Source organism: Canis lupus, chromosome 19 (genome assembly GCF_048164855.1).
Source record: "Canis lupus baileyi chromosome 19, mCanLup2.hap1, whole genome shotgun sequence".
NCBI classification, from domain to species: domain Eukaryota; kingdom Metazoa; phylum Chordata; class Mammalia; order Carnivora; family Canidae; genus Canis; species Canis lupus.
Genome location: NC_132856.1, coordinates 19,020,318 through 19,092,406, shown reverse-complemented (window position 1 = coordinate 19,092,406; position 72,089 = coordinate 19,020,318). Strand labels below are relative to the sequence as shown.

The 72,089-nt window shown below is 36.1% G+C and overlaps 1 long non-coding RNA gene across 3 annotated transcripts; it reads left to right on the top strand.

The window, feature by feature from the left end:
- Positions 1-41,242: 41,242 nt before the first annotated feature.
- LOC140609953 (uncharacterized) lies at positions 41,243-66,847 on the top strand. Of its 3 annotated transcripts, XR_012011727.1 has the most exons (8): positions 41,243-41,408; positions 42,530-42,665; positions 46,434-46,504; positions 50,497-50,794; positions 53,508-53,976; positions 59,646-59,716; positions 60,380-60,429; positions 66,793-66,847. It is a non-coding gene; the product is annotated as an uncharacterized lncRNA (long non-coding RNA). The 3 variants fall into 3 exon arrangements; XR_012011726.1 differs by lacking the exon at positions 46,434-46,504; XR_012011728.1 differs by lacking the exons at positions 46,434-46,504; positions 59,646-59,716; positions 60,380-60,429; positions 66,793-66,847 and adding an exon at positions 56,438-57,226.
- The last annotated feature ends 5,242 nt before the right edge of the window (positions 66,848-72,089 follow it).

The following is a 72,089-nucleotide window of genomic DNA, read 5'->3' as shown; positions in this document are numbered from 1 at the left end:
ACTGGGTGTTATATGTTACGTGATGAATCACTAAATTCTACTCCTGAAACCAGTATTACAGTATATGTTAACTAACTGGAATTTATTTTTTACTTATTTATTTTTTTAACTAACTGGAATTTAAATAAAAACTAATAATAATATACTATAGTAAACTATAATAAATAAAAACTAGTAACTTAATAAATAAACCTTAAAAAATAACAATAATTGCAAAAATAATGGTAAGAATGATTTTGTCTATCTGAAAGCCTTTCTGTTTTCCCTATATACTTTATCAAACCTGCTTGTCTGACTACCTAACATACTTCCTTTCTTCTTTTTTTGTGACAAGATAAATGAAACTTCATTTGACATGAAACTAAGAAGTGTAATGAGTGTGAATCTTTCCACTTAGAAAATCTATTTTTCCCTTTAATTCCAGTATAGTTAACATACTGCATAATAGTGTAATACTAGTTTAAAGTGTACAATATAGTGATTTAACACTTCTGCACAATATCTGGTGCTCATAACAAGTACCTCCTTAATGCTCCTTAATGCTCATCACCTATTCCACCCATCCCCTTACCCACCTCCCCTGTGGTAACCATCAGATTGTTCTCTATAGTTAAGAGTCTGCTTTTTGGTTTCTCTCTCTCTCTCCCTTCTATTTTTTTTCCCTTTGCTCATTTGTTTTGTTCCTTAAATTCCACATTAGTGAGGTCATATAGTAATTGTCTTTCTCTGACTAACTAACTTATTTCACTTAGCAGAGTACTCTCTAGCCTGATCTCTGTCATTGCAAATGGCAAGATTGCACTCCTTTTTATGGCTGAGTAATATTCTATTGTGTATATATACCACATCTTCTTTATCTGTTCATCAGTTGATGGCTACCGGGCTGCTTCCGTAATTTGGCTATTGTAAATAATGTTGCTACAAACATTGGGGTGCATTTATCCCTTTGAATTAGTGTCTAGAAATCTATTATTTCATCACAGATTATTTCTTCCCTTAGCTACCATACTAAAAGTCAGATTCTCTATATCTGCTGAGGGATGTGCCTTTAGGGGGGAAGTGAATATCGTTTTTTTTTTTTTTAATTAAAAAATAAGAAGATAAGCAAGATAAATTATTCTACCCATATGTTATTTAAGTTAATGTAGGAATACCTCAATTGGAAGGATAGTTGTTTTAATTATAGAAATTCACTCTGCTTATAATGAGGGTAAGAAGACAGACTTGAGGGATGCCTGGGTGACCCAGTGGTTGAGTGTCTACCTTTGGCTCAGGGCATGATCCCGGTACTGGGGATCGAGTCCCACATCAGGCTCTCCACGGGGAACCTGCTTCTCCCTCTGCCTGTGTCTCTGCCTCTCTCTCTGTGTATCTTGTGAATAAATAAAAATCTTTAGGAAAAAAAAGACAGACTTGATTGCAGTTATTTTCTAGGAAAAAATTTTGGTTACACCAAGGCAATTAAATATACCTTAATGTAATGTTTTTAAAATAAATATCACTGAATATTTTTAGTCTCACATAAATGAGAAAATCATTCTCTGATGAGAAGTAATACACAGCAATGCAAGAAAGTCAACAAGAATTTTATAAAGTGATAAATTGGAATAAAGTAGGGGAATTTAAAAAAAAATACAGTTATATGAAAATTACAATATGCAGTTACAATGAAGAGAAAGAAGCCTAAGTGAATAAACAGTGAATTGGTTTGGGTGCAAATATTTCAATTAGAAGGACACAGTTTCTTAGATAAAAATATATTTCTATCCTAATTTATACTCATTTTATAGGGGAGAATATTTGGATGCAAAATAAATTGAGACCATAATATTAAGCTTATATAGTTAAGATACATGGATTAGTCTCAAATTTTTATTCATCTAGACTTGTTGTGGGGGGTGAATAACTATTCAGATGCCTGATAATAAGGATTTAAGTCAACAGTTTCCTTTGATAACACTTATTCCCAAACCCAATCTGCTCATGAAATTTCAAAACAAAACAAAGCCCTTAACATTTATAAGTTGCTAACACGAGGAAATTATATGGAGTTTTTTTAAAGATGTAGGTAACATGCTTCATCATAAAAAAGCAGAATTCTTCAAATTACACATTACTTTTCATGATTGCTGTTTAAACTTAAGCTTTTGGCTTAGGTTGGCTCATGGGACAATTCCACCTTATCCTATTCGCCTTTATTTAAAGTAATACAAGAGATTTTCTGGTTGAATCTTGGGGTTTTTTGTTGTTGTTGTTGTTGTTGTTGTTGTTGTTGTTGTTGTTGAATCTTGTTTTCATAGGTCTAAATCCCCCATTTAATCAATTTCACAGTAGCTTCTGTGTGCTGGTGAGAAACGTATGTTTTTTTTTTTTTCTCTTCTGTTTTTATTTTTCTCCCCTGCTTAAGTGAAAGATTTGTGAACCTTATTAAAGAAGGATTTATCCATTCGCCTCTGCTTTATTCAACTAAATTACCTATGCTACTTTGTGATATGGAATTTGCTTAGTTGCTTTTATACTTTGGATGCAAGTATCATATTTAAGATTATATAAAGATGTGTTAAGCCACTTGCTTGGTGTTCCATGGAATGGATTTCCTTCAAGAAACCAGAAATAAATACAGTTATTATCAGTATAAGTTCTATGCCAAGAAACAGCAAAGCTTTCTTGAATAAGAAACAAAATGTTTTGGGAATGCCATATATCATGGAACCATGATACATACTTGTGCTGAATTAGAGATTGATGATGCTCTACATCAAACAGGTTTCAGCAGATCTAATATCTAAATTGCTTTTTTCTTTTCAATAATAAAGAATTTAAAAATAATAATAATAAAGACTTATTTACATTGATTTCTTCATATTCTCTTATTAAATCATCCCAATGGTAATGATCTATACTTGATAATCAAAGTGAAAAGTGAAAACATAAGCCAAAAAGTAAAACAAGAGAAAAACTTACCTGTTAACTTCATTAACCCCATGATATAACCATCTAAGTTAAAGGCTTAAATATTATTATTAAGATGGGCTTAATTTTCCTCTTTTTCTAAACTAGTTTCAGCAAAGTACAAACTGTGGCTTTTATCATAGTCTGTACTTATTATGGTAATTTATATGTTTATCTCTGTAGGGTGTATTGTTGGTCTACTAAAATATAGTTTTCAAAAGGACATATACTTTGTCTCTTGTTTCTCTGATGCACCACTGACATCAAGCACAATGCCTGGCACCTGGCGAATATTTGTCTGAATAAATGCCCAAATGGCCTAGAATAATTACGTTATAAACCAAGTACTATCTGTGTTTCCAGGCCATGTCACAACGTCTATATTTGGACAGACATTGAAACTCATCAATCTAATTCCCAATGAAGGAATTCTACCCATTGCATAATCAAGATATTGTCAGATAGTTTTCGTCTCTTAGAACAACAGAAATAAAGACCTACTGCAATTGGTTGGAAGCAACCATCACTAGTCTCCCTCTGTCTCCTGTTTTCTCTTCTAGACTAAAGCAATAAATAAAATGACATTCTGCTCTCTCTTGAGTTATCTGATGAAATATTCTGGTGTTTCAGTGCTTGATCGTGAAGGCAAAAAGGTAAGGGTTCTTTTAGATACACTATGTGGCTACGATAAAGTAATATAGGTGACTGGTTTGGAATTTTGAAGTGACTAAATCTAACCAGGTTCAGACACAGAAAGTTTTAAAAATCTTCAGGAAGTTTCCAGAATGGAGAAATACCAACGTTAAGTGGCTTTAAATGTTATAAATGCAGGTAATGGAAACAAAAGACATTATTAAAAGGAGCCACAGAAGTTTTCCATTTTTATCAAGACATCAAAATTCCCGGCTTCTTTGGCTCTCTGAATGAGTTAGAAAAACTCCATCTTTACCTATTTATTTAAAAAATATGAATAATAATTTGTCTCTAAAGTTCTCAGAGTTATTTGTAATTTGAAAAAAGGACTTATTAATCCAAATGTCTTTTTATTTCCCCCCTGAATGCCTTCTTAATGGTTGACTTTTAGACTGAGGTAGTTCCTTAAAAAATTAAAAATAGAACTACCATATGATCCAGAAATTCAACTTCTGGGGCATTTATCCAAGAAAAACAAAATCGGTAACTCAAGAAGATTATCTGCACTCCCAAGTTACTGCAGCATTATTTAACAATGGCCAAAATATGGAAATAGCCCAGGTGTCCATCAATGGATGAATGAATAAAGTTGTTGTCTAGGGGCTTCTGGGTGGCTCAGTCAGTTAAACAGCCAACTCTGGATTTTGTTTAGGTCATGATCTCAGGGTCCTGGGATTGAGCCCTGCATCAGGCTCTGCACTTAGCATGCAGTCTGCTTGAGATTCTCTCTTGAGGACATAAAGCTAAGTGAAAAATATATCAGACAGAGAAAGACTAATACTGTATGTTGTATACAGATTTTGTATACACTATTGGTAGTCCCAGAGGTAGGGTGTAGGCGGTAGAAGAAACAGGTGAAGAGGGTAAAAATGTGCAAACTTCTAATTTAAGTTGGGATGATGTACAGCATTGTGACCATAGTGAATAATACTTATAAGTTCTCATCACAAGAAAAAATTATAATTATATATGTGACAGATGTTATCTAGACTTACTGTGTTGATCATTTCATAATATATATACAAATAGTGAGTCATTATTTTGTACACCTTAAATTAATATAATGTGTGCCACTTACACCTCAATAGAAAATTGTTTAATTTTTTTTTTTTAAATACCAGGGAAGAAGTGAAAAGTTAGGGAATTTAAATTGGGGCAAGTAATTTAGAGATCACCTACTTAGCGTTTTAAAGTAGGATGTAATAAGACTGATTTGCTTCTCAAAAATGTAGGATAGAGTTTAGGTAGACTAATTAGGAAGGCAAGGATGTTGTGAACTTTTTTTTTTTAATAACAGGCAAGAGAGAGGAATTCATTTTGAAAAGTTATCTACTTAAGACAACTATAAGGAATGAAAATAAGCTTCTTTAAAGTAAATATGGTTAGGAGACAAGAAATAACAAAATCCAGCTAAAGATTATTTAGGCTAATGATAGATCAGTCACCTAAGGGACATAGCTTCTAAATAAAATGTGGATGGCAGTCCATGGTGGAATGTATTGTAGAATGCCAAAGAAGGTCTAAAGGAGAAAACAAAACAAAATAAAACATTGCATTTGGCAACAAAAATGAACTACTTTGAGATTATACAACTGTTGAGTTTTGGTACCAGAATACATTTTAAAACACTTAAAATGGGTGTGCCTGGGTGGCTTAGTCAATTAAGTGTCCAACTCTTTGGCTCAGGTCATGATCTCAGGGTCATGATATTGAGTCCTGTGCTGGGCTAAGTCTACTTGGGGTTCTCTCTCTACCTCTTACTCTGGTCCTCCCTTGTCTCTCTCTCTCAAATAAATAAATAAATAAAATCTTTAAAAAATGCTAATTCAGTATTTATGTGTAAAGAGGGGGAAGGGATTGATCAGAACTGTTTAAATAATAAAGAACTGTGATATGTATCTATAACCAGGAATGATTTTAATTATTCCTATAATGAGGAACCATCATGATTATGTACTGATCAAATAGTGAGACATAAAGAATAATATTTTACATTTATATTCAGCAGAAGAATCTAGGCTTAGTACTTCTTTCTGAAGTAGGCATGTGGAATTTGAGACTGGAATATCAGGCTGGGATTCAAGTGCAGAGAAGGGAAAGAAATGAGAGTATACAAGGGGTCTAGGGAGGACAGTGAAACACCCCAACTTGTTACCTACCTTGACCTATGTAGAAAGGTACTTCCATACAAGACTCAGAGAAGAATCCAGAAAACATATTGTCTAGCATTCTTTTTGGTCTGTAGTTCTTTAGGGTTACATACCTAAGAATCATCTGGAGGAATTGGTTAATAGGTCACTTCTGATACAATACATCTGGAATGGGGTCTGAATTCTGTATTCGTAATAAGTTCTAAGGTGATGTCTGCGCTGCTGATAGTGATCACAATCAGAGTAGCAATGTCTAGAGCAGACATTCTGAAAGCCCAATGTGCATCTAAACAACCTGGAGGGCAGGTTAAAACAGGCAGCACTGCACTCCACCACCAGAGTTTCTGATTCAGGAGGTCTGGGGTGGAACCTACTAATTTGCTTGTCTAACAAGTTCCTGGGTGATGCTGATGCTGCTGGTTGGGGACCCCTTTGAGAACCGTTTGTGGAGAATATCACATTAGGCTGTGTTTTGTTTGTTTGTTTTGACTCAGAGAGTGGACTTTCTTTCATTTATTTCTTTCTTGGTCTTTTTGGCTTCTCAGCCAGGACTATCATCTAGGGTGGAATCTTCTAGAACTACTGCTCTAACTACATGAAATATTTGAAATTTGACACCAACTATATACACATTAGTTGTGCTAAGTAAAATTTGATCTGAAGAAAAATGAGTTTAATCTTTTTAATACACTGCTTTTATCATATGTCTTTTGATTAAATAAACCAATAACAACCAGATTCTTGAAGTGAAAAGTCCGATAAAGCAAAGCAAATCAGATAAGCAAATAAAGAATGGTGAATGTGACAAGACCTATGTAATAAACTGGTAGAGCTTCACAGAAGGTTAATGATGCTGAGGGAGAGACACATTCTGTAGCAGATCATGAACCTTATAGAAGAACCTGGACACTTTCATATCACGAACATGACATTTGATTTTTGACCTTTGCTCGCTGGACAAAACCACAGTCTATAAACTACAGAGATACCTGGAAACATTTGGAATATCCTGAGGATATAACTGGATGCATCAAAAGCTTTTTTTTTTTGGTTGTGATTTTTTGTTTGTTTGTTTATATGAAAACACTCAGAATGATGCAACCAAAAAGGAAAAAATAAAAATCAAACAACCTTCAGAAAAAAAACACAAAACACAAAAGTGTTGCATTCTCACTTAGAGGAAAAATGTAAATACTTTATATGCAATGTCTTCTGCTATTTTTTAAACCCTTTCACCCCTTATAGTTTTCCCTACCAACTCTAGCTAAACTGTTATAGCTGGGTTCCCCCAAAGGAAATGGTTTCTTTTTCTATGACATCTTATTCTCCAGTCAAATATTGTTTCTGCCAATCTTTCCAGGTCAAAATTACACATATCTTCAAAATTTATCTCAATTCTTTGCTTTAGAAAGATCCTTAAGTAGCCAGTTTCAAATATGCTTCATCTTTTCTCTGAATATTTTATGTTATTGTTTCTGTTATTTACAACATTGTATGTGAAAATTCAAAGTTTTAGAATTATGAGATAAAATATTAGAATATTTCATTTTTCCCAGGATACATATCCCAGTGTCTTACAGTGTTCAAGGCATGAGTTCAGGAATTAGACTCTCTGGGTTCAAATCTGTCACTCTCACATCTCTTCAGTTGACATACCACAGACCATGTCTCTAAACTACAATGTTAATTTCTGAAATTGGTGTGTTGTAGCTACTCAGAGCTTTAATTAGCTTTTACATAAAATGGAATAATACATGCTTCATAGCACTCAATAAGCAAAAATGTTTAATGAACAAATACTGAGTAAATAACTTGGCATTGTACCCTCGGCAACTGGTCATTTAAATTTGGACATGAGAGTGTATATTGAAAGCAAGAGGATTTTGATAATGAATTTTTGGTAATTTGCTAATTAAGGGATTTATAATGACTGTAGAAATAGAGTGACTATAAACTGAAACAAGGCATGTAGGCCAAACCAGGTGTAGAACTTTTAGAAATGTCCTGGAAAATCAACAACGTATGGACACTACATGCATAGCATGAGTTCAGATTTATTGAATTAATGCTTTAAACAATGTTGGAATCCTACTGAGAGTTAGTTCGGCTACTCAGGTACACTAAGCATGAAGATTTAGTGATTTAAATATGATAATGTGGGAAATCATAAAAGGCTATGCCGGAATTTGAGCACTTTTGCAGCAAGAAAACAGAAAAATGGCACCTGGCATCCAGTAGTTGCCCTAGCACTATTAGCTTGAACTTGGTATTACTACAAACTGGCCTGATGCTCACAGACAGACCTCGCTGTTCCCTTGTTGTGCGTAAAAAAATCTCATAGAAAATTTAAAAAACATAAAAAATCTCAACATCAGTCTATGAGCATGATGGGTTAAGACAAAAACAAGACCACTCTATTAATCATGTCTGAATAGAGACTAAACATGGATATTACCCAAACCATTACCAACACCACTTTCTCTCATGTGATATGAGTGCTGCTTTTTTTGCTCATTATAGCTGAAGGATCTAGTCTTCCCTACTTTTAAATAAGATTTCTTAATACATCCAGTCATAGAGTTATCCCTACTCCCTGAGAATAGCCAATCCAGAACAAACCCCTGCTTCCTTGAGCTCTCCCTCAAATCACTTCACACAATCCCAATACTATAACAAGTCCTTTCTAGCACCCTCCTACTGAGCTGTTCCATGATTCCTCATGATGAGTGTTGTCCCTCGGTGCCACCGCTGATAAACCCAACTTGTTCAACTACAGCTGTGATACTGATGCACTTTGGCAGGGGGTGGGGCCGGGGGGCACTGGTAGCAGATCCCTTTGGACAGTTTTGTGAAAGACAGTGTAGGAGGTGGGGGTGAATAAACCTCTTACAATTTTAACTGACACTGTCTTCCTAGATCACATTGAAAGATATTGGAGCATTTGTTTTGTCCAAGTGCTCCACACTTTAAGCAGATTTGTTAAGTGTAAAGGCAGATTTATATAATAGTTAAAGCAGTTAAAGATTGTGTGTTACCTCCAAGGATTATTACTTCTGCAGTTCACTCTGGGAGAGTCCTTTAAATAACAAATTCTCCTAGTGCATTTAAAGTGTGATTGATTATCAGAAATTTGATTTAGGAGAAACTTTTCATGAACACATTGAAAGCGGGATACAGCTGTAAGGGGAGATATTAGAACTTGTTGGTCTAGACAGTAATTTGATTTGCATTCATTTTTTAGTTTCTAGGTACACTATTCTAAACTTAATTAAAGCCAACTGGGAAAAAAATTGTTTGAAGAAAGGATGTTTCTTAAGGGCTCAATGTGAAATATGAAAACATTTCTGGTTTTTCAGATGAACATTTTATCACCTGAGGTGAGAGAAAAATGCACCTTCTCTATATTTTCCAGAGAATAAATTGGCACCAAACACTTTTAGTAATTCAGTTTTTAAAGATAAACAGCTTCTATTTTCTTTACTATCTATCTTATTCTCTCCTTTTTCAATGTTGTGTAACAATAAGACACTCTTCACAGCACATACCTTGTTTGAACCCGGTTAATTTCAAAAGCTTTATTAGATCTTGTTTTTGCAACATTTTTATTGGAAATATGTATATATTTTTAATATTGCTGAAAATGAATTATGCTTTGGTATTATTCCCTTCCAAATTGTTCCCTTTGTTTCTGGCAGAAAGTCATGAACCAGAAGTGGCCACAATGATCTCTTTTTTGCTATAATATACCTGATAAGAAGTGATTTCTCATGGAGTCTGTGTGTAACTTGGTCATCAGATTTCATTCATTATAGGAATAAGACACATTGCATATTTTGGGAAGAAATGATGGACAGATCTATTGTTTTAAAATTTTAGTCATAATTTTTAACTGCCTTTAATGTCACATAAATAACCATACAGTTCATTTTGGTGAGTCTTTACACTGTGGGAATGGTAACAGCAAAGTGAAAACCCATTTCAACTCTGTTTAGGTCAGTCAGGTCAATTCTGGGTTCAAAGAATGCGGCTAAAGGCAGTGATGTGAAGGAAGCCTGGAGTGGCCAGGATATAGACATAATCTTTGCTGGAAGTAGCTAGTATGTCATGCACAAATGCCCAATGGGAGGCATAACTTAGTCCGCACATACAATCATTTGTGCATTGAACTTTCTCTCCTTTAAGTCCTCATTTTTTTTCAGATAAAGGAGTTTGATTTATTTAAAAGTGAGTTAAACTAATGATTTAACCAAAATGATTAAGCTAGAGTTTAAATCATATTAGAACACCTGTATCTTATCATTTCCAGTTCATTTATTTCATTTTAAGAAAATGATGATAATTTTAATTTTAGTTTTGAAGAATTTGGTTTCTTAAAATGTTACTTGATTCCTCAGATCAACTACTCCAATGTTTACAAAGTTCGAGTTTCTTTAAACATTTTATTTATTTTAGAGAGAGAGAGAGCAAAGGAGCAGGGGGCTAGGGGATGAGGGAGGGAGAGAATCCTAAGCAGGCTCCATGCCAAGTGTCAACCCCACTCTGAGCTCAACCTCATGACCCTGAGATCGTGACCTGAGCCGAAATCAAGAGTCCGATGCTCAACCAACAAAGCCACCCTGGCCCCCTACAAAGTTGTTTTATGCACAGAATTCATTCTTCACAATAATCTCACTCAGTATCCCAGTATATAAAATATGTAATATCAGAGCCTATTTTATTGACGTAGGAGAAGGAAGTATAAAGCTCTTCCTGCTCCAGTATCCCTTTCATCACCTTTCCCTTTCCCAAATGGGTGGGTGATACTTGAGGCACTCTCTGAAGTGCTAAGGTCTTCAGAAGTGAAGGTGGAAAACTTCAGAGGGTCAAGCTCCTCATTGTATGAGGGAGGAGTTGCAGTTTCAGTTTTGGGAACCAACAGCTATCGAATGATAGAGATTAAACAAGAATACAAACACCTTTATTCTCAGCCCAGTTATTTTTTATTCATATTACTGTAATTTAGTGATTGCTTAATCATTAGGTCTTTTTTTTGAGAAAAAATAAGATGCATTGTAGAAGGAATTGGAAAGTACTGGGGAAGAACTAGAGGTTTAAGTAGAAAAATAAAAGTATGAGGCATAATGACTTATATCTTGCTCTTAAAATCTTATATTCCTTTTTAATATTAATTTCTGTAATTACTTTGATAAAGACCAAATAGCTGCTCATAATACACAATCATCTTGCTGACCAGCCTTTGGTTTGGAACTACAAAACCAGATTATGATCCTATAAGATAAAATTTTTGTTTCGTGTCTCTCTATAACACTTACTGACATATTTAGTAAACAAAATACTAAGTGGGTCTCTGCATGGCCAGCTCCTTGTCATCCCTCAGGGATCAAGTTAAATTTCATTTCCTCAGAGATTTTCAGCAGGCTCTACTTGTCATTTTCTCTCTCTCTCTCTCTCTCTCTCTTTATTTCTTTCTCTTTTCTTTCTTTCTTTCTCTTTTCTTTCCTTTTCTATTCTATTCTTTTCCTTTTTCTTGTCATTTTCTAGAATGACACTTGTTTACCTCCTGCAGATGAAATAATCCAGATTTATCCTTTTTGTATTTTTTTAATGATTTCTGATTCTGCATATCTAAACTGTAAGCTTCATCATGCCAAAGTTCATGTCCCTCTTTCTTGGTCACTGTTGTATCTCTAGCAACTAATACAGTTCTTGTCACATGACAGGTGCTCAATATATAATTATTGGACATGTAAATGAATATATTATATAAATAGCTATCTCATGTATATTTCAATATCAGTCATGTATAAATACTTTCTAAGATGCATGTCAGGGACGCCTGGATGACTCGGTGGTTGAGTGTCTGCCTTTCGGCTCAGGGCATGATCCTGGAGTATCAGGATCTAGTCCCACATCGGGCTTCCTGCACGGAGCCTGCTTCTCCCTCTGCCTGTGTCTCTGCCAATATCTCTCTGTCTCTCTCTCTGTCTCTCATGAATAAATAAATAAATAATCTTAAAAAGAAGATGCATGTCATATCTATTTGTACAAATACATTCGTAACTTGATATTCAGTACTGAAAAATTAGAGCTCTGCATGTTCCTAAAATTGTCAATGGTACTTGTCGGATGACGTCTTGATGTGCATTTGTGGTGCTTATATTAGGTTGTAGAGTTCAGTGAGCAAAGTTGATGAGGAAATACTTGGCCATATGCTTCTTCAGAATCGCAGTAAAAGTGTGACTGACTCTCCAGCTTTTCCTTTCAATAACTTTGAATTTCCAAATGGTTCAGTTACTTTCATAAGTTTCATCTTTGGCTTTCTCTCCAATTGTTACAAAATTAAAGTCAGAAATACAAGGAAAGATTAGAAAATATAAATTGAATGTTTTCTACCCCCTAGAGTTCCTATGACTTTGAAAATCATAATGTACCCAATACTTGAATTGTATTTAATAAGCAGCTCAGAGTATTCTAATCAATCAATAATCAACTGACCATCTCTTTAATGAAAGCTTATGGCAGCATTGTGATACAGACATGTAAATTTGTAAGAAAAGATCCCTTCCTTTAGAGAATATAATGTCTATTAATGATGAAAGTGTTACCCTGCAAACCAATTATTTAATTGTTTAAACCAAGTAGCATTAATTATATAGGTAATCAAGATAACTAAGAAGTGAAGCACTGTGAGCAAGGATCATGATGGATGTTTAATGAAAGAGTTTGTATTTAATCTTAGCTTTGAGGAGTAGATAGTATTTACAGAGGTTATGGAATTTTTTAGGAGCTGGTGGGGAGGCAATACACAAAAGTTCAGGCTTCAAAGGAAAAAGACAACTTAAAGAAATGTGGTTGAACCTGGTAGAGCCAGACGTCTAAGAAGTAGAAAGAAATGAAGTATTGTCTATTGGATAAGAAAAGTTAATGGAAGATCTTAGTTATGAAGCAGTTTCATGCAGTATGTAATATGGAAGCATCTTTTGTCCTTATGCAATTCAATGGTATGATGCAACATGTATTTTTAGAAAATTAATCTGGCAATGATATGCATTCATTTAAAAAGGAAAAAAAAGGATTTAGAGAAAGGGAAGTAAAAATATATGTTTAACTCTTCTTTTCTCAAGAATTTCTGGCTTTTTGAAAATATTCTTTAGTCATCCAAAACATAGTTTCCATCTAGACCAATACATGAATCACTCATAGCTTAAATATGACAAGGTATGTACCAAATGTATCCCAAATTGCAGATATATGATTTAGAGACATTTTTGTTTATGAAGATATACGCAGTTAAGCACTTCTTACTTACTGTTATATTGAAACAAAACGCTCATAGACAACTCTGTGACAGCTCCATGCAGATGAAATGTTTTCATTAGGTTTATGATAATAAACCAAACCCAAAACAAGTTTATAGAGTGTGTGTAACGGTAGGAAATGAAATGAGAAGAAATTCATAATGATATCTCACTAGCATTCAAATTGATCAGTAGATAGTGAGTGGGTGATTACCATTGATCTATTTCATATGCGCATACAACAGATGTTATCTTTAAACACCTCCAAAAATATGTTTCAAGCTGAAATCCACAATCAATAGTCTTTGAAAAGACTGAAGACTTGAGATGGATGCCAGGAATGAGAAAAAGTTGGCAGCATCTCAGACCATGTCAGGAGGAGAATCAGCATTTCTGAAGGTGATAAAAGACACACTTTTTAATTTCAGGATTTAAACGTAGTTTTTGGAGTTTTTTTATTTGTTTTTCGAAAAGCTATATTAGATTTAGCTATATCAACAGCCAGAATTAATTTATTCCTAGAATTAAACTGAGAGTTATATATCTGGTTGAGCAAACCAAAAGCCTAGGAGTCATCATTGATGTGTTCTTTATTAACATGGCCCACACCTAATCCATGACCAAGTGCTGTTGATGTCACTCACTACATATCACAGTACAGCCAGCTCTTTTTTTTTTTTTTAAGATTTTATTTATTTATTCATGATAGTCACAGAGAGAGAGAGAGAGAGATTGACACAAGCAGAGGGAGAAGCAGGCTCCATTCAGGGAGCCCAATGTGGGATTCGATCCCGGGTCTCCAGGATCACGCCCTGGGCCAAAGGCAGGCACCAAACTGCTGCGCCACCCAGGGATCCCAGCCAGCTCTTCATCATCTCTGCTGCCATCATCCTTGTTGAAAATGACATCAGTCCCCCGTGATTATGTACCATACATTCATGCTGATCCTTGTGCAGTCTATTCTGTACCTAGCAGCCAGTGTGATCTTTTCTGTACTTCTCTGCATCCCACATTAAAACCTTTCCATGACTTCTTATTCTTAGGAAACAACTCCAAATCCTTAATGACTAAAGGCTAAGTATGTCCTCATCTCTACCTATCTTTGCAGACTCATGCCATCACCCCCTCTCCACGTCTTCCCATAAGAGCCATTTCCTCACAGCACATATTCTGTGCAGATACTGTTTCTTATGTCTGGAATGCCCTCTGCCACCTCTCTTCCTATTCAACTATTTGTTCCTTGAATATTGGCTTCAACTTGATTCTTGGGGAAAGACTTCTTTGAGCTACTAGTTTAGAACCTGTGATATTGTTATATGATGTCTAAAGATCAGGTTCCTTTTAATTCAGAGCACTCAAATCTTTTATAATTATAAACTCATCATTTTGACTTTTTATTTTATATTTGTCTCATGTACTAGACTTGTGTTATGTGAAAGCAGAGGCCATGGCTTCTTTTTCTTGCCATTCTTTTAAAAACTATTTTCTTGTGACGCCTGGGTAGCTAGCGGTTGAGCGTCTGCCTTTGGCTCAGGTCATGATCCCTGGGGTCCAGGGATCGAATCTAAAACTAAAATTATTTTCTCGCTTGTTGGAGGTAGGGATAGAGGGAGAGAAAGAAAGAGAACCTTAGGCAGGTTCCATGCCCAGCATTGAGCCTGATGTAAGACCCTGTCTCATGACCCTGAGATCATGACCTGAGTCAAAATCAAGAGTGGGAAACTTAACCAACTGAGCCACCCAGGTGTCCCTCTTTTGCCATTTTACCCCTAACACTGCACATGCTGGACACATAGTGGGTTTTTTATTTTCTTTTATTCCCACACTTTTGACTAGTACTTCTTAGACCTGTTGATAAGTGCCTTAACCACACAGGCCACTGGTTTCCCATCTGTAAAATGGGTAATTGCTAAGTCCCATTTTCATGAAAATATATTCCCTTTGGCAATATTTGTTTATGCTAAATAAATGCAATTTGACTCAGGAATTCCCCTCTTTGGTATAAACACAACAGAAATGCATACATAATGTCTGATAAATTCACCAAACAGCTCAAATTTGCATCAAGAACAGAATAAATATATAAATCAGGATGCATTCATGCAATGAAATACTATCCACAATGAAAATGAAGAAAACAAAGTGGATAAATCTCACTAGCATAATATCAAGTAAGAAAAGCCAGAAACAAAAGAGTAGACACTTTGTGTTTTCACTTTCATAAATTAGAAAAATATGGAAAACTAATTTCTGTCAAGAGGAGTCAGAATAGTGATTAATTTTAGAGGCTAGTGATCAGGAAATGGTGTGATAGGAGCTACTGGAGTGCTCATAAAATTCTCTTTCTGGATCTGATTGGTAATTATACGGGGGGTATTCACTGTAAAAAAATCGATGAGCTGAACACTTACCAATTTGTCCATTTTCTGCATGTCTATTTTCCTCTACTAAAAAGTCGGATGTATAAGTTCTATGATTATAAGTAATTTCAAATCCTAATATAATGGATGAATATGAGAAAACAGGCTTTATTTATCTAAGGTGCACCAAGATATTTGTGAAATTGTTAAAATAATTTTGTCAAGAAGATTACTGGAGACTGAAAGATTGATAAGATATTTGAAAAATAAACAAGCTATTGTTTCTGACAGAGTAGGTTATTTAAATTTTGAATCATTTTTACTTTGTTAACTTGTGTTTCCTAGAAAATAAAATAGTTTGTATTTTCAAGGCATTGAGCTATGTACATTCTTCGGATTATTAAGTAATGAGACAGATATTTTCATTTTTCTGGACTTAGACACTGACTAAAAGTCTGTAATAATACCTGACATTAAATGAGCACTTATTCTGTGCCAGACACTAGGGCAAATACCTTATATACAATACCTCATTTAATCTCCATAACAACCATGTACACTTAGTTCTCTTATTTTCATCACCTTATGAATGAGGATGTGAAAGTTTGGAACTTAAAATGCCTTTGAGGAAAGTCACAGGAGGTATAAGTGACAGAGCACTGAATTGAACTGAAATTAAGGGTTTACCCCCCCAAATGTTTGATAAATCCAATAATATTTGTTTAATTAAGAATTTAACTGAAAACATTTTTGTATAGTTCTATTTATTAAATGTTTTCTAGTAATGTCTGAGATAAGTATTGCACTATAAGTATTTACATGACTAGGACACATATGAATTTTAGGGAACTAATGTAACTTTTAGTTCACCCAAAAGAGAATAGCTAGAAGGGGAAAGAAAGAGCTTTAAGAATGTAGGAAAAGCTATAAAATAAACCCATTATTTCTCTAAAAATGAAAAATAATATTCATTTGATTGGGGCTATCACATTTTATGAACAGAATTAGAAAATAAATTACATATTTAAATAAAGGTTAAATGTAATTTACCAAATTTCCTTATTTCTGTAGCCTGTTATAGAATTAATAGCCTAGGTTTCAGGACAAGTATTTTATGTCTATAAATGTCCTCATTATATAAATGTTATGTACTCTCACCAAATAATTTTTATAAGGATTTGAAATATATAAAATATATAGTTAATACTCCTCAATAATTTTTACGACTAAAGCAAACTATTTAAAATCTTCATGCAGTCTACAAGTGACTTTTGAAATGTATGGGTAGGAGATAGCAAGACACAGAGCTGATAAAACTGTTCCATTAGCAAAAGATTTGTTAGCCCTAACATTACAATCAATCATATGTTTTATCCTGGAGAACATTCTAAAATAGCCTAAAATAATGAGTTAGGTTTTTAACTGTAAGTAGTCATTTATAACTGCTTGTATTAAAAAATAACTATAAATGATTTATTAAAAGGTGAAAACTGCCAACAGTTATAGCACAATGATCAGTGTTGATATAAATGCAAAGATAATAGTAGCTGGCTATTCAGTTGAAAGTTTCCTCCCATTAAATAGGAAAAAAATCACAGGAGCTAAAATAGTTACAGACAATGCCCTGCAGACATTGAAGGCAATAATAGTTAATGTGAATTTAAGAAACAAATTTCCTAATTTTGATATTCCTCCAATTTGCTATTGATCTAAACCCAGAAGTCCCCTTGGGTTTAATGAACAACCAGTATTCATGCTGAGAATCAACATATTTGTGTCGTTATCTCTGAGAAGTGAACTAGCCCTATCACTCTATCATTGATAATAGAATTTATCATATATTCTACTCTGTGTACATATATATGATACATTCTTCTGAAAAATTATCTCATTATTTCCTTGACTACATTAATAAATTAGGAAGCTAAAATCTTCAAGCCACAATTGGCACTATTTTTATTTCATTATATTACAGGCTTGGTTTCATACAAGGAATAGTGTTACTCAAATTTTTGCTCTGGCAAAACATTTCAATGAAATTATTTTTACTTTGCTTTAGCTTACGTTCCTGGGATTGAAGATGTCTGCTGGATAGTAAATAAATTTCAGTGACCACAAGTTAAAGGAAGAAAACAATGCCTCAAGAATTTATTGAAAGGAAATTGCGACAAGTATTGTAATCCTTAAAGGATGGGATAATTAATCATTCATCTATCTCTTGGGACAGAGACAAAACAAAGGGATCATGTGTCCTGCCTTCTTTTTCTTCTTGTAGGTATTTTGTCTGGAAATAACCACTAGTTATTTGATCTAGCATTTATCTACTCTCAATGTTGAAACTTAATTCTTGTCATTGATTCACGTCATTCTGAGGCCTTACAGTAAGGAGGAATGCTTTTCTTACCTTTTCTCCTGCTATCCTTTAGTAGAAGCTGAATGTACCAACAGTGATGCAGAGACTGCTATTTTGCCATTCTGGGTGTGGTCAGTCCCTTCTTCTTCTTTTTTCAAATTTTTACTTAAATTCCAGTTAGTTAGCATACCGTGTAATGTTAGTTTCAGGTGTAGAATGTAGTGATTCATCACGTACATATAACACCCAGTGCTCCTTACAACAAATGCCCTCCTTAACACCCATCACCTATTCAACCCATCGCTCCAGCCACCTCCCCTCCGGTGACCCTCAGTTTCTTCTCTATAGTTAAGGGTCTGTTTCCTGGTTTGCCTCTCTTTTTTCCCCTATGTTCATCTGTTTTGTTTCTTAAATTCCACATATGACTGCAATCATAAAGTATTTGTCTTTCTCTGACTGGCTTATTTCACTTAGCTTATTTCACCCTCTAGCGCTATCCATTTCATTGGAAATGCCAAGAGTTCATTCTTTTTGATGGCTGAGTAATATTCCATTGTGTGTGTGTGTTTCTTGTGTGTATGTGTGTGTGTGTCTGTGTGTACACCACTTTTTCTTTATCCATTTGTCAGCTAATGGGCATTTGGGTTTCCATAGTTTGGCTATTCTTGATAATGCTGTTGTGAACATGGAGATGCATGTGTCTCTTTAAACTGGCATTTTTGTATACTCTTCAGTAAATACCTAGTAGTGCTCGTTAGTCCCTTCTTACTCATTATATGACCTCAGTTAGCTGGAGACAATTTACATAGGAGAGTCTCGGCCCTTATTATTTTTCCTTCTTGCATAACTGTAATCAGTTCCTATCTGAACATCTCTAGCTGATGCCCTTTTACCCTGCTCAGAGGGATCCCTTTTAAAGGAGTGTCTGCCAAAGGCTTCCATTCACTTCCTTGTTCATAGAATTGCCCTAGGGCAATAGAAGCTGCTTTCCTGCCAGTAGCTTGGGCACAAAGCTCCCTAGTTGACCCAGAGCTAATGACCACTTGGAGCAGGAGATGCAAATCTCAGCCATTTGCCTTTCAGGCAAAACAGATTTGCTGTGTGATTTGTATTTCCTTGCTTCCTGTGGGAGCAGAATGAAGCTAGCCATCACTTGAAACCACATTCTTATTTAGCTTCTCCTTTTCTCTGGAGAGGACTCCCTTAATGAATTTCTTGCAAGAGAATCCCCATCTCAGGGTTTGCTTTTAGGGAATCTGACCTAAGATGCTACAATACATTTTATTTGTATGCTTAAAACCCAGAACAAATGGTACTTTGTCAGCCAATCTCCCACTAATCTCATGGAAGGAAATAATTGCTTTCTCTCTGTGAACCCTGTACACTCCTTAGGGTGTTTATTATCGCCTACCATGAATTAGAGCTATTAATATGTAGTTTTGCTTCTCTCTAGCATGGATGCTTCTTGAGACTAGGAAATAACTGATATCATCTGTCTCATGTTCACCTCTTCTGGCTCTTCTTTTCATACATCTCAACCTCCTGATATCTCTCTTGGTCTCTTCTCCAACCCCCATCCCTGCTCTCCTGTAAGTCTCTCAAGTGCTTTTATGATTCTGGACCTTTTTTCTTGCTATTCCCTGTGGTTGGCATGCTTATCCCCTCTGTTTTCATCATGATACTGATTATACTTCAGGTCTCACCTTAAAAATCAACCTCTCATAGATGTGCCTTCCCTAAGCCTCGGGACCAAACAGCTCTTGTTGCCACGTTGGTTTTTCTTATGTTCATCCATTTGTTTCCTTCATGCCTTCTGTTTTCCATGAGTGCTATAACAAATACCACAAAATGGTAGCTTAAAACATCAGAAATTTATACTCACTGTACTGGGACCTAGAACACTCAAATTGAGGTGATAGCAGGGTCCTGTTCTCTCTGAAGGCTCCAGGGGAGAGTCCTTCCTTGCCTAGCTTCTAGTGGCTCTTGGCAATCCTAGGCAGTTCTTGGGTAGTGGACAAGTCACTCAAATCTCTGCCTCTGTCTCTCATGGACTTCTTCCCTGTGTGTCTGTGTCACTGTATCCAAATTACTCTCTTCTTAAAAAATTAACAGTAATAGTGGATTTGAGGCCCACCCTAATCCAGTATCATTGATTAAGTGCTGCTTGATTAGGCGCAAAGACACCTTCCAAATATCACATTCATAGGCTCCACATGCACATAAATTTTGAGGGGACACTATTCAACCCAGTACCTCTTTATAACATTTAACGTAGTCAACTTGCAGGCATTATTCTCTTGTTTAGTTGCTTGTTGATGGTCTCTTTGCTGTGTTGGCTATGTCCACAGCTGTTATCACCAGTCCCTAGATGAATACCACACACATAGTAGGCAGTCAGTAAACGCTGATTGAATGAATGAGAAAAAACATTCTTCAAGCATCAAGCACAGATTCATGTTAAATGTGCATGTAGTTGCTAATTCAATGCCTGCATAATGACAACCTTATGCAGCGTGAGTTTTGTCTACTGCCTTTTAGAGAAGAGAGGGTTAGTTTTAATCATAAAACACTGAAACTTAAGTGATGTTAATGACTCATTTATCAGTTTGCTGTTAAATATCATACAAAAAGGTAGATCTTTTATTTGGAACTGAATCTTTCATTGCATGCATTAAGTACACGTATGTATATCTATATAGATAATGGGATTTAACTGGTAGAAGTAAAGGCAGTTCAAATAATCAGAGTTTGTATTCTGGATAGATTATCAGACATATGATTATTAGTTGCTCATAAACTTCATACTCAGTCTACTCTGAGTATGAACTTTTTTGGAGAGTGTCTTTTTCTTTTGACACAGTGAATGATTTCATAATAGACAAGGGCTGTAATTTGCAAAAACAATGAGATGTATTCAGAAGCTCAATGGGGCTGGTGCTAATGAGAGGGGAAAAAACAAACATAAACAAAAACCTTTGCATATAAATGATGTTTCAGATATTAATTTTAATTAACTTGCTAGCATTCAATATATGGTACACTGGTTTCTAATGTTTATTTTCTTTCTTTTTCTTTTCTTCCTTCCTTCCTTCTTTCCTTCCTTCCTTCCTTCTTTCCTTCCTTCCTTCCTTCCTTCCTTCCTTCCTTCCTTCCTTCCTCCCTCCCTCCCTCCCTCCCTTCCTCTCTTTCTTTCTTTTCTTTCTTTCTTTCTTTCTTTCTTTCTTTCTTTCTTTCTTCTTTCTTTCTTTCTTCTTTCTTCTTTCTTTCTTTCTTCCTTTCTTTTCTTTCTTTCTTCTTTTAATATTTTTGACCCCTAAAGATATATTCAAGTTAGTACCATCAGGGTCACTGGGTATGTGCAACATGGAATTAGCCTGAATAAAATATTTTGGTTCTATTCACCAAAGATCCCAAGACACCTACTGCATGAGTATTTTTGGTACTTTCAGGTGATGGTACAGCTCTTTGGCTATAGAATCAGGAGTACAGTCGTGTGACCATTAACAAGTTACATCACATCTAAGTCACTTCCTCCTTTTTCAAACTAGAAATAATAATGGTACTTCCCTCATAGGGTTATTGTGAGGAACATGATTTCAGACATGTTTTAGTCCTTGTTAAATAATAGTTTTACTGGAATGGGAAGAGTAAATAGTAACTGTTTTCCCTTCCTAATATACAATCATCAAAAATTTGAAGTTTTCGAAGTTTGCATGGGACACCAATGGAATATCAAATAACAGGATAAGAGCTAGAAAACAATGTGAAGTTTCACATTCCATGCCTTCGATGGATGCAGCAGTATGCAATGAATACTATTTGAAGTAAGTGTATTTAGGAAATTCTAAATTTGGAGCTTATTAATCGTTTTGAGAAAATTTCTTTTTTCTGAGTCAGATTTAGTCTGCAGTGGCATAGGATGTAATCTGTATCTGACAACTTCACCCTAAAATGTGGTGGCTGATCCTCTGTCCTCAGTGACATTATTCTGAGATTCTTCAACTCTGAACAAGAGGCTTAGGAGGAAAGCAGAAAATATTTTACATAGTGATCAGTTCTTTTCTCTCCATCTGGAGCTAGCCTACAGGTTGATTATATTTGAATATTTTTAACATAATATTAAAATGATACACATCGTTTTGACTGGAAGTTTTACTCCTTTGCCAGCTATCATATTTACTCCTTATAGTCTTTTAGTTCCACTATCTTCAGTTACAATGATGAAATGTTTAATACTAAATGTGGAAAATAATCATTATTAACCTATTTCTTCCTACCTTCCACTGCTTTTTTAAAAAATTTTTTTGCATTTTCTTTTCCCTCTATTCTTGCAACAGTTTATTATACCTAAGGTCTTCCTGCCATGTTACATTGCTTGTCTTTAAATCATCTTAGATTTACTCCCAAGAACAAATTTATTTGTTTATCTTATGACATTTGAAATAGCAACTTATTACATTCATCCATTCTGTTTTTAAACAGTTCTTACTAGTGAAGAATTCTTAAACATAGTCTTCATGTTTTGAAGAACTTCAGGATCTTCTCACAAAGGAGACTATCATAGACATAGAAGTTAATTTATTTGACTCATCTAATGTAGATACTCAGATATAGATTACCTGTCTCTTAGAATGACTAAAACCAGATGATGTAAGGATATCACCGTTACCTGGTTTCTTTCCTATTTTTCAAATCTGCTAAATTATTATTGGAATCATATGGTTCTTAAAACAGGCTTCCATCCTCTTGAGTGCTAATCTGTTAAAAAAAAAAAAAAAGAAGAAAGATTGCTGGGGCACCTGGATGGTTCATTCGGTGTAGCACCTGACTCTTAGTATTGGATCAGGCCATGATCTCAGGCTTGTGAGATCGAGACCCTGCATCTAGCTTCTGTGTTGGATGTGGAGCATGCTTGAGGTTCTCTCTCTCTCTCTCTCTCTGTGCTCCTCCCCTTCTCACATGCATATGCTCTGTCTCTCAAATAAATAAATACATCTTTGAGAGAGAGAGAGAGAGAGAGAGAGAGAGAGAGAGACTGCTGCCTTCTCATCACTTTAAAAAAGGACCTTGGGGATCCCTGGGTGGCTCAGTGGTTTAGCGCCTGCCTTTGGCCCAGGGAGTGATCCTGGAGTCCCGGGATCAAGTCCCACATCAGGCTCCCTGCGTGGAGCCTGCTTCTCCCTCTGCCTGTCTCTCTCTTTCTCTCTCTCAGTCTCTCATGAATAAATAAATAAAATCTTTAAAAAAATAAAAATAAACAAATGCCTTGGACTTGACTTATGGGTGATATGCCTAGTGATAGGCATTATTGGAATTGCCACATGACATTTAAATATCTACTACAAAAGCTTAATCTTACAGATTATTTTGATTTTTCTCATTGAAGATGTGGGATTTCCAGCAGTTACTCAATAATTCTAGATGGGCTTTAAGTCCAGTGTATATAATAAAGTTATATAACTGTAGTATATTATAATGTGACTATAAAATATATTTATAATATTCTATACTATAATATTTCATTAATACAAATGACATATTATTACATATTCATTCCGTGAATATGTCATTTGTACATTCTAGTACTCTGTTTTTTCATTATGGTCTCATATTCCACATTTAATATGTTGTAAATGTATTTGTAATATTAATGATAATTTTAAGTTGTTTCTTGGTTGGCAAAAATGGTCAACTTGTTTGTTTTATTATGGTGTATTTTATGAGAGTCTGAGTAATCTTTATTCAGACTTTTGGGAGTCAACTTCAAGCTCTGTTAATCTCCCTAAATATCTGTTATCACAGAAATAGACACAAAATTATTGGGATTGAACCACTGATTGAGATAGTCAACAAAAAAGATCAGTATGGTTTGTATTATTTTTCTGCTTAGATTTTTCTTTTAATTTTTCTTTTATTTATTTATGATAGTCACACAGAGAGAGAGAGAGAGAGGCAGAGACACAGGCAGAGGGAGAAGCAGGCTCCATGCACCGGGAGCCCGACGTGGGATTCGATCCCGAGTCTCCAGGATCGCGCCCTGGGCCAAAGGCAGGCGCCAAACTGCTGCGCCACCCAGGGATCCCTCTGCTTAGATTTTATTCTGTATTTCTCCATATCATTTTCTCCATTTTGAATATATGGATTCTTAATAGTAAGAATTGGTAACTGATACATATATCTAAGGTACAAATCAGAACCAGGTAAAAAAGTTTATAATTTTATAAGAATGTGATTAAAGGTGTGCATTTTTTCTCTTGTTTTCTATCTTCTGTCTCATATATTAAACTTCTCTTATAGTGTATTTTGGTTTTTGTTTGTTTGTTTGTTTTGAGTTTGCTGTTAATTGAAGATTCTCCTTCTACACCTGAAACACTGTGGCTGGTAACTTAATAACAGAACAGACCAGGTACTGTTTTATGAAATCCCCAAATTCTAAAAGCTGAGATTAACCTTTATCAAAGTGTCCTAGTACTTGGTCAGTAGCCCTCTTTATTTTTCAAAAAAAAAATGTCAGGGCTCTGAAATATTTCTTTCTCTAAGCACCTGTCAAAAGTCAATGGAGAAAAAGAGGTTATAAAAGCAGATGGTTGGATCATATTTGTAATCTTAATGACTTTGATAGTTTGCTGAAAAGTATCTTGCTCTTGTTAAAGATTGACAAGAAAGAGTGCACCAAATGCTAGACATCTGGAAGTCAATATAAAAGGAAGGAAAGACAAATGCTCCTGGTAGGCTCTCTTGCCTTTTTAAGATACTGTTTGTTTCTTGTGGAAAGACTTGTAGTCAATAGGTCACTATTAAATGTGCACTATAGCTTTTATTTTCTCTCATTTGTGAAAAATGAAGTGAGGTCTGATAGTTTACAGGCAGCCTAAATTTCTGGTGAGATAGAATGATAAACTTTGCTGGCAGAAAAAAAGGGAATAAAATAACATTCAAACACCTCAATGATCTCTTCTGTCTTCTGTCCTTAAGTCTTTCTTGTGTTACAGAATCAGATAGTTTTCAGAGAAATAATGCTTGGATTCATAGGTTTATTATGTGATAATGGTAGATGTTGTTATCAGTAGCTACAACCAGAAATGTACGTAATAGTAATGCCTAAGGCTTAAAGAATACTTCATTGCTTTTCAAGCTCTTTTAAAATCACAATAAAATGGATATACCCTGCAAAATTGTAAGGGCTGTGGGGTGCACACTCTCCTGTTTTATAGATAAGAATACAAAAGCTAAGAGAGGTTAAGTGTTTAATCCAAGGTCATCCAGATAGTCAGTGGCTAGCTGGGAACAGAATCTGATTATTTTATTTCTTACTCAGGGTTCTATTTCACTGCACTAACTCTCAGGACACATAAAATGACATCTATGTGGATGAATCCAAAGTGCATAAAAACAAAAATCTTAAGAAATTGTTTTCAAATCTTAACAATCTTTAGCCCATGTGAATATTGGCAAGCCACAATTTCTTTTTTTGTTTAAATTTTTAGAAGGGAATTTTCATCACATTGACCCAATAGAAATCATATTTAAGTTCATAGGACTGTGATTTCATTTATGTTTCCAAAACCATGGTGAGCTTCACACAAAACAATTTTTCCATCTTTTAAGTCTTGCTAATCCACTTTAAGCCAGGCAAGAGTCACACATCATTTTGGCTGCTGTGATCACATACAAACCACCTCTGCTAATCTCTTCAAAGGGGATTTTCCTTTGCACAGGCATACTGCACAGCATGGGACTTACAGGCAGTACCTGCAAAGTTTCCCAGGTTCATTTATAATTCAGCCTTTATCCTAAGACTATAGCACGGAAGATCTCTTCCAAATAATTCCAGGCCCTTTCACTGCTGCCTCTCGTTGTCTCTCCAGCTTTTTAATAACTGATGAAGTCGAGGATGCAGGCATTACAGAAAGGATTAACTGTGATTCACATCGTTTACTTGCAAATGGGAATAGAAAACTACCCTGATATTTGACACATTGAGTTTCCAGGATGTAGCTGAGAGTTTTGGTTGTTGAGTCTTCTTAGCTTAGTAAACCCTACATATATATGTAAAAAATCATAATTCTCTCATGTGTCTCTGAATGCTGATTTCCATTTTAGATCAGGTACTTCAAAATCTTAAGCACGATTTAGATAGCTTTTAGTACATAATGAATGGCATTATAAATAAATTTGAGTGAGCAAAATATAAGCACAATATTTCTTTAACAATTGGACAGAAAGCTAAAACTGAAAGAAGTTTATAAATCCCAACTTGACACACTTCATCTTAAGACAAACAAACCTTTACATAATTTATAAACATTCCAGGGGAAAAAAAGACAAATGTTGAATTGGTGAATTCCAGGATATGAATGTAAAAGCTCATTTTGCTATATGATTTGTAATGATATTTTGTTAACTGTGAGATTTAATTATCCATAATTATAGTTCAAAAGATTTACGTTTATAGTCTTGTGTGTTAGAACTTTGGAAAAGTTTGTCATTTAGAATCATCTTTATATTCAGGGTAGTATATCCCACATGACTCACTTCAGATCCGGTGGTAATTCAGTAAAGCATGCCGTAAGGAACATTATGATTGCGCATCCTTTTGTTGTTGTTTGGAAAAATTAATAGGTTTCTAATTTTAATCTGGTCCTTCTGCTGAGAATTGGTACTTGAAATGCTAAAAAATAAGGCAGGAGGTCACTGAACATCCTTTCTAGAGGACCTAAAATTGTATCATTAGAAACTCTTATTTTTCTAAATATGATTATGGGGGAAAAAAAGTCTCAGCAAGAAGGCTGCCTGTGGAGAAATCCCTAAAGCTTTGACAACTTGTGGTGGAAGATGCATGAATTCTTAGGTTATTTTCTTTTTAAGAACGTATCTTAACTATTCTAAGAACTATAACTGGATTAAAAAAAAGGATAATGATTTGTGTCTTATCAAAAATATAAATTGCAATGTTTTTTTAAAGACCTCTGTCTATCGATGAATCTGTCTGTCTTTCTGTCTGTCTAGTATCCCTAAGAAGGAGATAAGCAGAATCTTCACCTTGGCAAGATAAATAAATAAATAAATAAATAAATAAAAAATAAATAAATAAATAAATATCATCTCATATTCTTAAATTCTTAATCCATTTATGACCAGATTTTAAATATAGAATGTGGGATATTAGAAATGTTAATTTTCTGAGACATTCATTTAATAAATAACACAGAAATACCCTAATTTCTTTAAATCAGCGGGTTTCTCCAGAAAGTAGGAGGAGAAATCACAGACTTGCAGTTCAAACCTTAATCACTCCCCTGCTTGTTTCTTTGTGGTCCAGCCTTAGAATAAAAGGCTTGGTACCTTCTGAAGTCCTTTCTAGCTCTGTGATGTTTTTCACTTTCAAATGTGATGTGAGTCTAAAGAAGATAAACATGTCACGCTTTTAACAGGTGCTTTGTGGTAAGTGCCACAGTGATTTTACTTCACTATCAATTCTCCTTGGCTATCCACACTGACCCTCCTCCTTCCAGGAGGCACAAAAGTAATAAAATACATAATAACTTTGCTATTCTTCACTATGCTCTCACTTTAAATTGATACTCCTATCAGCAAATAGCTCATTGGAAAGTGATATTACCTTTTGGAGAAAGGGTAGAACCATGTGATGTCAAAAACTCAGTTATTACTTCCCTTGAGCTGCAAGAATGACTAGTAACTTTAGTTAGTTTCCTATTTTGTGTTTGGATGTGGTATTTATCACTAGTTCCTTTTTGTGAGGGAAAAATCTCTCGGAATAGAACAGCAATTCCTTAGAAAACCAGGTCAGGTTAGTTTGGTTGAAGGATCAAAGAGAAGAGCCAAATGACAGTGGAGGGGTGGCATAGGATGTACCTCAGTTCTTAGTTCTGTAGCTGGTAATTCTCCAGAGATTGGCAACTGATATCTTGATTTTGAGTGCATCTCTCTGGCTATATCCCCACACATCTGTATTCTAAACTTCAAGCCCCATTAGCATGTAGAATACTAGGTAGAGTCCTGATGAAAGTTTATTTGGCACAGTGTTCATCCTGTTATGCACAAGTGCATAGAATTAAAATAATAATTTCTAGTTGATTTCATGCTTCTGTAGCTTAATGGTCTCCAATGCTACTAGTAGATCCATTATACATATTTTTGTACAGAAAAGATGTACTGAAAGAAAATGTCAGCTTTTGAATAAACCTGTGTCCAAATTTACTCCAAAATGAAATTGAAAAGAAAATTGGAACTATGACTTTTAGAAGGATTTACTACTCTCTCCTTTCTGGGTAATTTGATACCACGGTATTCATAATGATCAGTGAAGTACTAAGGGCAATTTTGTGCTCATCTCTACACCAACCTGACATCTCCTGTTTTTACTTTAAGTGCAATGAAATGTAATTAGCCAACAGCTTGGGGCTTGATTAAAATGTCACATTTTATAAATTTATGGTCATCTTCTGTGCCTTCCTGAAAGGGAAAGACTCAGAATTCAACTCAACCTACATGCTGGGTAAAGGTATTCATTCATTAAAGAAAAGGGAAATGAACTCCCTGGTGGTATTCAGGAGTTTCTATGCACTTCCTTATAAAGTACATGCAAATGATTTATAAAAACTAAGCTTGAAAACCTTTATGTGGATTTTGATTGTTGATTTTTTAAAACAAAAGGCTTAGAATGTATTTCCTTAAAGATATATTGATTACTTAAGTCAGTAATAGTATAATAAAGCAAATAAGAACTAATAAGAAACTAACGAGAAAATTAAAACAGGTTTCTGATGACTCTGACTCTCCTACTAAGCTTTGCCAGGAAACTTGGCCGAATCTTCCAAAAATAGATGGAGTGGTATATCTTCCACTCCTTGACCTTTGGCTATACCATGAGACGTTAGCCAATGGAATGTAGGCAAGCGACAGTGCCCGCTTTGACAGTGCTGCTTTTAGGAAGACTTGTGCATTTCTAATGGCTCCTCCGCAATCAAACGAAAAGATCTGTCAATCTCAGACTGACCTACAGCTTATTAGAGAGTTACTCAGACGATTTCTCTCTACATCAGCCAAACCACCACTCAACCGACTCACAGTTGTGTGACAAATAATTGCTGATGGTCACGGCTAAGATTCCATGGTTTGGGGTTAGGCAGCAATATAGTTAGCAATATATTTAACTGATACAGAAATGTAGGAAACCAATATGTAGAATGAACTAAATAGTGAACTAAACAATATGCAGGATGAACTAGTAGTGCTTGTCCAATTCATGGATAAGAATTGTGCCATCCAGCACAAACAAGTAAATTACTGATGTTGAGGAATACACGTTTTAATAATTTAGTGGACTTTTCTTAAAGCAATGCATTTGGATCTTAGGGGTGCTGAAAGCAGAAGTTCCCTCTATCAAATATTTTTATAAAGTGAGCACTTTTGAGATATTAGTTGTTAGTCTAATTGATAAATAGGACAACTTATTAAAGTGAGTAGCAAATGACCTCATGATTTCCTTTTATCAGTGCCATGTTATATTTGTCAAGGTTCTCATTTGAAGACAATGGAATCTTTTCCTAGATTCAGCACCAAGGACTCATTACAGGACTTAAACAGATGATAGAATCTTTGGGAAAACTGAAGAAACAAACTTTATTTTGAGCTTCCACAAATGATTCTCAAAACTCGTTATAATATGGGGCCCCTAAGGAGGTTGCTGCCTGAGCCCGGACCAGGAAGGTGCTGTCTTACCAACCCCAGAACCACGCAGCCCAAGTGGTGGGCCACAAAGGTAACACAATTGCCTTTCTCTCCATCTAACTCAGTGCTAAATCAGTCTTCCTTTGGTGCATCTGATGCATTGAGAATAGAGCTAGAAGGAAGTCAGTAAATATTTGTAGAGTCGTAGAGTGACTACAATGTGCCAGTCCTTGCCTTAGGCACTGGAAAGACAAAGGAAACAAAACAGAGACCCTTGTCCCAATGGACCTTCCACTTATGGAGTGGGAAATAAATAAAAATATATAGTGTATTGCGTGGCGGTAAGTACTGCAGGAAAATAAAGGAAGAAAGAGATGAAGAGGTAATGCTGTCAGTAAAGGCATACAACTTAATTTTTTGTTTGTTTGAAAATGCCTCACATTCAATGTGATAGCTGAGCAGAGTCCCAAAGGAAGCAAAGGAATACACCATGCAGAGACATCTGGGAGAAGAGCATTCCAGAAAGAGGGAACAACAGGTTCAAAAGCCCTGGGGAGTGTGGAAAAGAGAGCTGGGTGTTTAGGAAATGGGAAGAGGCTGGTGTGAAATGAAAAATGCTGAGATTGGAACACAAGGGCCTCAGAGAAAGAATAGAGAATCAGATTGTGTGCGTTCTCACAGGACACAGTAAGGATTTTTGTCTTTTACCGTGAGTAAAAGACTTCCCATGGGAAGTCACTGGAAAGTTTGACCAGATGTGTGATTTGAACTGACATGTTTTCACCATTTAAAAAAAAAGAAAAGGTGAAATCCACAGATTATGATTATCCATTTTGAAATGAACAATTCAGTAGGATTTTACCACACTCAGAATGCTTCATAACCACTACCTCTATCTGGTTCCAAAACTTTTTATCACCCCATAAGAAAACCCCATGCCTACTGAGCAATCATTCCCTACTGCCCATCCCCCTAGACCTGGCAAATACCAGTCTGCTTTCTGTCTATGGATTTGCTTATTCTGGAAATTTCATGTAACTGGAATTGTACAATATGTGACCCTTTGTGTCTGGCTTTTTTTTTTCTTAACACAGTGTTTTTGGAGTTCATCTACATTGTAATATGTATCAGCATGTCATTCCTTTTATGACTCAGTAATATTCCATGGTATGTATATACCACATTTTGTTTAACCACTCATCATTTGAAACATTCATCAGTTGTTTCCACCTTCATCTACCAATATTCGTTTCATTATCTTTTTTTCCAACGCTTTTGAGTATATATCTAGAGGTGGAGTTTCATGGTAATGTGGTAATTCTGTATTAACTCTGAAGAACCATCAAACCTTTTTCAATGCAGCCACATAATTTTATACCCCTACTCTCAATGTATGAAGGGTTTGATTTTTCCATACCGTCACCAACACTTGTTATTTTCTGTCTTTTTGACAATAGCCGCTTCAGTGGATGTGAAGCGGTATCTCATTTTGCTGCATTTTTTTTTTTTTTTCAAAACGAAATCTCCCTGGCTGTTTTCTTGAAAATAGACTGTATGAAGGCAAGGGCAGAGGCTATATAGTATTTGTAAGAATATATATTCTTTTCAATAAAAACCACTGTGGTAGAATGGAAAATGAATTTGCATTGTCTGTTGATGTATTAATATACAGAATATAAAAACATGAAGCTATATATTTCCCTACAGGGAAAGTCATGTGTAATGAAAAGTAAAAGTATTAACACCCTTAGAGAATGGTCACAGAATCTTGTGCACTGCATGTTTGAATGAGGTCATGCAGTTCCAGAAGATAAGGGCTATGCTTGGGAATGAATTTACAGCTTTTTATCAGTCATTTTCCCTTTAGTTGTAAGAAACAGAAAAACTAAATGAAAACCAGATTCAGTAATAATGGAATTGTCTCCTGCAACTATTATACCAGGGGAGCAGCACACATAACTCAGAGAAGAGGTTTAAGTGATGTCACCTGAGGACCCAGTCTCTCAATTTCATCTGCATCTAGTTCTCTTCAAGTGTGTCTATCACTGTAGCATTTGCAACATTTATTCTGTCTCAGCTTTAAGCACTTCAGAGAAGAGGGCAACTGTATGGCTCAGTCGGTTAAGCATCTGCCTGTGGCTCAGGTCATGATCCCTGGGGGCCGGGATTGAACCCCATATCGGGCTCCCTGCTCAGCAGGAAATCTGCTTAGCCCTCTCCCCTCTGCCCATGCTCAATCTCTCAAATAAATAATAAATAAAATCTTTTAAAAATAAAATAAAAATTAAATTAAAAAATAATACTTCAGAAAATATGTGGATAGATAGATGATAGATATAGATATCTTCACACACCTACCTACTTGGCAATCCTAAGTAGTGGCAGATCTCAGATACTATATGTGGTCTTATAAATGCAAGTGTAACAAGTAATGGGTTACAGAGAGAGAGGGTGCTGATTCTGTTTACTGAAATTCAGGCCAAGACAAGGACAAAACAGTGATCAATTGCTGTAGAACAGATAACTTCAGACAGGATGCCCCTGGAATCTCATTTGTTCTTTTTTTCCCCAACAAGTTGAAGGTCAGTAAATTGAATCGACATAATTTTGGTTTTTTTTAATGTGTCAAGATTGTTCCAGCTTTGGGCTCTCCAGTACCAGAGCCAGTGGCCATATGTGGCTATTGAACATTTGCAATATGGCTGGTGCCACATAGAGAAGAGATAATACTTAAGAGATATATTACTGTATATTATTACATGTAATATAGTTTACATTTCACCAGTTGCCTTTTACTTTTTTAATTAAGTTTCCAGAAAAAAAATTATATGTGTTGTTCTTATTGCATTTCTGTTGGACAGCACTTTCTAGATACAGTCTAGAAAAAAGGCAAAGGCTGTGTCCTGTTGGACAGTTAATTCTAATGGATAGAAGGAAACAATTAACAGTAGACCCGCTGAGTGAATTATATGATACAATAGAAGTTGATGACGAGTTCAGGGGTGGGAAAAAAATCAGAGTGAATAAGAGGGATCAGGTGTGATGGGGAGATAGAATGTATTTTTCAAACTGAGTGTGAGGACAGATTGCTTTAAGAAATTGGAACATTTGAACAAAGAATCCTGCAGTATGAAGAAGAGTTTTGTGGGAAGTAGGAATAGTAAGTGCAAAGACCTTAATATGGAAGCTTGCTTGACTTGTTTGAGGAGCAACAAAGGGACCAAGGAGTGGGGCGAGATTAAAGGGAAAATAATAGGGACTCAGGTCAGGGGTGTGCGAGGTAGGACAGGTTATGGCATGTTTGAAGGCTTAGACATTTGAAGACAAACTCAGAATGAAATGGGGATTCACTGGAGAGTTTTGAGAAAGGAATAGCCCAATTTGACTTACATTTTAAATGGATTGCTCTGGCTGGTGTCTTTGGGTGTAAATCAAGAGACCAAATTGCCAGCTCAGCAGAATTCTAGGTGAGAGATGGAAATGGCTCAGACCAAGGGGCTGGCAGTGTAGATTCTGAGAAAGGTCAGATTGCCAAGCTATTCAAATCTCCCCCAAAATTATTTTCAAACTTATGATAAACTAGGGAGATTCTAAAGTTATTAGCAGGTTTCTCTGCCAAAACAATATGGACTTATTTCTTGCCCCCGTTGTGTACAGATTTGAGCTCTGTGCCTTTTGTCCCCATGTAGGCTTTGAGTTATTTATATGTTACTTAAATAGGTTCAAGCTTTTCTCTGGAAAACAATTATCCTTAGGAAGTGGGAGCTTTGCATGTTTGATTATCAGATACGCATTTCGTGTTCACCGTCTTTCTGGAGATTCTATTTTCTGTGAAACCTCAGATGGATGGTAATAATAAATGTTTGTTCAGCAGCAGCTGGTCCCAGATTGTTCTCCTGTCGTGAACATATTTTATTTATTCATCTTCATTTTTTTAACCTCTTTTGGTAGCCTTTGCTTTTCTCTAGGCATTATATGAGAAATAAAAATATGTAGTGCTTAATGTGTTCACTTTCAAGTTTCTCTCACTGAATTAAGTACAATTGTATTTATACTAAAAGCCTCACGAAACCTGCTGTGCATCACTGCAGATTTAAATAAGAACCTGAAAAATGAAGAAAAGATCTTCAAACATTGCATAATGTTAGGACAAGTGCTCCACTTTTTAAAGTGCCTTTGTAGGGAGGTCTTTAATGTTGACTTTGTACTAAGAATGTTGCTTTCAAAAGAATTTGTCTGGTGTTAGATTTGAAAGAGTTAGGGAAAGAATGGAAGAACCCATCCCCATAAAGTCTACTATAGCATCAATATATTTTTTTGGACTAAGTGAAATGAATAAAAATTTTTTAAATGGACCATAATGTTCTGTTTGTGCTTTTTTTAATGGGTGTCACACTTTATCTGGTGATCGTATTATCCAGATCAGTCTCAGATAATATTTAGTAACCCAAAACTGAATGAATGTTATTTATTCTAACGCCTGTGTGACTTAGGGTTTTTTTTTTTTTCCCTGACTAGATTGATCTGAGATTCAGTATGAGTAATTCAATTGTTCAGATCCGTTAGGAATTACCACCAAATAAACTAAAAAGTTAAAAAGAGTTGTTCTTGTCTCTGGTAGCTTGCCTTTTGAAGATAAAATCTGAACAGTTGCCAAGGCTATGGTCTTCGGTGGCAAACAGATCTGTATTCTGACCCCAACTCTCTGACTTCTCAACTTTGCAACCTTGATCAGTATATTCAATATTTCTGTGCACCTTGGTGGCTCAGTGGTTGAGCATCTATCTGCTTTCAGCTCAGGGCGTGATTCCTGGGTCCCGGGATCGAGTTTGCATCAGGCTCCCCGCAGGGAGCCTGCTTCTCACTCTGTCTCTGCCTCTCTCTGTGTGTCTCTACTGGATAAATAAATAAAATCTTTTTTAAAAAAAAGTATATTCAATATTTCTGAGCCTCTGTTTTTTCAACCCAGAGCCAGAAAAGTTTACCTTAGTGTTGCCATAAAACAGAAAGGGAAATACCATTTGTGCATCAGCTTTGGATTGCTGCCTCACAAATTACTGCAAACTTAGTGTCTTGACACAACACCCATTTTAGTATCCCTTCACTTCAAGCGTGTGTGATGATTTTGGGTTCACCTGGGTAATCTCGACCACTGTGGCTACTTTCATGCTAACTGCTTACGACCCTTCATTACATCTGTCAAGTACACTTTGCCACTTATTAGCACGGTCTCGGAGGTAACACCAAGGGGCAGAGTCATGGGGGACAAAATTCTGTCTCCCATATTTTGCAAAATACTTAGCATGCATTGTTTGAAACAGAATGCATGCTGATGATTGGTTGTTTACAGCAACAATGAGGACAACACACTTAGGGTGTGGGTGTCTCCACATTCTAAACAAATGTGCGATCCTGAAGTAAATTCCAAGGCACCTTACCTAGCTACTATGACTGTTTTTAAGATGCTTTGTTATGAAGTTGAATGATACCAGAGTATTGCAGTGACAACTTTATTTACCTAAAGTGCAGAACGGAAATTTGAGAAAAGGTTAACCCTTCTCTGAGGTTTGTGGGAACTGGGAACTGAGCGGATTGATAATAAGATGGTGTTATGCTCACAGGAAAGGAAACCTTTTGAAGGAGCCCTTTTGTTAGAAATCACTGGATAAATGTGACAGGAGGCATTGGGATGGTGACAGCAGCGTTTGCTGGACACAGCAAGGAAAGGTAAGGGAAAGGGCATTCCAAGGAGAGTAGTTGAAGAGAGGAGAAAGGAGGATTATTGAGCTTTACGCAGAGTGAAAAGAAGTAAGGATAACAGCAGTGTGTACATAGAAATCAGATTGATTAACCAGATGTTTATTAGTATTTATACAACAGCACTTGGAAGAAAATTAAACACACAAGAAAGTGAAACTCATCATACAGGAGATGCTATTGATGGCCACTCTTACTTCTTTATCACTCTCCATCCCCAGGATTTCTCAACTTTGTCACTGTTGACATTTTTGTGGCCGGTTAAAATTTTGTTGCTGGGGCCAGGATTGGGGTGGTTTTGGACGTTGTAGAATGTAGAGCTGAATCCCTAGGCTCACCCACCAGATGCCAGTAGTCCCCTCCCTGTCCTAGTTATGAGGACCAACAGTGTCTCCAGGGGTTGCCAGATTGCTCCTGGTTGAAAGCCATTGAGCTAGATCAGTGGTTCACACACTTGAGTACATCAGAATCACCTGGAGGGCTCGTTAAACCAGATTGCTGGGCCTCAGCCCCAAAGTTTCTGCTTCAGTCTTGGGTACTGCTTGAGAATTTGCATTCCTTGTAAGTTCTCAGGTAATGCTGATGCTACTGGTCCAGTTACCATACTTTGAGAACCAAAATACCAAAAGCTTCCTGCTGCAACCAACTGACACTGTCCCTGAGAGTTTTCTCTGGCACTCTGCCCCCTTGAAGCAGGCAGAAAGTATTAGAGAATCAGTGACCTGGGAGTAGCCAGTTAAGGGTGGCAATTAGGTAGAGGAGTAGATAAGTACCTCATGTCTCTTAACTCTCAGGTATGGCTCCTCACAATCTCCCGGAGGTCTTCCCAGTGGCATACAGCAAAAATCTGTTCACTAACTAATCTCTACTGGCTTCTTCCCTTCTCTGTTTCACTTTTCTCCTCCTCTACTGGCACTTTCTGGTACCACCTTCCAAATAAACTACATTTGCCCAAACCCTTATATCACAGTTGCCTTCTTGGAGAACCTAAATTAAGGCACATATTATAACTATAATTTCTAGGTTTTTGTTTTGTTTTGTTTTGCTAAGGACTGCTAGCTTTTCCTCCTTTCAGCTCAGAGATTCTCAACGGGGAGCAAATTTTCTCCTCTCTGCCACAGGATATTGGCAATACATCTGGAGACATTGTTGGTTGTTACAAAAGGTGGATGATGGGTACCACTGGCATTTAGTGGATAGAGGCCACTATAAGAAAGAATTGTAGGAACAGGACAACTTCTACAAGAAAGAATTATCTGGCTCCAAATATTAGCAGTGCCAAAGCTGAGAAACCAGGTTCTAGCCTAAAGGATCCAAGGAAGGTGCATACCAGAAGTATGCAGTTACTCTCTCTGGAATTACAAGCTTAGGTTCAAGTTCAGAGATAGATACGATTCTGAGACTGTAGCCCTTCATCTACCTGAGAAATAGTAGGCTCATTCATTCCAAAGTACTTTTTCTTATCCTGTGAATTGGAGTATTTTTATTCTGTACGATCTTTGAACGTTTTAAAAAAATCCTTCCCGAAAAGTAAATGTTCAGTTTTCAATAGATACACTTTTATGAAGGATTAAAAATGCAGTTAATATGTTAATACGTATTTTTGAAAGCCTTGCCTTTTCTATTTTTCTTTCATTCTCCTTCTCCCCCTTAAGGAAAATAGCAGCTGCCTGTTACGTATGTTGAAAGGTATCCCAGGTCAATGTATTATGCAACTGTGCATGTGCATTAGAACATCTTATAAGAGAAGAAGGTGATCGCCAGGTTGTTTCTATAGAAATATCAAATTAATTTTTGGCAGAAGATTGAATTGCCATTGCACAGTTGGAAATTGGTGTATTTGGATAACTGCTTTCAAGTTTTCTCATCTGCTCAAATTGTTGTCATTCAAAGAAGTTTCTGGATACCTGACACATAGGGCATTTTTCTCAGAGTAATCTTTTGAAATGTTGAATGCTAATGAAAATGTTCAATCAATGCAAAAAAAACTAACACTTGATAAATGTGTAGTAAAATATAACAAAAGAAAAAAACAGAATGGCTGTATAGAAACAAGTGTTTCTTTTTTAAATACAAAAATTCAAAGTAAACTAACTTGTGAGCCATTGATTTGAAAAGGAGAGAAAAAATAGAAGTAGGACAAGGAGCTGAATTTAAATATATCCTCTTATAATAGTAATTTTTCAAAAACTTTCAGAAATAAATGGATCACCTCATTTTTTGAAATTGATAGTGTATTATTTTAAAAAATTCAACTTTTATCAGTGTTACAGTAGTCAAGATGAGTAGGTGTGACTTATTTTTAGTCCCATTTATTTCTCTGAAATCTGACATCAGTCATTAAAGTTTTAAAATTCAGATCAGCGTTCATTTTTTTTAATATCACACAACCTGAAATGCAACTATTAAATAATTATAGCTGCAGGTAAATTCTGCTCATAGTAATTATACCAAAAAAGCTATTTAATATCATTGGGTTGCAGATTAAAATAGAAGTCCATTTTATGTCACAGCATTTCATTCACCAAACTTCTTACTTAAAAAAATCTGGTCATAAGACAGTCACCACTTTTAAAACTTTAGATTATTTGTGCTTCCATATGGAAGACAATGATTCATATAACAGCTTTTCTAGAGAATATACAGTGAAATAACATGGTGGGAAGCAAGAGAGAGGAAGCTGGGGGATGGAGAGATGATGAATGAGAGATATGGTTTTGGGCATCTAAATAGGAACAAAGATTTTAGGGAATACAGTTCTGCAAATTCCTTTTAAAATACTAATTTTACTCTATGGAAAATGTTACCTTTTGTATGTTGATATGTAAAGTAAAGTAATTATGTATCCACTATGTGGGGATTATGGATAAACGACAGTATGTCAGGTCCTCTTTTACTAATTGAAGAGAATAAGTGAAAAGTTGAAAATCTGTGTAATTTAAGTGAATAGTTTTGCATGTACATATTGTGTTGTGATTTATCTTTTGTTGTTCCTTACAATAAAAAGGTTTAATATCAAAAAACAAATTTCTGAGACTTTAAGATGGAAGGAGAATTAAAAACTAACATTCCTAGTGAAAAAAAAAAAAACACCCTACATGTTCTTATTTGGAATCTCATTTCATTTTTCTGTATTGTTTTATCTGGAATATGATAGATAAGTGTCCCAAGGTATATTAGTGTCCCAAGCATACTTTGGGAATATGATAGATATATGATATGATAAGATAAGTGTATATGATATGATAGATAAGTGTCCCAAGGTATATTAGTGTCCCAAGCATACTTTTCTTTAACTCCCCTCAAAACCAAGGAGATGATGGCCATATTCATTACTTTAAACAAACTGTCATGCAAGGTGATTGGTTTGGGAACAATCATATCTTCCTTGAGGATGTACAATTGATGAATGGAACATAACAGAATTTAAATTCCCTTAAACAGACAATGAAATTCCTAAAAAATCACAGTAAAAATATATTTGATATGATTTATATGTCACACTAGATGGGGTCAGCTCAAGGGTTTGGGGCATGATTCAAGACAGTTTATCATCTCTTGAAGACTACTCTGAGAATCAGCATGGCAATGTCTATCTAGAATAGACTAAACAAATGCAAATATTTGCCCCACTTGAAAAAAATTCAATTTCCTGAAGGGAAAATCAATTAGGTGAAGGGTGAGCTTTGTCTCAAAATAGCTGCCTTACCTAAGGCAAACCAACCACCATTCAGAGAAAGAATATTACCATCTGGAAAATGATGGACTAACTAAAATTAAACTTAAGGCTAGCTTGTTAAATAAGCATGATCAAATTCTCTACTCCTCTATGTCAGCCCTTGGTAAAACACCTGCAGTTGAGGTATACTACTTTTGCAGTATAGCACCATAAAATATTCACTGCCTGCAAAACTAATTTGAAGCATTCAACATCTATGGGAGAATAAGGAGACACTGACTATGTTTAAAGAAGTGGTTTGGACAGTATGGGAAAGAATGCAAGGTGCTGCTGTAGTGATTGTTGCTATCCACTAGAAGCTACTATGAGGGGATCTCTGGGTGGCTCAGCGGTTTAGCACCTGCCTTTGGCCCAGGGCGTGATCCTGGAGACCCGGGATCAAGTCCCGCATTGGGCTCCCTGCATGGAGCCTGCTTCTCCCTCAGCCTGTGTCTCTGCCTCTCTCTCTCTCTCTGTGTGTGTGTCTCTCTTGAGTAAATAAATAAAATCTTAAAAAAAAAACTACTATGAGAGTGAGACAAAGGTCCAGCCAAAAGCTGCTTGACTGATCTCATGACAACTTTTAAAAAGTGAAATTCTCATATGGCGATGTGAACACAGTATTGTCCACTCATGTTTAATCTCCAAATTAGATATAGTTATTATTGACTTTCTAATTTGTGGAGCTTTTTTTAATATGGCAGAAGCCATTGCTGAAATGTGTCTAGGTTAGTAACTAAGAATTATTCGGATTTGTTTTTCCTTTAAGGGTTCATTGAGAGAAAAGATCATGGATAAACAAGACTGGGGAGCATAGTGGTATGGTAGAAATTAAGGTGATTATGAAGCCAGTGGAGATGAATGGGAAAAAGGGGATATATTTTGAACTGGCCCATGTCTTTACTCATTATAGGAGTCATTATGGGACAGCTCCTTCAATCTCTAATAGCCCACTCTAGTCGTATCTCTACTTAAAGGGAATCAGAATGTATGAGAGTGGATGAGACTATTTAACACATTGGCTAAAATGGGATCCATTTGGAAGATTTTTATAATCCAGTTAAGTTTATAACTGTGAGGGAAGAAAAGTCATTTTCCCTCACTCTCTAGTTCTTGGCTGAGACCCCTGTAACAAAAAGACAGAATAACTAGAGACAGTTTATGAATGGGTACAGCACACATCACATGGGAGAAACCTAAACTGAGTAACTCAAAATGGCAACTTACAATTCCATCTTATAAAGCATCTTTGGAAAGAACAATAAATTTGTAGAGAAATGACATGACAAAAGAAAGCAAGAAAGAAAGTGTTTGGCTTTCAAGGGCAGCAAACCATGGGTAAATATATAGTAGGAAACTAATGGAGTAATGTTTGTGTGCAGATTCTCCCGTTGATGTTTCTGGGCTGGTAAGAATGTCTTCTTTCTCCCTGCTACAAGAAGAGTGTCCTTCATATGGGAGTTTTATCTCCTGCTTTCAGGAAGAAAAAGGAGGGTTCAGAGTGTCCTACCTACACCTCCTGTCTCTTAAGTACCTTTAATTTGAGAAACCAATATGCCAAAGTGGCATATTTTGAGATGACAGGTCTGGTTTCCTTCAAAATCTTACCTTCAATTACGTGAAAAAAAAAAAAAAAAACATGCGAATAGCCACAGCTTTTTCAGATCTGAGTATTCAGAGAATTATAAAACATTCTTGTGCTTTACCTTGATGTCTTGCACTTTACTAGTTCTAGGCTGAAATAAGAGTGAAATTTTTGACATGTCAAGCCAAATTTTTGAAGCTATTGTTCAATGAGTGGAACCAGAGAACTGAGATAAAAATATAATACTTTCTTTTCACATCTAAAGCATGAGACCCATTTTCAGTGTGAAGGATAAAACCAACCCTTCTGGCTAACGGATACCATGCAGCTTCATTTTTATTTCAGTCCTTTGGCTACAGACAAACAAACAGAAAGCCAAATAATTTTATTTCCGTTTTGATTCTCTGGTTTGAGGGAAGAGAGGATAAGGATATTAGAGGCAGTGTTTGGTCTTTTTTTTTTTTTTTTCCTTACGAAAAAGATCCCAACGTATTTCTAGCTAATAAGATGAATAAGGTTAGAATGAAATGTGGAAGTATTTTTCAATCATGCAATTTGCTTTCAAAACAAAGACCACCATATGTGGGACATTGAGATCTTAGCCTGTGCAATCAGAGGCCATCAGAACTGAATAGATTAAAATTAATTTGAAGTAATGAGAATGTTCTTATTCCCTAGAACTGGGCTTCTGTTTTCTGCTCCTCCCCTGCAACTACCACTAAACCTCTGTTTGCTCAGTTGTAAAACAAAGCATTTGAATATATGAGACAAAAATTAAAGAGATACAACAAAAAGCCACAAGAGTCACATCTGTTACTGAATGTAATGTGGATCAAGCAATTGTTTAGGTAAATCCCAAATGATAAATAACATTGTATTTGACAGCCTTTTTAGGGGGAAAAAGCCCTCATTGATTTATATTTAAGTATGCTAACCCAGTTTTGGAAAATCCAAGGCATATTTAGTTGAAGTGAAAGAGAGTTAACTATTTTAATTTTAAAGAAAATTGCAAAGGTTAGTGGTATATTTTTATGAGTGTAACATGCACAATTACAGCAGGCATGACTGGCCAGAGTGGATTATATTTTACACATAATTAGTCTAGACACGTGCTGGAGCCACTAACAAGAGGGCAGTTGGCTGGTTTTGCTAACACTTGGTTCACTCTTGGCATATTCATTTAAAAAAAAAGAAAAAAAAAGTATTCGCCTTTGGATTTTCATAGTAAAGCAGTTTTTGTAATAATATTGGGTAAATAAATAGGTATCCTCCAAAGCTATATGTTATCTTAAGTAATCTAACTTGTTATTGATTTTTTTTCCTGTAATAAGAAATTTAATAGTTGAAATTGTATGTAGTTGCTATAGTAACTCACACAAGTGTGTTTCTCTTGAAAGGGAAGCATATGATTAATTTGCCTTTTAACCTATTTTATTATGACAACACCCATGAAATGCAGGAACAGACATCTGTAGTTCTAGTTATTTTATCTTTTTTAAATGAAACTCTCTAAATAATATTTTCAGATTAAAAAATGTTAATTAGTGAAAGTAGTTTGAACTTCAGGTAAAAGTAAGTATATCTCCATAAAAGAACATTTTCTAAAAAAAAAACTTCTAAAATATTCAGTTTTTTATATTATTTTACATTTTATGGAGTTCATTAATGTCCTACCCAAACAAATTTTAAATTTATGAGTCTTTTATTACTTCACATAATGCTTTTAAAGTAAAAATAACATTCAACTTAAGATGGCAAATGTACCGTTGCTTCAGAATATATTAACATATCTTATTTTAATATCATGTATTATTTGGCTTAAATTTGCATGTGCATGTGTCTCTATTTCTATTTAAATATATAGATTTCTGTCACAAATACTACTTCCTGTAGTCTTCATAAACTAGTGTTAAGTAGTTCTCTAATGTTTTTTGATAATCTAATATCAATTTATGTTTTTTAAACCAAGTTGCACGTCTGAATGGCTATAGGAGCCAGCCAGGCAATGAAAGTGAATGAAATGGTCAAGGTGGAAGACAATAAGGAATAGAAGGAATGGAGATCAAATGTCCAGTAGAAAGGTGGACGCTCCTTCTCAAGCCCTGGTAAGTATTGATGTATGGAATTTATACCCATGTTTTTCTAATTTTCAAAGAAAAACCAGAATGCTGAGTGTTGATGTGAAATTGTTTGCATATAAATCTAGGAGATTAAAGTAATTTAATTTTTGAAAAATATACCATGAAGGGTCAAACCATCTGCAGTTTTTATCTGGATCACCAGCTGTCATTCTGCATAATCTACTTACCGCCAGGGGCAATTCCAACCTCAGGAACACAAAATCATGAGCTGTGGATGTCTTTGGATCCACTGGAAGGTACCAGCATTTATACTCTTGTTTTATAGATGCAGAAAGCATTATTTGACCGTGTGGCTGAAGTCAACATCATGTATCAACAGCAGTCTTAAAAGAATGGATTCCCTCTTGGTATTTTGAAGCAAGTTATGATCTTTGATTTAGTTATTAAAATTCCGTGTTGAGATGAATGGAGGGCTTCATGGGGAAGAAACGTTTTCTTCCCAGTAGAGCAGTAGAATGGTTTGGGTTTGGCCTATTGTGGTAGATGATTGAATTATGGACAGGTACTTTGTTCGATGAGGCCTGGTTGAGAGAAAGGACAGAGACAGAGAGTGATTGTTGGGGAGGAAGTAGAAGAAGTGAAATGGCTAGAGGAGTATGCCTGAGTGGCTCAGTGAGTTAAGCATCTGCCTTCACCTTGGGTAGTGATCCCAGAGTCCTGGGATCGAGTCCTGCATGGAGCTCCTAGCTCAGCAGAGAGTCTGCTTCTCTCTCTCCCTCCGCCTCTCTCCCAGCCTGTGCTCTCTCTCTTTCACTCACTCTCTCTCTAAAATAAATAAAATCTTTAAAAAAAAAAAAAAAAAGAGGAGAAATGGGGGCAAGTTGATTGAAGAAGATTACTATTATGAGTCCAGGTTAGCTTTCTCCGTTTTCTAATAACATCTTCAATAAAATCTTGATTGTATTTCACCACTTTCAGAGGTGGGTATATGTTGGTACTATTTATTTAATGTTGTTTTTGCTTGATATTAGAACATCCTGAAGTTGATCTCTGGTGTAACCAGGCAATCTGAGAATGCCCAGTTTGACAGAGTTACCTTGGATTCTATCTCGTGCTATTCTATTAAGTAAGACAGTACTCAGGAAGCAATAGTTTTGAAATGAGAACTAATGGAGTTGTAAGGGTAGAGATTTATTGTAGCAGTTGGATATATGGGGAGGGAAGGAAGGGAGATTGAACAGAGAGGGAGGAGGAGAACTACCATATGGCACAGTTTGGGGAGTCACTGTGCTGGCCTGGGATGGAGGTGTATCTGCCACTACTGTTTTTTGCTTCCATCTCATATGGTTTTCTTAAACTATGTTCCTGGAAACCTGATACTTTACTTCATAATCGAATAATGAAATAAGATCTGTGCTATTTCAACCTATAAGGAGGCCCATTGCATGCTCCCTTCATTCTAATAATAAGGCAGTGCAGTAGATGCAGATCTCGGACAACAAGAGAGAATGTGGCTGTGATGAAGTGAGATGAAGTCCTAGGACTGGGTGTCGCTGAATTTGCTAAGGTGAAGTGTTTGTTTGTTTGTTTTTTAAGATTTTATTTATTTATTTGAGAGACAGCACTCATAAGCAAGAGAGAACAGGAGGAGGGGCAGAGAGAGATGGAGAGAGAGAATCTTAAGCAGTTCCCCGCTGAGCAGGGGGCCCAACCTGGGGCTCAGTCTCATGACCCTGAGATCATGACCTAATCAGAAATCAAGAATTGGACGCTTACCAGACTAAGCCACTCATGTGCCCCCTGCTTTTTTTTTTTTTAAAGATTTTATTTATTTACTTGAGAGAAAGAAAGCACACAAGAGAAAGCATGAGCAGAGGGGAGGCACAAGGGAGAGGGAGAAGCAGACTCCCTACTGAGCAGGGAGCAGGATGTGGGGCTTGATCCCAGGACCCCAGGATCAAGACTTGAGCTTAAGGCAGATGATTAACCTGCTGAGCCACCCAGGCATATCAAGATGAAGTCTTTACTAAAGCTATGTTAAAATAGCTTTTTGGGAGAAACAGTGGTATCTCAGGAAGCATAATAAATGTGGACTTTGTAGTCATGAATTTGATTTGAAGCTCTGCCTTTTTTTTTTTTTTTTTTCCAACTTGGTCACCCAGGGCAAGTCATTTAACTTCTTTATGCTTGTAGGGGAGGAAAATTTTCCTTGACCTTCTTAAGGCCGCCCTCTGGATCTCAAGCTAAACTAACAAAGACAGATGAACAGAAAAAAAGCATATACATTTTAAGAATCTTCACAAGAGAATGATGCCCCAAAGAAGTGTCCAGGACTGGAAGCTGTTATACATTTTAGACCAAGAAATAATAGATGTGTGGAGAATGACAAGACAGGGCAGCCCGGGTGGCTCAGCAGTTTAGCGCCGCCTTCCACCCAGGGTGTGATCCTGGAGACCCGGGATTGAGTCCCACGTCGGGCTCCCTGCATGGAGCCTGCTTCTCCCTCTGCCTGTGTCCCTGACTCTCTCTCTCTCTCTCTGTCTCATTAATAAAAAAAATAAAATCTTAAAAAAAAAAAGAATGACAAGACAAAGGGGTTTGGACTGGGGGTAGCAAACAGTGAAGAAGTAGCTAAGGGTTAATTTAACCAGGTTTGTTAGTACAGATTTTTCACCCCTTCATTCCCTATGTAGCAGGAATGTCTTCTTCCTTCTGCTATAGGAGGAATGCCTTTCCTATGGGAGATTTATCTCCTCTCTCAGGGATGGGCAGGGCAAGGTTGGGGTGAGGTCAGAGTGACCTTCCTGCCCTTTTCTCAGACTCCTTCAGCTTAGTCTTCAGGATGCCAAGGTGCCATATTTTGGGGTAGTGAGTCCTAAACCCCATCACACTGTTTCTCAGGATGTACAGGTTGTAAGTCTTATGATTGTTTTGGAAACATTGTCTTCTTTCTTCTTTCATAAAAATAAAACCATGCCTATTATGAAGAAAAGTGGTTACCAGATTTGGTTACCAAATCTGAACTACTATGAGGATGACTACTACAAATAATGATGCTACATTTCAACCTTTTTTTTTTTTTCAGGAATTGTTACTTCAAAATGCAAAAATCCAGTAGGAAAAATAATTCACAGTAGCAAACCATAGTCTGAAATGAACAAGTTTCTGCACAAATCATACTGTCAGACAATAATCACTGAAGCGATTTAATGATGTGAAACCACTTCTAAAATAGTTAACATTCACAAACAAATTTTACTGTATATGCATAATATATATACTATATGCATGCATAATATCTAATGTATACTTTTACATAAAACATAACTCTAAAAAAACTTTTAACTTTGAAATAGTTTCAGATTTATAAAATGAAAGCAAAAAAATGGCAAAAATACTACATATATTTCCCATATACCTTTTACATTGCTTCCCAAACTGTTCTCTCACTTAAGCTTAGTGCAATTTATCAAAGTAAGAAAATTAATATTAATGTAGTATTATTAAGTAATTTGCAGACCTTATTCGAATTTCTCCATTTGTTCTTCTAATGTATTTTTTTGTGTCCCAGAACACAATCAAGGATCTCAAACAGCTAGAGGTTTCGTGTCTCCTCATCACCTCAAGTGAGGGAGAGTTTCTCAGTCTATCTTTGTGTTACTTTGTCTTCTAAGAGTACTTGCCAGTTGATCTGTGTAATGTCCCTCTCTTCGGCTTATCTGAGGATCTGTTGTCATTTGATTGGATGTTACTGGCAAGAATACCACAGAAGGTAATGTGGTGTCTTTCTAGTGTACTACATTTGGAAGCGGGTGAAGCTGCATGCCTCATTCCCAATGATTTGAACTTTGTCACTTGCTAAGGTAATTTTCATTTTTAACAAGCTAAAACACAAATGATGAACTTATCAATGTTTTCAATCTTCTCTTTAAAAATGTTTTTGAACAGTAAACCTGTTTTCTGATGTTATCTTAAATTGAACCAGTTGTAAAATATAGTAATTAGCCCTCAGTAGATTCTAGACTATAATAAAGTACCATATATATACTTTATATCTTTATTGAAAGTTAATAATAGTATATAATAAAAATAGTAATTCTTGGCATACTTTGATGTTTTCGTTGTTATTGTTCAAGTAGAAATGGAAAATAATGTTAGCTACATTATGGAAGAATCCAAATTTTATTTGTTAGTCTGAGTATGGAGTTAGTAAAAGAATATAGTAACAAGGGACATATCTTTGCTGATAAAGTTTTGTTGCTGGTTATTAAAATGTTTTCTGAATGAAGACATTTATTTCATTGCTGAAATGTGACTTAGGACTAGCAAGTTTTTAGGTCTGTTGTAACAGATTGAGAGTTAAATGACATCTTCTTCCATCTTCTTTGATTCTACTATCATCTCTGATGATTTCTTCCAAAATTATGAAGTAGGTTCTCAGAAATTTTTCTGGGACATTGATAGAGTGTCCCTTAAAAGTGGTTCCTATGGTTTTAATTTGCAACAGTCTCATACATTTGTTAAGACTATATCCTGTTCCCAGAGGGAGAAATATCTCCTCATCCTGTGGTTGGACAGATGGTACTTATTTTATCTAGAGAGAAATGGAGTAAAACAGAAGTGTGTCTTAAAAAAAAGAAAAAACCTTCAAAGCCATTTTAATACTTGGCCTTCCAAGATAAGATAAGAAGTTAAATGCAAAATGCTTTGTTAATAGTCACTGAGTTCCCATGTTGGCACAGTCTCTTCTGAATCTTTCATAATTATAATTACTTATAAAGAATGGAGCCATGATGCGGAAGTCCAGTTGATTAAAGGGAACTGAGGTTGGGTTTGTTTTTTTGTTTTTGTTTTTTTGACAGCTCCTAGATGACCAGTGAAGCAGTGATAATCTAGCACGCCAGCTTGGTTTGAGACTTCGCAAAGCTAGTGCGCATTTGATGATGTGTGTTAAACATTGAGTAGACTGTGCCTACATACATAGTGGTGGTAGCAGTTTGGGAACAAAATAAGATGGGTGTTTGTAGGACTTTACAAAACTTTCATCTCCCCTCATCATGAATATCATATGACTCCTTAGAACATCAGCCAGAGGGAGGTATCCTTATTGAGGTATTACAGCCAGGGAACTGCATTTCTGAGTGAGGTCATCAGCCAAAGATTTCAGAATTACTTAGCAAGCATATTGAGACTTGAATCCAGGTCTTCTAATACAAACTGCTGCCATCATTCCATTTTCCATGCTACCTTCCCTTTTGTGATTTTCAATGTCAGACTACAACCTAGAGCTCTGAAGATTATTTTGAGTTTTAGATCTTTTCGAATGGGATTGATATGTAGAAATTGATTAGGGTATGTCAGATTACAAATGGGTCTTCATGTGGTTTGTACATCTAAAGCTACTCTTTGGATCTCTTCTGGGCTATAGAACTATATAATAAATCACCTATCAGACATCTTTACTTCTATGTCTCAAAAGCACCTCATAATTAGTCATGCTCAAAATCTATTGATCCTGGTCCAAATCCCACCAAATCCCACTCTTCTAGGGATTTTCCTTTAAGTGAGCAGTGCCACCATCCACTCTGGTAGGAACATCAGAAACAGAGGGCAGTGTTTGAAACTTCCCTCTCCCTTGCTCTCCCCTCCCATCCCCATTTCCAACATACCCTAAAAATCTTGACAGATTCTAACTCCTAAATATTTTTTCTAGTGGATCCTCTTTGAATATCTCCATTTCTATCACCCTAACTCAAATAATCATCATCAATGCCTGGACTTCTGCCATAGCTTCCTACTTGAAACACTAGCACCTATTCTGGCCTTTCTCCAACATATTTTGCACTCCATAGATGGAAGATTTTTTTTAATGCAAATATGATCATGCTTAAAACACTTCATTGGCTTTTCATTATCCTTTGGATAAAGATCAAATTCTCAACATGGCTTATAAAATGCTGAATTGTTTGGCACCTGCCTAGTTTTCCAGCGTCATCTCATACCAATCCAAAACAAATCCAGAGGTAACTGGGTGGCTCAGTCAGTTAAGCATCCAGCTCTTGGTTTCAGCTTGAGTCATGATCTCAGGGTCCTGGGATTGAGCCCCACATCAGGCTCTGGCTCAGCAAGGAGTCTGTTTGAAATTCTCTCCCCCTTTTCCTCTGCCCCTCCCCCTGCTCACATTCTCTCTGTCTCTCTCTCTTTTTTTGCTCTCTCAAATAAATAAATAAATAAATAAATAAATAAATAAATATTAAAAAAGAAAAAGCAAATCCAAAATTCCCAGGCCTTCTCTCCATGATAGGAACTATCCTTCATCATCCCTGGCTTTCCTCTTTTCCTTGAACAGGTCAGTCGCCATTTCATCTCAGAGTTTTTCCAAAACCTGCCCCTTTAATTGGTACATTCTCCTTCACTCACATTTTACCTGTTTAATTTCTATTATTTCCTCAGATCCCATTGTAGTTGTTCTTCCTTTAAAGAAGTCCTCTCTGACTTTGCATACATGGTCAAATTCTCCCTCTCATAGTATAGCAGACCTTCTATTTTGTAGCACTACTCAAAATTACAGTTTTCATTCATTTGTGGTAGTCATTAGCTAATGTCTGTTTCCATCTCTCAAGTGTAATCTCCATGAAAACTGAAATGTTGCTTTTATTTAGCTCACCTACATGCCACTTCCCCACCTGTCATAGCACCTAAGCTAGCACCTATCACATTTAATGAAAGGGTTGGTATGTGAACAGCTTTTTCCGTGGACCCTTTTCATTGAGCCAGAGTAATCTAGACACCAATCATCAGCATGGAGGGCACCTGTTGGTAGGCCAGGCTTAACAGAAGATTTACATGGAGTAAGTTTCCAACATTAGAGAGAGTGAGAGTTGTAACCTAGTAGGAAGCAAAAATCAAAAGTCAGAAGAATACTAAGTAGATTTTAAGGAATGAAAACAAGATGAAGTTATGAATTTCACATCCAGGAAGTCTGGTGATTAGGTTGTGAAGCTACTATCACTGGGCCCCTGGTCAACAACTACCTTTGTAAATTTCTTAAGGTTTTTTTTTTTTTTTTTTCAGTAGTAGTAACTCTATAGTTTTTGCTTAAAGAATTAAAGAACTCCTTCTTCTATATTGAAAGCTATCTTAGAAGAGTAATAGACACTAATCTAGGTTCTTTTTCTCTCTTTATACCTATCTTTTCATCCATCCATCTATCTAATCTATCCATGTAGGTTTAAGATGGCAATGTTAGTTTCTTTTGCTTGTAGTAATATGCATGTTAAAGTCACTGCAGGGTCAAGTCTATAATTCAATAATTGCAGGGAATTACATGTCTCTTGTGAATTAACATCTCAGGTTTTAAAAACTGAGGATGATAAGATTAGATGGAAAAATATATATTATAGATTAAATATTAGCCCCAAATGAGAGATAGAATATATAAGATGTATCTTTTATGGCAGATAATGTTCTTTCATTAAAAAAACTGTAATAAACTAAATTTAAATATTTCTGGCAGGTGGATATATTTTATGTTTGTATATATTTTAAATGAAATTATGATGGGCCATCTATTCAAGTGTGTTGGCAAAACTGCTTTGACAGCTCAAAGGAATGAGAGGCTAACAGTGAAAAGTAAGCCACATTCAGTAGCACAGGAAGAAAGGAGATGTGGGGGTCACCTCAAGCTCAGATTGAGCCCCTGACCATGTGGAAAATTGAATCCTTTTTTGTTTTAAATTCTCTTTCAACTTAGAGATGAAACTTCCAAAAAATTCCATTTACTTATCAATCATTTGTGGGCTTTTTTTTAAAGCCACCTGTGTACTCACTCATTTTATTTTATTCTCTGTTCTAGGATGTCATTCTCATATTAGAAGGTCTCCCAAAGATGAGAGAGAGTCTAGAGAACAAAGTGATGCCCTGATTCTAGCAGATGACCCATATTAATAGACATTCTACAAGAAGAGCACAACAGAAATTGCTAGTTTAAATGAATGATACCCTGTATTAAACACAAAGACTTCCAGTGACTTCTATATGAATTCAATAAACTTCAATTACTATACACTTGAAAACATCTAAGTTGTTAATCCAATGGACCAAATACTCTCAGAATTTCTACCTTTCTCAAGTCTTCTACAACGAAAATTCAGGTTGTTTATTATTTTCCAAAAACTCTTTAAGAAGTGACAGTATTAGCGTGATTCTTTCTTTTATTACTTTGAAAGTTGTTCACTTTATGAATTCATTCAACTAGCAGTGTTTGAGAACTTACTATGTGCTTGGTATGAGACACTGAAGGTACAAAGATTAGTAGGATGGAACCTATGTCCTCATGTTACTCAAAGTTTAATTTGTTACAAAAAATACTTGCTGTTTCTAATATGATACTTTTGGTTGTATGAAACAAAACCTGTGTACTTTATGCACAGTAAAAATTAGAAAATTCAGCAGCTCAAAAATGAGAGGAGTGTTTCAGAGTTTTGGTTTTGGTTTTATCTCTTCTCTCAGCCATATGTAATGAACTGTCTTTTTTCATCGACTTTACATTCATAGCATCAAGATGGCTGCAGCTCCAAGCATAACATCCTCACACAATTGCATCCAAAAACCAGAAGGGAGAGGGTGAATAGAGGGTCATAGCCATCTCAAGTTCTTCCTTTTTTTAAGTAAATAGAAATTGCTCAGATATCTCCCAGCAGTAAGCCCTCATTTGTCAGTGGTCAGAATTGTATATCCTGTGATGATTTCTATACTCATCATTAACAAGGGCAATGGAAATACTAATTTGTTTTTTAGAGTCCAAATTTCAACAGTCAAAATTCACCAAGTGAATTTAGTATATGGTATTGGTGTTGGGGAGGGACTCAACATCAGTGGAGGCACTTGACCACCTGAATTTTGCACAAATATTAACAAAGAAGGGGATATGGAATGGGTTGTGTGGTCCATCAGAAGTGTACTATATGCAGATAATTATAATTCAAGATAGTTAATATTTTGGTAGATGTGTGTACAACATCCTCTGAAATTATGTACAGTAATTTGAGGGTGAAAACCTTTAATTTTTTTTTTGTAATGTTACTAGTGCAGACTATAAGAGCAAGAGGAATTCACAGGATGAACAAATCTAAAATCCTAGTCAGTTTTCATGAAAACATCATTCCTTTATTAGCAAAATCTTCAATTCCAGTGGAGTGGAAAGAACATTGGAAAAAGGAAAAAAAAGAGTTTACTTCTCTGCTCTAAGTCTGTATCAGTGGTTAATGTCACTTAACCATGTGTAAACTCTGGATAAAATTTCTTACCTCATAAGTGGTATATATAACTTGAATGAGATAAGTGTATAAATAACCTGTGAACTTTTGGTTCTTATGAAAATACAATATTTATTAATGTGTATCACATCTATTTCTCTGTCCATTTATTCATCTTTTTCTCTCCCTAGCATATTCAGTCCATAGACAGGTAATGCCTCTCCCTAGCATATTCAGTCCATAGATAGGCAATGCCACGCCTGTTTTTACAATGTCTCCTTGTTAGTGAATGCTATGTAATGAATTCACAGAGCTGCCTGCAGCCAATTCCATCATCATATTCAGAAAATCAAAACTGTTTAAGAGGGAATAAAATCAAACTGACTTTTCAGCCAAAGAGAACCACCGCATCTAAATGGTATATTAACAGCTTCATGTTCCATAGAGAGGCATGTGAATCTCTGCTGCATTATGATACCTTTAAAGAAAATAAGAAAGCACTCTCCAAGTAATTATATACTGGTCTTTGCCTTACCTTGTGTCGTGTGTTCTTGAAATTTGGAAAAAAATTGTTTTCCAAGTATGTATGAACTTTAATGCTCTGAACACAAATGTTGGTCAAAGAGAAATTTATGAGGAGAACCCCAAGGCCCTATATTGTGCTTTCAATCATCCAAGTCCTTATAATATGTTTTCTTTACATTTCTTCATTCTCTAAGGAGCCAGAATTATTCCTTCAATGATAGGTATTGTCAAAGTGACAAAGAAATTAAACATGTGAATTGATGTCTTCAATAATTGTGCAAAAACAATATCAGACTCATCCACAGCTTATTAAGTTTCAAATCTCATTCTTTTTTTTTTAAGGATTTTATTTATTTATTCACAAGAGACACAGAGGGATAGAGAGAAAGAGGCAGAGACACAGGTATAGAGAGAAGCAGGCTCCATGCAGGGAGCCCGATGTGGGACTTGATCCCGGGTCTCCAGGATCATGCCCTGGGCTGAAGGCAGTACTAAACCGCTGAGCCACCCGGGCTGCCCTCAAATTTCATTCTTATTTGAAAATGACTTTTTAAAAACCTTAGGAAAAGAGGGATGCCTGGGTGGCTCAGTCGGTTAAGCATCTAACTCTTGATTTGGGCTCAGGTCATGGTCTCAGGCTTATGGGATCGAGCCCCACATTAGACATCCTGTTCAGCAAGGAGTCTGCTCAAGATTATTCTCTCTCTCTCTCTCTCTCTCCCCTTGACCCTCTTCACTGTACACTCTCTCTCTTTCTCTAAAAATAAATAAATACATCTTTAAAAAAATCTTAGACACAACAGCATTTCATAAGGCTGTCTAAAGACTGGTAAGGAACAAGAGAGGAATCTGAACTTACTGGCTCATATTTTTAAAAAAAGGACAAAACGAAACAAGGTGTATTGGCTTCATGCATGGTTGTATGCAGACCCTTAAATAACATTATTTGAAATCTTTCTGTTTTATGCCCTGCGCCCAGCTTTCCATTGCACTGGTTTTACTTATAGGCAGCCTAGATCCATGTGATAATGCCCAGGCATATATCTTCCTAGCTTTAATAATAGAAAATCTCCTCTGTTCACAGTTACAACAAGAGATCCCAGATGGACTCCCTGGCAGTGAATGGCCAGAGCTGATTCACAAACTCACCTCCAGAGCTTGGTGTGGCTTCAACCTCAGAGTCATTACAGGAACTGAAAGTGAAAGATAAGTGTCTCCTCAATGAAATGGAGATTCTGTTGCAAGAATAGGTGAATTGTTGCTGGGAAATCTCTCAACAGATTTGTACTGCATCAGGCACCACTTGTCTATCACTACCCATTGGCCTAACTACTCTTGTGGTGGCTAGTGCCTTGAAAGCATAAACAAGTTTTGTGAAGGGGCAACCCAAGACATCCTGAAGTCCAACCTTTATTTCATACACTTGATTCTTGCTCTGAACCTTTTTGCTTCTATGGTGAAGGTCACATAGAGGAAGCATCTCAGCCTTCACACATGTGGAACCTGGAAATGTGAAGGAGTTAACCCTCCTTAGGTCACTCTTGATCACTGAGGTAGGAGCTAATGGCTTTTTATCCTTCACCCAAGGTCCTGCAGGACTGAGTATTAGTCACCCTTGGTATTGAATTCTTGTATTGGCCTCTCCTCCTGTCTCTCATTCCTGCTAATGGTATTATTCTTCCCCTAGATTACCTGTATACAAGTATCTACCTTAGTAGCTGCTTTAGGAAAACCTAAGCTAAGACTGGTATCAGAATTCACCCTGGAAAATAGACCTTTCAGATAGATTTTAGAGCTTGATCACTCACTGGACAGATGGCAAGCGTGATGGTGATAGGTGAGGACATTACTCCTGGCCTGTGCCAGTACACTGGCTGCTAAGATGCTCCTGCCTGGATTGGAGGAAATGCAGGAAGAAGCAGCACTAAGTTTTGAAGTGTCAGTGACAATTACAGTGGTATGGAGGCCACCACAATTGTATGGATTAGGTAACAATTTTGGAAATCTTGAAAAAATGAATAGTAGCTTTAAAACTTTGACAGGTTCAATAAATATCTCTACCCAATGCCAGAAGAAAATACCCTCACAGATATATATGACTCTGGTTTTCTTCTTTTGTTTCCATGTTTGTATATTTTTATTGTAAAATACTTCCTACATTTAGAAACTAGCATAAAATAGTGTCACACGTTTGAGAATAGCTATACAGTGAATGACTGTCACCACTTCCCAAGTAAAGAAGCATAGTATCACCAGCCCCCTGAAAGTCCTCTTGCTACATTTATTTTGTAGTACTCGCATTTATCTAGTGCTTATTGATACTCTTCTAGGAGACTTATAGGAGTTTTTAATATCTGGCAAGTTTTCTATTTATTTAAACCAATGTCACATCAATTATTAAATATTTGTGATATAGCCTCTGGATTCATTCATATAGTTTTGTTAGCTGAAGCTCATTTATTTTCACTGCTATGCAGTGTTCTATTATAGGAGTATACCACAATTTATATGTTTCTTCTATCATCATGGACATTTGGGTTACTCCTGTTTGTTGATATCTATGTACATTGCTGCTATTGACCTTCCTACCTGTATCTTGGTATACGAATTTCTCTAAGGTGTATATCCAGTGCTGTGTTTTAGAGTATACACATCATTAACTCTAATGGATAATGTTAAATTATTTTTTCAAAGTGCAATTTGCATCCCCATAAACAATATATGGGAATTCTCAGTTGTTTCATATGCTCACAAATGCTTCAGATACTTAAATTTTTACCAATTTAACAGATATATAGGTAGATAGTCCATTATAATTTTAATATTTATTTTCTAACTTGCTAATGAGGTATACAGATTTTAATTTGTTTATTGAACTTTGGATTTCTTCTTTTATGAAGTGTCTATTCTTTTGTCATTTTTCCATCTGTCATTTTAAAATTATACTTGGAGGACTTATTTTATATTTTGGTTGATATTTTTTTTGTTTATGAGGTACAGATATATTCTCCCACTCTGTGGCATGGCTTTCTCTGGTTAACTTTTCACTGAAAATATTGGAACTAGCATCAATCACTGTATGTATTAATTTTTCCCCACTTAAAATCAGGGAAGCTATCCTTATTTTGAAGAATTGCACACCTAAGGGTCAGCTTACCTGCAGGATGAATAATTAGTCTTTGGCTTAATAGTTTTCGTAAACACTGAAGAGTGAGTTTAATGAGGAAAATAGATCTAAATAATCCCTTGTCCATATTCCATGAGTTAATTTCACCTTGCTCCTCTGGAAAGGAATAAATATGCAATTGCTTAAGGACACAATGGGTTTTGTTTTACTAATTTGTCTTAGGAGGACAGAGATAATCTCCTGTGCCTAAAAATGAGCACGCTTTATTTTTTGGCCTCATTTTTTTCTGTTTCCTAAAGGGAAATTACTAGTTTCTCTGGAGCTGAAAATTGAAAATTGAGTAGCTGGTTAAAAGCAAACTGGTGTCACCTCACAAACAAGATTTTTGGATGCATCACATCATTTGCAAGGGGAAGCTTTGGCATCCATATGGGCATATTAACACTACTTTTCTCCATCCCTCTGTAGCTAGTCAGGCAAGTGACAAGTAGGTATGTCATGACCACATATGACATATAAATTACAAGTTCTCTGCCCCTCTAAAACTTTATTCAGCATCAACCTTTGCACCAATACACTAAGGCATAATAGCCTATAATTTATGAGTGTAATTTGAAGGAAGCAATTCCGCTTTGTGACTATGGTAGTAAATAAAAGATTCAAATCCTCATTGACCCAACATCAAATTTAGCTTTACTTTTTTCCCCCCAGTGATGTTGTTTATGGGAGTAAACAAGCAGAATCCAAGAAAGGTGACAGATTAAAGAAATGCAGTGATTGCAAGGGACAAAGACAATGGCATTAGAAATGATGGAAATTATTAGAAGAAAACAAGTGTTCATGGGTCCAAATTTTATGATTTAGGGTTTTTTTTCTGCTTTTGACAGAAAAGAGTTTTGGAAACAAAGTCTGTTGCATAGCCAGGTGATACAGCTGATAACAGAAATGATAGGCTGGTGAGAGCCAGGAGGGAAGACTGGACGAGGACTACTTTATGATTTCTTGATTAAGATACATTGAAGAAGAATTTGCTTCCTTAATAAATGAGATCTACTGGTGTGGACCAAGGGAATCACCTGAGACTCTCAATAAAATATCTACCCTGCAGACACTTCAGCACTGGCCACAATTTGGCAGCAGTTAATTATACTTTCCCTTGGGATTTTAAAAAATACATTTCCTCCCCAGTTATTCTTTTAGGCTAGAACTCAAGTAGGGATGACAGAGCCTTTGTGAATATGAAAGGGTGTGCAAATACTGAGTTTGCCAACTGGATCCATTCAAGTTTGCATCAGCCTGAGGTCTGGAATCAAGTTCAGATCAATTCAGAGATGAAATGAGATGAATGTGACTCTTTACCCACAGATGACAGCATGATCTGAAGTGGAAACCAGGGGCACACACAACTTGACAAGGGCTTGGAGCTTAGGAGTTGACTCATGTGTGACTTTGGTTCAAATAGTCTCAGAATCCCATCTTAGTAATGCTGTATTTTGTTCTATATAAGAGCTCAGAATAAGTGATAATTACTGATAACAGTCTCGTTACATGACATTCCTGCTAGGATAGACATTGGTTTACGTTCATTACTCAGTAGGAGAATAGTGCCCTACATGATGGTTTGCTTGTTAAATATTCATTTTTTTTAAGTTTTATTTATTTATTCATGAGACACAGAGAGAGAGAGAGAGAGAGAGAGAGAGGCAGAGACACAGGCAGAGGGAGAAGCAGGCTCCAGGAAGGGAGCCCGACGTGGGACTCGATCCTGGGTCTCCAGGATCACAAGGCGGTGCTAAACTGCTGAGCCACCCAGGCTCCCCTGTTTGTTAAATATTTGTATGATAATAATATGTATCTCTTCAGCATTATTTTTGTTTTTCCATAGTGCTTTAACATATACTCAAAATTTCTCTCCTAACAACTTTGTGAGGAAGAAAGGCAATTATTACAAGTAAGAAACTAAAACAGAACTATGTAGTAATTTGCCCCCTGCAACACAGGTACCAAAGGGCAGGTAACAAGCAGAATTTCTATTCTCTAAGCCAGTGTAATTTCTTTACTATTTTTTCCCATGGAAGATAAGTTGAGTAGTAATAAGCAGTAGCTAATGATTAGATACTGTGGCCCAGTTAAAGATGAATTATACAGTACATGTTTATTTCTGCCTAATAAGTACTCAAGAAATAGAGGCTACCTTCTCATTTGGTATTTTGCTGTGACTCCAACTTACATCTCCCTTCCATTTCTTGGTCCACCTTCAACCTCTCCACTTCCCAATTCTGCCTCCCATTCTGTCAGCCACTCATGCTCAGATATCAATGAACTCTTCCTTGAGGATTAGGTAATAAAATCTCTCCAAGTAGTGATTGTATTTAGCAGAAGCTTTGAGAGCCTTGGGAAACACAGATATCCGTGAATTTGTCAGAGGGCCTTGTTGATCACCACTCACATGATGAAATTTATGGGTGTAAACCTTAGAATGGCATTTACTATTTCATGTTTATGAATCAAGTGAAAATGAGGGTCTGAGGATTCCTTCTTTCCTCTCACCTTAATGTGTGTGTTTACAGATGGTGAAAAGGAAAGTCCATGGGATTCAGAGATAGGAATCCAAGCTCTGCCCCTTACTGAGCTGTTTGACCATACATATTTCTTTGTCTAAACTAAGATTACATTAATACCTATTTTGAAGAGCTGGTGGGAAGACCAAGAAGGTTCTCTTGTCAAACATTATGGGAGGGTACTATGTTTTGTCTTTGCACTTGATGCTCTGATTTTGTCAATCAAGAAAACCCCACATCTTTTGAACTATATCCAATGGAATCTTTGCATATCCAAGAGAAAGAACAAGTGTTCCAGGGTCTCAGCAAGTACAGCAGCAGCTAGTGATATTTTTTGAACAGGTTGCCATGAGCCAGAAATGGGTGGTGCTAAGTGCTTTACATGTATAGTAATGTTTAGTCATCACAAAACCCCAAAACCCCATCTTATACATAAGGAAGCAGACCTTGAATATTAAATAATTTGCTCTTTGTCAATCAGCAAGGACTGGTATTTTTTTAAAAAATATTTATTTATTCATGAGAGACACAGAGAAAGAAGCAGAGACATGGGCAGAGGGAGAAGCAGGCTCCCTGACGGAAGCCCAATGCAGGACTCCATCCCAGGACTTCAGGATCATGCCCTGAGCTGAAGGAAGACACTCAACTATTGAAACACTCAGGTGTCTTGCAGGACTGGGTCTTGAACTTAAGTTGTCTGACTCCAAATTCCAAAATCTGTGAATCTTAGAACTATTAAAAACAAGCCTCCGTTCTAGTGTATGGCTAATAAAAGAGTTGAGTGAGCATTTCTAAAAGTTTTCTGGATTTTGTGATAACTAAATGAAAGCTCATCTTTGTTTTTCTCCTGGTCTTACAAAAGATTTAAATGTAGCTGTATTGGTCCAAAATCTGCATCCTGTTACCTATCCGTAAACAACAGATAAAATGTCTTTGACAGGGGTTTTCATTTTCAGTTTGAGATTAATAGATTATAATTATAACTAATGTAGTTAATTTAGTATAAATTAAAATTAGGAGGTGGTGGAGTTTAAATGTCTCTTAAACATAAAGATTCAGTTATTTCAAGAATCATTAAAGGTCAGTTATTTTAAGATCCAGTTCTTTCAAGTTATTTCATGATCACTAAAAATACTCTTATTTGTGGTCATGACTGTTACGATTAATAAAGTAATAACCAAGCCTTAGAAAAGACACTTAAAAATTTCAGGAAAAAATGAGGTGGATAAATCCCTTTCCGAATATTCTGCAATATTTACAGCATAAAACTTTTCTAAACAAGAAAAGAAAAGTGTGCCTAATGTGGAACCTTCCTACCATTTGATTTGTTCAGATGCCTCTCCTATTTGTATTATTTTTCCTTTATAAAAATAGTGAAGAAAATCTTAGGGAAAAGCCATTTCCTAGGACATTATTTTAGAGATTGGTTTCTTTCTCTAGAGGAGTAAAATCTCATTGTCATCTTTCACGGGATAATTTTTTGGAATATAAGCAGGAGACTAAATTTATTGTCTTGTGTTTTGTTTGGCTTTAGATGGAAAAAAAAGCCTATGTTGATATGAACTGAAAATAAATGTGAAATAAGTTCCATTAGCAAATGCGAAGGTGAGTTTGCTGCTTATAATATGCATATGTATATGCATATGTGTATACACATATATTTATATATTTAAGTTTTGTAATTGGAAATATGTGTTGTTGAATGATTTAAAGAGGTTATTTGACATACAGACTAGGGAGCAATTGAAGGCAAATGAGGATTTTAAAATTTACTTTAGGAATTGGAGAGGGAAGCATTTTCACAGGGTAGTTTGGCAAACTGAAAAGAGTCTACATATATGGAATTCTTGAAGCTCGTGAGTTTCTTCTACATACTGTCTGTCTAAAAGCAATAAAATGCAAAATAAAGTAGGCAAAAGATACAAAGTCAAACAAACGAGTTATATAGAATTAGATAGAATGCATTTGCTCGTGGGTGGGAACTCACATGTGCATAATATCTAAGAGGACAAATGATGACCAGCTGAAAGCCTGAGTCTCACTTTTCGTGGTTAATGGATTTGTCAAGGGCAAAGATTGTTTAGTTATGAAGTGTGACTTGCTCATTGTATACAATGTGAAAATAATGTAAAAATCCATGGATGAAAGATGGAGGAAATAAGTAGGTGAAAGATAATGCTATCCGGAAAAGAAATTTATTACATTAGGCAGTTTGTGATTTTACGCTGTGTTAGAGGTTTATCTTCTGTGGTGAGGATGCCAGCTCAGAAGGAAACTTATCATTCACCTTACATTTTCATCCTGGAAGAAAATTTTATGTAAGTAATAATACTAGATGGTATTGCGCAATATTATTCTATCTGTAAAGTAAAGCTAGGAAAGAAAAGTTTTGAATTTTTTTAAATAGGGTTGTATCATTTATCCAATGGCAAATTAATGTAAACATATTTTTTGGAAGATTGTTGGGCATGCATTTCTAAAATGGAGATGCTGGGACATCCATACAGTGCTATATTGTAGCAGCTAAATATATTATTTTCTGCATAAAATTGACAAAATAGTGTACTAAACCATACAGCCAGCTCCATTAGAAGCCAAATCGTTACATGAAGTGTTAACTAGAATGCAATCATTTCTGAGTGATGTTTCATGCCTTCATAAATGTCTTTCTTCCTTGATTTACTCATCAGTGGTTTTCAGTTCTAACAAAATAGAATTTATTTAAATCTTAAGCAACTTAAGCAGTTGCTTTTAAGTAACTTAACATCATCCAATCTTTGCCCTCTCACCATTTGGAAAGCCATAAAATAATGTAAATAGAATATGTGACCATCTAAAATGAAGATGATTTTATTATTCATGAGTACTTTAATATAAATACTTTAGAGACTGCATTCCTCCATTCTATTAAATTATTGTGCAGCATAAAACTGTCAGACTAGGTTGTAGACTCATAGTCTCCATGGAGTTTTCTTATGTTTTCCTTTAAGATTTTTTTCTCTCTGATATCTATAAACCTAATTTTTGGTTCATATTTTCCATCTGATATTCTAAATCCTTATTTCCTAGTATTTCCCTTTCTTTTGGATTTGATATCAGTACTGATAATGACTCAGAAGTAATAGTTCTATAATAACAGAAGGTGATAAAGTCTCAGAGTTGGAACAGATTTTAGGGATCTACCCTGATATAAATGTCTCCTTGGAATGCTATGGCCTTTTCAAAGGAAAAGTTTCCTCTAATCCAGCACTTAAGGGAATATGACACCTGACTCTAGATAGATCTATTGTCAGTTATGAGCATTAGCCTTGGAATAAGATAGTATTGCAGGTGGGGGGGGCAAGATGACAGAGGAATAGGGTTCCCAAGTCACCTGTCCCCACCAACTTACCTAGATAACTTTCAAATCATCCTGAAAACCTATGTATTCGACCTGAGATTTAAAGAGAGAACAGCTGGAATGCTACAGAGAGAACAGTTTGTCCTTCTAACAAGTACAACTCATTTTCAGCCACTCTGCACTGAGCAAAATGACTAGAAAGAATAATTCACACAAAGAAAGAATCAGAGAGTACTCTCTGCCACAGAGTTACAGAATTTGGATTACAATTCGATATCAGAAAGCCAATTCAGAAGCACAATTATAAAGCTCCTGGTGGCTCTGGGAAAAAGCATAAAGGATTCAAGAGATTTCATGACTGCAGAATTTAGATCTAATCAGGCCAAGATAAAAAATCAATTAAATGAGATGCAATCCAAACTGGAGGTCATAACGGTGAGGGTTAATGTGGTAGAAGAAAGAGTGAGTGATATAGAAGACAAGTTGATGGCAAGGAGGGAAACGGAATAAAAAAAGAGAAAAAAAATTAAAAGACCATAAGGAAAGGTTAAGGGAAATAAATGACAGCCTCAGAAGGAAAAATCTACATTTAATTCAGGTTCCAGAGGGCACCCAGGGGACAGTGGATGAGAAAGCATATTTGAACAAATCATAGCTGAGAACTTCCCTAACTTGGGAAGGGAAACAGGCATTCAGATCCAGGAGATAGAGGTCCCCCCCTAAAATCAATAAAAACCGTTCAACACCTCGACATTTAATAGTGAACTTGCAAATTCCAAAGATAAAGAGAAAAATCCTTAGAGTAGCAAGAGACAAGAGATCCTTAACTTATATGGGGAGAAATATTAGATTAACAGCAGACCTCTCCACAGAAACCTAGCAGGCCAGAAAGGGCTGGCAGGATATATTCAGGGTCCTAAATGAGAAGAACATGCATCCAAGAATACTTTATCCAGCAAGGCTCTCATTCAGAATAGAAGGAGAGATAAAGAGCTTCCAAGATAGGCAGGAACTGAAGGAATATGTGACCACCAAACCAGCTCTGCAAGAAATATTAAGGGGGACTCTGTAAAAGAAAGAGGAAGTCCAAAGAAACAATCCACAAAAACAGAGACTGAATAGGTATTATGATGACACTAAATTCATATCTTTCAATAGTAACTCTGAACATGAATGGGCTAAATGATCCCATCAAAAGACGCAGGGTTTCAGACTGGATAAAAAAGCAAGGCCCATCTATTTGCTGTCTACAAGAGACTCATTTTAGACTTAAGGACACACAGCCTGAAAATGAAAGATTGGAGAACCATTTACCATTCAAATGGTCCTCAAAAGAAAGCAGGGGTAGCAATCTTCCTATCAGAAACATTAAAGTTTATCCCAAAGACTGTAGTAAGAGATGAAGAGGGACACTATATCATACTTAAAGGATATATCCAACAAGAGGACCTAACAATCATGAATATTTATGCCCCTAATGTGGGAGCTGCCAAGTATATCAATCAATTAATAACCAAAGTTAAAATTGACTTAGATGATAATACACTTATACTGGGAGACTTCAACATGGTGTTTTCTGAAAATGACATATCTTCTAAGCACAACATCTCCAAAGAAATAAGAGCTTTAAATGATACACTGGACCAGATGAATTTCACAGATATTTACAGAACTTTACATCCAAACGCAACTGAATACACATTCTTCTCAAGTGCACATGGAAATTTCTCCAGAATAGACCACATATGGGGTCACAAATCAGGTCTCAACTGATACCAAAAGATTGGGATTGCCCCCTGCATATTTTCAGACCATAATGCTTTGAAACTTGAACTCAATCACAAGAAGACATTTGGAAGAAATTCAAACGTGTGGAGGTTAAAGAGCATCCTGCTAAAAGATGAAAGGATCAAACAGAAAATTAGGGAAGAAATAAAAAGATTCATGGAAACTAATGAGAATGAAGATACAACCTTTCAAAATCTTTGAGATATCGCTAAAGAAGTCCTAGGAGGGAAATACATCACAATACAAGCATCCCTCAAAAAATTGGAAAAAACTCAAATACACAAGCTAACCTTGCACCTAAAGGAACTGAAGAAAGAAGAGCAAATAAAACCTACACAAAGCAGAAGAAGAGAGTTAATAAAGATTTGAGCAGAACTCAATGAAATAGAGACCAGAAGAACTGTAGAAAAGATCAACAAAACCAGGAGTTGGTCCTTTGGAAGAATAAGATAGATAAACCATTAGCCAGCCTTATTAAAAACAAAAGAGAAAAGACTCTAATTAATAAAATCACAAATGAAAAAGAAGTGATCACAACCAATACCAATGAAATACAAACAATTTTAAAAACATATTATGAGCAGCTATACGCCAATAAATTAGACAATCTAGAAGAAATGAATGCATTTCTAGAAAACCACAAACTACCAAAACTGGAACAGGAAGAAATAGGAAACCTGAACAGGCCAATAACCAGGGAGGAAATTGAAGCAGTCATCAAAAACCTCCCAAGACACAAAAGTCCAGGGCCAGATGGCTTCCCAGGAGAATTCTATCAAATGTTTAAAGAAGAAAAAATACCTATTTACTAAAGCTGTTCCAAAAGAGAGAAAGGGATGGAATACTTCCAAACTTGTTCTATGAGGTCAGCATCACCTTAATTCCAAACCCAAAGACACCACCAAAAAGAAGAATTATAGACCAATATCCCTGATGATCACAGATGCAAAAATTCTCAACAAGATACTAGCCAATAGGATCCAACAGTACATTATGAAGATTATTCATCATGACCAAGTGGGATTTATCCCCGGATGCAAGGCTGGTTCAACACTGGTTCAAAGCAATTGATGTGATAGATCATATCAACAGGAGAAAAAATAAGAACGATATGATCCTCTCAATAGATGCAGAGGAAGAATTTGACAAAATACAGCATCCATTCCTGATTAAAACTCTTCAGAGTGTAGGGATAAAGGGATCATTCCTCAGCATCCAAAAGTCATCTACGAAAAGCCCACAGCAAATATCATTCTCAATGGGGAAACCCTGGAAGCCTTTCCCCTAAGATCAAGAACATGACAGGGTTGTCCACTCTCACCACTGCTATTCAACATAGTACTAGAAGTCCTAGCCTCAGCAATCAGGCAACAAAAAGAAATAAAAGGCATTCAAATTGGCAAAGAAGTCAAACTCTCCCTCTTTGCAGATGACATTATGCTGTACATAGAAAACCCAAAAGACCCCACCCCAAGATTGCTAGAACTCATACAGCAATTTGGCAGTGTGGCAGGATAAAAATCAATGCCCAGATATCAGTGACATGTCTATACACTAATAATGAGACTTAAAAAAGAGAAATTAAGGAGTCAATCCCATTTACAATTGCACCCAAAAGCATAAGATACCTAGGAATAAACCTAACCAAAGAGGTAAAGGATCTATACCCTACAAACTACAAAACACTTCTGAAAGAAATTGAGGAAGACACAAAAGATGGAAAAATATTCCATGCTCATGGATTGGAAGAATTAATATTGTGAAAATGTCAATGCTACCCAGGGCAATTTACATGTTCAGTGCAATCCCTATCAAAATACCATGGACTTTCTTCAGAGAGTAGGAACAAATCATCTTAAGATTTGGATGCTGGATTTCAGGTTGTACTACAAAGCTGCGATCATCAAGACAGTGTGGTACTGGCACAAAAACAGACACATAGATCAATGGAACAGAATAGAGAACCCATAAATGGCCCCTCAACTCTATGGTCAACTAATATTTGACAAAGCAGGAAAGACTATCCACTGGAAAAAGGACAGTCTCTTCAATAAATGGTCCTGGGAAAATTGGACATCCACATGCAGCAGAATGAGACTAAACCATTCTCTTACACCATACCCAAAGATAAACTCAAAATGGATGAAATATCTAAATGTGAGACAAGAATCCATCAAAATCCTAGAGGAGAACACAGGCAACACCCTTTTTGAACTTGGCCACAGCAACTTCTTGCAAGATACATCTATGAAGGCAAGGGAAACAAAAGCAAAAATGAACTATTGGGACCTCATCAATATAAAAAGCTTCTGCACAGCAAAAGAAACAGTCAACAAAACTAAAAGACAACCTACAGAATGGGAGAAGATATTTGCAAATGACACATCAGATAAAGGGCTAGTCCTTTATCTGATCTATAAAGACTTCTTAAACTCAACAGCAAAGAAACAAACAATCCAGTCATGAAATGAGCAAAAGACCTGAACAGAAATCTCACAGAGGAAGACATAGACATGGCCAACATGCACATGAGAAAATGCTCCACATCACTTACCATCAGGGAAATACAAATCAAAACCACAATGAGATACCACCTCACACCAGTGAGAATGGTGAACATTAACAAGACATGCAACAACAAATGTTGGAGAGGATGTGGAGAAAGGGAACCCTCTTGCACTGTTGGTGGGAATGTGAACTGGTGCAGCCCCTCTGGAAAACTGTGTGGAGGTTCCTCAAAGAGTTAAAAATAGATCTGCCCTATGACCCAGAAATTACACTGCTGGGGATTTACCCCTAAGATACAGATGCAGTGAAATGACAGGACACCTGCACCCCGATGTTTCTAGCAGCAATGTCCACAATAGCCAAACTGTGGAAGGAGCCTCAGTGTCCATAGAAAGATGAATGGATAGGGATCCCTGGGTGGCGCAGCGGTTTGGCGCCTGCCTTTGGCCCAGGGCGCGATCCTGGAGACCCGGGATCGAATCCCACGTCGGGCTCCCGGTGCATGGAGCCTGCTTCTCCCTCTGCCTGTGTCTCTGTCTCATTCTCTCTCTCTCTCTATGACTATCATAAATAAAAATTAAAAAAAAAAAGAAAGATGAATGGATAAAGAAGATATGGTCTATGTAGACAATGGAATATTAATCAGCCATTAGACACGATGAATACCCACCATTTGCTTCAACGTGGAGAGACCTGAGGGTATTATGCTGAGTGAAGTAAGTCTATCAGAGAAGGACAAACATTATATGGTCTCACCCATTTGGGGAATATAAAAAATAGTGAAAGGAAGTAAAGGGGAAAGGAGAGAAAGTGAGTGGGAAATATCAGTGAGGGAGACAGAACATGAGAGACTCCTAACTCTGGGAAACGAACAAGGGGTGGAAAGGGAGGTGGGCGGGGGGTGGGGGGTGACTGGGTGACAGGCACTGAGAGAGGCACTTAACGGGCTGAGCACTGGGTGTTATGCTATATGTTGGCAAATCAAACTCCAATAAAAAAGTATACAAAACAAAACAAGACAGAATTCCATTATGTCTCTTTTTAGGTATATGATCTGGACATACCTTCTGAGCCTCACCTTCCTCACCTATATAATAAGGTGAATGCACATCATTTTTATAGTTGTTGTGAGGATGATACAAGGTAATTCATGTAAAGCACCTGATATGGTCCCCGGTACATGGTAATCATTGTTTTTATTTTTTCTGGATCTGTAGGCTATTGAATTCAGTAGACCATGTCCTTCCTTCCTCTTTTGGATTTTCACATCCAGGATTATTGACTAAACCTGTAGGAGGATTTCCTGGAAGAATTATCATAGTTGCAGTATTTTAGGCTAAGCCTCCGGTTGCTATGTCTAGAGAAGAGAGCACATGCCTGCTGCCTAGACTTGTCACTCATAGCAGAGGGGCTCAGGAGTCCCCTATACAATATGCCAAGAATCTACCATACCATAGTTCTAAAGGCTTAAACTAAATAATAATAATAGCTTTACAATATTATATTATTATATTTAATATTAATATAATATTATATTATTATATTTAATAGCTTTATAAAATAAAGCTAACCAGGTATCAAATGTAATGTTCTACCTTCATAGTTTAATAAATATACCTTCAATAGATTAGGAATGCCAAGTGAAAATTGAAAATGCTTCTTGAATTCTTTGTAAACTCTTTGAAGTCTCATGCTGAAACCTAGGGGTACAGATGGAACCAAAATGTGGACTGTCACCCATTCCCCTTCCCTGCCTATCTCAGGCTCTGTCCTGTACCATGAGAGGCCTTGTATGCATAAGTGGAATCTTTCTGTATGCACAACCAGACTTGGTCCACCGTTTTGAGGATGGCATTCTGGGACACTCCAGGAGCCTAGGTGTGCACACTCAGTGCAGGATGCCTTCAAAATAAAGCAGAGAAGAAGCTTACATATACCTTGGGATTGTACAGTGGGGCCAGGTACCAATAGCATGGTATTAAAAGTGGGAATATAGGCTATTGGTGGGTGCATCTCTTTAAACCCCTGGATTCTTTGCCCTGTAGGGTGGGATGTGGCTGTAGAAAGGCTAGATAAGGACTCTTTACAACATAAGATCTAGGGTAAGGTCACTCTTGTCTAGCTATAAAGCATTTATTATTACTCTTGATTACTAAGATAGAACATCAACTTGTTGATATGTCAACTTGTACTTCTTCAAGACCCTACCATACATTGAATGTTTGTGCCTCCCTCAGAAAAATTAATGTTGTAAACTAACCCGCGATGTGATGATATTAGAAGAGGCTACCTTTGAGAGGCTGTGAGGGTGGAGCCCTCATGAATGGTGCCTTTGGTTATGAAGGTGGAATCCTCATGAACGGGGTTAATGCTCTTGTAAGAGACCACAGAGAACTTCCTTGGCCCTCTGCTATGTGAGTACATAGAGAGAAGACACTGTCGATGAACCAGGACAAGTGGATATCTTCATTATGCTGACTCTACCAATCCATGAACAGGGTATATCTCCCCATTTATTTAGATCTTCTTTGAATGTTTTCATCAGCATTTCAGAACATTTAGCATACATATCCAATATATACTTCCTAAGGATATACCTAAATATTTCTCTCTTTTTTTTGCAACTAATGTAAATGGTACTTTTAGTTTATGTTCATTATTATATGTAGAAGTTAGAATATTATATGTAGAAATGAGAATGAGTTCTGTGTGTTGGTCTTATAACCTGTGATGTTGAACACAGTTATTAAGTTCTATAAGATTTTTCATTTGTTTGCTTTTGGATTATTTGGGATTTTTATGTGCTTTGTGATTTTTATTTTATTTTATGTCCTTTGCAAGGTTTATTTCTTCCTTTACAATCTATATGTTTTTCTTTTGATTTTCTTGCCCTGTTCTGGCTAGAACTTTCAACAAGATGTTGAATAATAAGGATGAGAGCAAAAAATATTTCCCCAGTGCTTAATTGGGAAAGCATTCAGTCTTTCACAGTTAAATGTAATGATAGCTCTAGGATTTTTAAAGATTTTATATATTTATTCACAAGAGACACAGAGAGAGGCAGAGACATAGGCAGAGAGAGAAGCAGGCTCCATTTAGGGAGCCTGATGTGGGACTCTATCCCAGGACTCCAGGATCACGTGCTGAGCCAAAGGCAGATGCTTAACCGCTGAGCCACCCAGGTGCCCCCAACTCTAGGGTTTTTTTGGTTGTGATTCTTTATCAAGTTGTGAAAGTTTCTATCGAGTCCTGTTTTTATAAGACTGTTTTGAATAGGTATGAATTTTTTCAAGTTCTTATTTTTGAAGCAACTGATATGCTAATATAGTGTTTTCACCTTTACTTTTTTGATGTGATGTATTATATGGATTGTAATTATTTATTTCTAAATATTAAATTGCTTTGCATACCTGGAATAAACCCCATTTAGTCCTGCTGTATAATTCTTTCCACATATTTTTGGATTTCAATTTGGTTTGCTAAAACATTGTTGAGGATTTTAGAGTCAAGTTCATTGTAATTTCTCTTTTTTGCAGTATTTGTCTGGTTTGGTCTGAATTAGGGTAATGCTGGCCTACAATGAGTTCTCCTATTTTCTGAAATAAAATATGTAAATTGGTCTTAATGGTTCTTTAAATGTCTGGTATAAATTTCCAGTGAGACAAAGTGGGCCTATATATTTCTTTGGGGGGAACTTTTAAATCATGAATTGTATTTCCCTGATTGTTGTTGGGGTATTCAGATTGCCCATTTCATCTTGGTTGAGTTTTGGTAGTTTGTGATTTTTTTTTTTTTTTTTAAGATTTTATTTATTTGAGGGCAGCCTCGGTGGCTCAGCGTTTAGCGCCACCTTCGGCCCAGGGCCTAATCCTGGAGACAGCGGATGGAGTCCCACATCCAGCCCCCAGCATGGAGCCTGCTTCTTCCTCTGCCTGTGTCTCTTCTGCCTCTCTCTCTCTCTCTCTCTCTCTCTCTCTCTGTGTGTGTCTCTCATGAATAAATAAATAAAATCTTTTTTTTTTTTTAAGATTTTATTTATTTGAAAGAGAAAGCATGAGCAGTGGGAGGGGCAGAGGGACAAGCCGACTCATCACTGAGCAGGGATCCCAACTCGGGGCTGGATCCAATGACTCTAAGATTGTAACCTGAGCTGAAGGCAGATGCTTAACTGACTGAGCCACCCAGGCACCCTGGTAGTTTGTGATTTTTGAAGTCTTCATCTATTTCTTCTAAATTGTCAAAATCATGAGCACAAAGTTGTCTATAGTATTTTATTACCTTTTAATGACTACATACTTTATGGTGATAGTCCCTATTTCACTTATGATATTGATAATTTATGCTTTTTATGTTTTAAATTTTTACTATAGATTTCTCAATTTTATTAAGTTTTTTGAAGAAAAAAGTTATCTGCTTCATTGATCTTCTGTGTTCTTTCTCTATTTTTAAGTTCCATTGACTTCTACTTTTTATTATGTCCTTTCTTCTATTTACTGTAGGTTTATTTTGATCTCCCTTTTCAAGTTTTTTAAAGTAGAAACTTAGGTTATTCATTTGAAATATTTCCTCATTTTCAATGTGCTATAAATTTCTCTCTCAGCCCTGCTTTAACTGTGTCTCACAAATTTTAATATGTTGTGGTTCATTTAGGTCCTTTTTCCTCCCCATTTTTAAGTATAATTATCTTGGGTATCAGATGGTGTAGTAATTTTTCTTTTCATTTCAAACATGATTTATAGAACTCTTGAGGAGAAAGAGAGTCTATTGTATGTGTCCGTAATTCTGCTCTTTCTGTCATTTCTTTCTTCCTGATGTTCCTAGATTTCTTCTTTTATTATTTTCCTTCTGTTTGAAGAACTTTCTCTAGTCAGTTTTTAAAGAAAGATCTTCTGGCAACAGATTCTCTAAATTTTTCTTGATTTGATAATGGTTTTATTTCCCTTTCATTCATGAACAATAGTTTTGACAGAGAATTCAGTTGACATTTTTCTCCCAAAACTTACGAAATATCGTGCCACTTACTTTTGGCCTCCATGCTTTCAGGTAAGAAATCTGTCATTCAATTTGGCCTTTGCCTTTTGGTAATGCATCATTTCTTTCTGACTGCTTTTAAGATCTTTACTTTTTTAAAAGCTTAACAACAGTGTGTCTTGGCTTGGATTTTTTTTTTTTTTTTTTAGATTGATCTTCTTTGAAGTATTGACCTTCTTGTACCTATAGGTTTATATTTGCCAAATTTGGGGAGTTTCCAGTCATTATTTCTTCAAATACTCTTTCAGCCCTAATGTTTCTCCCTTTTGTTTTTCCAACGATATGAAGATTGGGTCTCTCTTAATATTGTCCTACGGTTTTGTTTTTCTTTTTTCTGAGTCTTTTCATTTCCATTATGTTCTAGCATCATGCTTTATCTTTTAAACATTTTACTATTAATTAATTTATTAACCACAGAATAAAAATAAATCAAGAAAGATCAATGAATTGTATTTTTTTTTCAATGAGGCTGTTGAGCAACTCAAAAGATATTTAGGACTAACTATTACATATTACATGAGAAATACTGTCTTCTTGAGGCACCTGGGTGGCTCAATTGCATAAGCACCCAGCCATTGGTTTTGGCTTAGGTCATGATCTCAGGGTCGTGAGATGGAGCCCCTTCCCCCTGACAGCCTCCATGACAGGTATGGAACCTACCTAAGATTCCCTCTCTCCTTCTCCCTTTGTCCCACCTTCTGCACATGGGCTCTCTCTGTCTCTAAAATAAGTAAATAAATCTTTTAAAAAAATTGTCTTCTTCATTACATGCTAAATATTTATTGCAAAGAATAGGAAAAATAAAATTAAGAGTAAAGCATACACTTGTACTCACAATTTCATCACCTAGTGATAACTTTTCTATTTTCATTCCATAAAAAGAACATTTGTTCTCAATTTTTTTCTTTTTTACACACATGCATGCACACACACATACATATACACATACGCATATGAATATAAACTTTTTAATACACTTGAAACTGCCTCATTGATAATGTTAATACTTTTTTAATATTCTGAGTTTTTATATTTCATTATCTTCCAAAACTCTGTGTTGAAAGCAGTTTTACTTGAGGCAGGAACATTAATAAACGAAATAAACAGAGATAAAACATGAGTTAATAATCCCAATATCATGATAGGAATAGAAAAGAAAATAATAATATTTCTTTATATTGTTTAAATACCACACTAATGCCTACACCTACCTTAATAATTCTAAACTTAAATTTATGGAAAATGGAAGTTAACTTACAAAGAAATAAGGAAAGTAAATAATGATTGATAGAAAATAAATATTAAAGTTAA